A 72,089-nucleotide genomic window follows, 5' to 3' on the forward strand; every position below is an offset into this window, starting at 1 on the left:
TAAAGGATATTACAATAAAATCAATTTACAAATAAAACAATGTCCGATGCAATAACCGATTCAACATGTCGGCTTGATGCATTTACAACAATAATAAAACATCTCCATAGCGTGCCGTGCTGATCTGGAAAAGATAAACCTGCCGGTGTATATCCTAGACCTATTTGTCGGTAACAACAAACATGCAAATACAAATATGCCAATGAACAAATCTCCAAGACAAAGTGTCCAAATGATGTCTTCGACATAACTAGGTGTTTTTCATATCATTCCAAGTGCCGGTGAACATTATATTTTGCCGATGTACCAGATACCGGTGACTATGCATAAGTCACTTGCTTGCCGGTGAACATTGCCAATTCTCCAAAGTGCCAGAGTTGATAAGTGTTAGTGGGTGTTGAAATCAATGACAAAACCATACCAAAATACCAACAACTTCCTTTTATTTAAGAATGTGACAATGATTATGATAGGATTAGGCTAAATTGGAATTGATTAGAAGAATCTAGAAGGGGTTTAGGCATGCAAGTGGATTTTGTAGGAGAATGCAAGTGGGAGGAATTTTGGGATTTTCAATTAAAATAAATTCATTTATTTCAATCAAATGGTGCAATTTGCATTTGGATAGACATTTAAATAAATATTAATTTATTTAAATGTGAATGTGAATTTTGGTTTTAGTTAAATAAATCTTAATCTATTTAAATGAGAAAAAGGGGGATAAATCATTAAATGCTTGAAGACTTTGAGGGAAACCATTAAAGGCTTAAGAATACTCTAGAAGGAAGCCATTAAATGTTTTAAAGACTTTAAGGAAAACCATTAAAGGTTTGAGAAGACTCTAAAAGGAAACTTTTAAAGATTTGAAGACTTTAAGGGAAGCCATTAAAGGCTTGAGAAGACTCTAGCAGGAAACCTTTAAAGGTTTGAAGACTTGAAGGGAAACCATTAAAGATTTCAAGTGGGTGAGGATAAATATAATTTTAAATAAATAATTAACTTATTTAAAATAGTGGTGCAACTTGTATTTGTAGGAAAATGCAAGTGGGTGGAGGATAAAGGTGATTTAAATAAATGTTAATTTATTTAAATTTGAGAGATGAGATTTTGGGGGGATAATAATTTATTTAAATGTGAGAGAAGATTTAATTAAAGAAATATGATTTATTTATTTAAATGGTCTGAATTTGGTTAAGTGAATTAAATCAAATAAATTGAATTATTTATTTAATTAATAGGAGAAGAGGGTTGGGATGAATTAATTAAATATTAATTTAATTAATAGTTGAAAAAGGATGAAAGATTAATTAAATATGAATTTAATTAATAGTTGGATAAATAATAATTAAACAAATAGAGAATTCATTTAATCAAGTGGACAAAATAAGGTGTTTATAGATACATTTACATATATACATATACTAGCGATTGCACCTTTGTGTGCAATGGGAACGCCGAAGAGATGTCAATTAGGAAAGATTTTGATCTATTTTTTACACACATTTGTGTAGCATGTGAGGTCAATTGGTATGTCATTTGACAAACAAATTTGTTTCTACAAGAAATGTCTCAATGACGAAGTGATAGCTTCAAATCAACCATACATCCACTTAGAAGGGTACTAACATGATTGAAAAAAACCTCTGAATTAGGAGGATAGTTAGGCTCCATTACAAATGCTCATATTATGTTTGCAATAAGGAGAGAGAGAGAGAGAGAGAGAGAGAGAGAGAGAGAGAGAGAGAGAGAGAGAGAGAGAGAGAGAGAGAGAGAGAGAGAGAGAGAGAGAGAGAGAGAGAGAGAGAGAGAGAGGTGTAGAGATAGAGAAATAACAAGGTAGAGATTGTTAGATTATTTGTCATTGATGTCAAAGTTCTTATAGTAATATTTTCATTATGTCAAATAAGACTGGGTTTTTCTATGAAAGAAGAAAGAAACCAGTTTGTCATTGTCAATGAAATCAAAGGAATTAATCACAAGCTAAACATGAATACGTTATAAAGAATTAATGTTGGTTGACTTGAAAATTATGACACTTGACTTTAAAAAATAGACATTACACTTATAGAGGCCGACCATAGAAGAATTATAAAATCATTTACTAAATTCTGATATTCTGATTTGGTATAATACAGGCCCACCTCCTTGGAGAAAGAAAAATAAATAAATGTTTATTTAAAGTGGCTGGCAAAAATAAATTAATTTATCTTAAATATTTCTTACTTCTTTATGAATGATTGCCTCCTTTGGGAGAAAGGGCATTCGAGGAGGTATTTAACAAGAATAAAATGAGAATAAAATAAGGAAGATATAAAATGGAAAATTATTCATAAGTGCAAAAACATATTTGAGAAAATTATATATATTATAAGTTATAAGAAGATATGTTAAGTATTTTTAAGTAGAGAATATGAATATAATAGATTTGCGAAGCATAAGATGTGGTAAATGAGTGAAGTTAAGAGCGTATTTGTGGAAGATTTATAGAAAACTTAGAACATACTATTTTGAGGGAGATTAAACAGTCTTTGTGAAGACCTATAATCATATTGTTGAAGATTTGTGAAGAGTAAACAATTTTTAGGTCCTTCCTTTTGTGCCTTGTAGCCCCTTTGTGGTTCTCTTTCTAGGGATTTGTTCCTCTCTGCTTGTGCCATAACATGAGCTTAGAACTATGTGTGGGTACCAATCAAAGAAAGATACGAGAGCTTCTATCAAATATTCTCAGGGCAACTGCCATGGTTGACATGTTTGTAAAATGTGGAGACACATACCAGTCATGAGAACTATTAACAAAATGCTCAAAAATAAATGTCGTGTCATAGTATGCCATGTCTGCAAATTTTCTTAGATAGATTCGTTTGAAAGAATATAGAATACTTCCATGAAAATGCTGATGGTAGGTGTAAAATACAACTCATTGCAGGTCAGTATCATTTTTAAAGAAAAACCTTTAGAAATCATTTCAGGGCCGCACAATATGTCTACAGAGAAGGCTGGAGAAAACACTTGAACGGTGAAATTGGATGGAAAAAAATCTACCATGATAGTATTATATATGACATGAGACCTTGAAAATTGTGGCAAATGTACTCTCAAACCGAAATAAAGTTGTGAACAATGGATGATAGGAGATAAAAATGAACAAACTAAATGACTTTGATCATCTTGCATGATCAAAGAAGGATTCACAACCGTTGATCGCCCAAATTGAGCACGTCCATTTCAGATAAGGAGTCGCCTTCGGCAAAATTATATGCTTACCTCTCTATATGAGCACTTATATGTATGTATTCAATAATGTCTTAGATACATACATATATGTACTTATATATGAGAGTATACATATATAATATGTATATATTAATATATACATGTATAATTTATATTAATGAACGAGTGATAAAAATGGTTAAATTTAATAATTAAAATAATAATAAATTAATCTGGAATACCAATCCATGAATAGAGTTGTGAAACCCTAAACACTTATTCAAACCAAATTAGGGTTACCTGACACAACAGGTTGATGAAAAACAAGGTCAACATGAGACAAACTGACTTAAATTATGGTTAGGGTTTTTAGAGGACATAAGCTTTCTTTCATTACCTCCCGACCTGATCATACTTCCCCTCCCTTCTCAGAGGACGTCGAACTCTGAAATTAACTTAGAATACAAATCTATGACTAGAGTTGTGAAACCCTTTAAAACCTATTCAAACCAAATTAGGGTTACCTGACACAACAGGTTGATGAAAAACAAGGTCAAAATGAGACAACCTGGACTCAACTTACGGTTAGGGTTTTCGGATGACATGAGCTCTCTTTCATTACCTCCCAACTTGACGATACTTCCCCTCCCTTCTTAGAGGATGACAAACTCCTGCACACACTTGGCCAATTCAAATAGTTAGCTTGAAATCCTGTCATAACTTTGACATCTTAAAATTATCAATAAAAGTAAAACATCTTAAATGAGATCATGTTAAATATCAAAACATCAACGTAAAAGTTGTGTCATCATTCATTGTACTGAACACAAATAACATCACTCAATTATAACATGAAAAATCTAGGGAATGAATAACATTATGTAAATATAACATAAAAATGTCTAGGGCACAAATAACATGGCGTAAATATAGCATTTAAATAACTAGGGCACAAGTGGGATGTAGCACACATATAACTTGCTGATACCCATGTTAACAACATTACCATCCAGGGAGCTAACCTCACATCCGCTCCTTGCAGACCAAGGGTAACCATTCAAGGTGGCCCTCCTCTGCAATCATCCAACAACTCCCTCAAGCTAAGATAGTCATTTGGGGTGCTTCACCCTCCACTTCATACTCCCAAAATGACTGCAATGTCACCACCCATAGAGGAAGAGTAACTATCCAAGGAGATACTCCTCCTCCTCCACAAGCTTCCACATCCTCCACTGATCACTACAATATCCTTGACCATCTCAACAAGATGCCTGCACAGATCTCCATTCTTGAACTCCTCAAGACTATGTACCTATACCCAAAGAGATCCTTGAGCAATCCCTCCTTGAATTTCACATTCCTGACTACATCAATGTTGCTTAATTCTAGGCTTTCATAGGGAACCTTGTTTTGCAACATCATCTAGTCTTTACCTTCAAAGATGCTCTGTCCTCTGATCCATCTCACAATAAACCCCTCCATATTGAAGCCATTGTACATAAGCATAAAATAAAGAGAGTTCCCATAGACAGTGGATTTGGCTTGAATATTTATATATGTAAATTGATCAAACAATTTGGTATCTCTGAAGACTTGCTTGACACATCTCAATAAAGGCATATGATGATGCAGAAAGGGTGTCCAAAGGCACTATCACATTACCTCTTCATGTAGGCCCTACAACGGTGGAAACTAATTTTCAAGTCTTAGACCTTGATCTCCCCTACAACATCCTCCTTGGTTGTCCATGGATCCATTCCATCCAAGCCGTTCCCTCTACTCACCATCAATGCCTCAAATTCCCTTACAATGGTAGAGAGCTCACCATCTAGGTTGACCCACAATCCTTCCAATACTGCAAACTTCTTGAAGGAATATAACCCTACCATTGTCCTCTCAATACACTAGTTCCACTACCACCATCTAATGCTTCCAAAGTTTCATCCACCTCCACCCAACTTGAGATCAAGTTCAAGATAGTCGATAATGTTGGAGAGTATACACTTCAAAACACCTTCTATATGGGACAACTCCCTTCCTCTCAAAATTACTATTGTAAGCCTAAGGAAATTGAGATTCAAAAGAAACCTACTATGAAGTGTAAGAAGACCACCTTTCAACAGTGGGGCCCACTCAATGAAGAAAGCCTTGAGACTGATGTCACTTCCTGGATCCATAGAGAAGAAAATGAAGCACAACAAACATCCCTAAGGAGATGTACCCTAAGGCCTTGACTATCATAGAAAAGATGGGATATAAAGGACATGGTCTTGGACCTGAAGAACAAGGCAGAAAAGCGCCCATCTCACCATCCTCATACAAATACAATAGGAGCTTGGGTTACACACCAGTGCCTAAGGTTACCATCATTGGCACTCTAATAGACCCTCCCTCTGACATCAAACAATCTGATGAAGAGGAATTCCATGAAGTTCCCTTTGAATATCTTGATGATGTTTTCGATGATGCCTACATAAACACCATTAACCTTGTCACTCCTTCCACCCCATCAAACCTACAACTTGTATACCCAAAGCTCATTAACTAGGCCCAACAAGGGGCGCTTGCCCTCAAATTCTGTGATGATGATATTGCCCTCTTGGCATTACTAAACATGTGAGACCTTGAAGATCACACAACCACCACCAAGATTCAACTCAATGGGGAGGCATACTTTTGTAGTTAGGTGAACTCCCTCAGTTGCAAAAGTGAAAATAAAAATAAAAATCAAAAGTCCCCTAGTGAAAACCTCTTTAAGATACCTTTGGACATAGAAAAGTAAAACAAAGGACATATCTTCTAATGAAAACCTAGATTGACCAGGTGCTCAAAGATGAGGGACTTGACCTGCCTACCATGGTTCTCCCATTTCAGGAAAAATCATTGCCGTTGATTGAAGAAACTGGTGCCATCGACATGGGTATAGAGGACAACCCAAAGAATGTTCTTGTTACAAAATCCCTCATAGATTAGAAAAAATAGAACATCATATGTTTCCTCAAAGAGACACAAATCAACTTTTCTTGGGCCTATGCTGATATGCCAAACCTAGATCCATAAATAGTACTACATAATCTTGCCATCAAACTAGATGCAAAACCAGTAAAATAGAAACCCCACAAGATGCACCCACAGATTGCTCTACGTGTTAAGGTAGAGTTACAAAAGATGTTAACTATTATACAATAAGAAGAAAGGAGGGAAGAAATATCTAAAGTCAGAACAACAAGAGATGAAGGTAAAAGAGCATGGTTGCACAATGGCAAAGCGGTCATTGCCTCATTTGGGCCCTAATCTAAAATGGCACAACAGGTTGGTACCAAAGAAATGATAATAGAAGCTTCAACAGAAAACATAGTAGCAGGGTCATTATGGGCTAACAGGGGTGTAGACTCAAATTTGAGTCTCACATGCCCAAAAAAATAGCAATCAAGGACTGCTCGAGATTCTTTAAGTTTAGTTTGTTGGAATTGTAGAGGTTATCCTTGGAGGCGTGGACCTGGGTTAGGGCCTATTGCAGGGAACATAGACATTATTTGTCTCATTTAAACTCACGAGCATGAAGGGTGCAAGACACCTTAGTTTGAAGGGTACTCGAAGATGGCAATGTGGAACAAGGCAACAGGGAATGGTAAAGGGCATGGTGGTATCATGGTCTTGGTAAGGGAAAAGGAAGGTCTTTTGGTTCAAATAGAAAGAGAAGACGTAAATAAACAATTTCTTTGGTTTAAAATCTCCGAAAATGGGAATCTCATCAGAATTGCAGCATGTTACTTCGCCCCTCAAGTGTCAAAAATTTACAAGGGTAGGGGGCTTGACCACAAAGACCCTTTTGCAGCCTTGCAAAAGGATATCCCAATCTATTCTCAACTAGGAGTTCTTTTGGTAGGTGATTTTAATGCTAGAACTACAAATGAACAAGCTAGCATTCTCTATTATAAGGAAAATTGCAACCCTATTTGGCTTACAAAAGATAGTGACCGTCAGTGGGATAGAGTCTCAGAAGACAACAAAGGTTGGATTCTTTTTGGGGAGCAACTACTTGCTTTATGTGGGACATTTAATTTAGTCATTTGTAATGGGTTGGCTAGATGGATGAAGTCTGGTAATTTCACTTGCAACACTTATAATGGGGCAAGTGTTGTGGATTATATTATGTGTTCACATGACCTCTTTGAGAGAATGAAGTCAGTCCTTGTTGGGGAACAACACTAGAATTTGAAATCTGATCATAAACCAATTTATTTAAGTTTTTCTTGGACTGGGAAACAACAACTTGGGAAGAAAACTACTCATATTAAGCAACCTCTATCAAAAGGCATAATTTTATTAACTCTAAAAAATTGTGATACTTTCCAAATGGCTCTAGAGAGGTCTCTCAAGAACAAGAAAATGCCTTTCCATGGTCTTCATAGCTCTGAACTAACAAATATTATTCAAGGAGCACTTAATGGATGCAAGAGAGCTAAGAATAAGAGGTCCGATACAAATTGCTTTCCGGTTAATGCTTGGTTTGATGAAGAATGCAAAAAATCTAGAAGGGTCATGAAAGAAACCAACAATAATAAAACAAATCACAAAGCCTACAAGCAAATTTTAAGAAAGAAAAAGTTGATTTTATGGTCACAAGAAGAGAAGAGTTAATCTCCCTTGGGAAAAAAAAACCCAAGCTATTTTAGCAGGAGCTCCAGTCGAGAAATAAACATACTGAAAATACTATTACTGCATCTTAGTGGTTTGATTATGCTAGACAACTCTATGAGCAAGATTCTCAGGTTGATCCACCACCCTTGGTCAACACCAACACTAATCTTTTCACTATTCAAGAGATTGAAATGGGTATTAAAAAGATGGGTATTGGCAAAGAAAAGGACTTAGTTGAGCTTCAAGCGGAATATCTAAAGTGGGGTATGAAGATCCTTGCTCCACATATTATAAATATTTTCAATAGTATCATTCAACAGGGGTTACCCACAAATTGGAATACTAGCTTAGCAATACCTCTTTTCAAGTGTGGTGATATCAACAATCCCTCCAATTATAGAACCATCATGATCAATACTTTATTTGCAAAATTGTTTGGGAGTATGCTAGAAAGTAGGATCAACAATTGGGCGGAACAAGGCAATAAACGTGATAAAGGTCAAGTTGGTTTTAGAGCTAAACATTCCACAATTGATCATGGTGTCACTCTAGGGCACATCATTGAAAAAGTTTGGGATCATAAGGATGAAGTCTTTTTTTTGCTTTGTAGATTTCAAAAAATCATTTGACACGATCCCTAAGAACAAACTTTGGCATAAAATTGAGGAACTTGGAGTTCCTAGTCATCTTAGGGTAGCTGTTCATAGGTAGTATGGAGAGGTCAAAGTTAAAATCAAAACTTTGGTTGGTATCTCAGGAAGTTTTAGGAGTGACATTGGGGTCAAGCAGGGCTGCCCTCTATCCCCTACACTTTTTGGTTTATACATCGACAAACTCAAAGATTGGTTAAACTTGCAAAATGGGGATGGTCTTCACTTGGGCAAGTTTGTCACAAGACTCCTTTTATATGCAGATGACCTTATCATTATTGCTAAGTATGCTATTGGTTTACATGAACACCTACTCTCCCTTGAGAAATTTTGTAGAACTGTGGGGATGCAAGTTAACATTAGCAAAACAAAAGTGATGATTTTCTCTACCAAAAGAAAACATGACCGACATGTGTTCCATTTTGAAGGTAATACTCTTGATGAAGTAACGAATTACAAGTACCTTGGTATTAACTTCAACAAAAACTTAAGTTGGGAAGGGTGTAGAAACAAGAGAGTCTTGAGAGGGTGGAAAGCAATTTATGCCTTTCAGAATAGGTGTAGAGAGGCTGAGTTATGGGACTGGAAGACCTTTCAAACTCTTTTTGGTCTTTTAGTGCTTCCAGTTGTCCTTTATGGCTGTGAAGTGTGGGGCAGTAGTCCTTCTATCTTGCAATGGAAACAAATTGAGAAAATTCAAAAACGTTTGATTATAAACAAGTTCAAGCTTAAAAATTCAGTATCTTATGACATTATGTTGAGTGAAGTGGGGGCAGCACCCATTGAGGCTATTGCTATGACGAGACTCAAAAGTTATTTAAAAAGAATTGAGAGAATGGATGAAGACCAATGGCCTAGGATTGTCTTTAATGATACGCTATGTAAAAGAAAGAAGACTTGGGTGCAACAAAATAATAAATGGTTAAGTAAATGGAATATCTACTTGAAGGCGTGCCCCACCAATAGTAAGGAGATAAAAGAATTTTTTATAGACAAGTTTCACAAGTGCACTTGGGATAAAAACCTTGGGAGAAAGAAAAAATACTATATTGAAGAGTTTAACCCCGCTTGTAATTATCAACAAAAGATGTACATAGGGGCCAATATTCCTTGGAGAGCCAAAATCCTTATTTCTTAATTAAGAACTAATTCTGACCAGCTTCGTAGTGAAACTGGTCATTGGAAAAGACCTAAAGAAGATTGGGAGGAGAGAGTGTGCATTCTCTTCTCAATGGGTAAAGTGGAAATGAAAAAACACATCATTATAGAATGTGAAGCTTTCAAGGACAACAGGGACAACTATATTAACATCTTGACAACTAACTCTTGGGACAATCTTTTCAGTGAAGGAATTGTTGAGAAGCTAGGGGCACTTATCATCACGTTGCATAAGAAGAGAGTTGAAATGTAGAAGGCAATCAGTGTTTAATCCAGTGCGGTTGGCAGTTTTGTCCCATAGGCTATATTTAGTCTCGTGGACGTTAAAATAACTTCTTCTTCTTCTTCTTCTTCTTCTTCTTCTTCTTCTACTGCAGTGTAATATTACAATTATAATTTTTTATAACTTAGCTCTTCACATTGAATGTTCTTTGGCTTTATTGCAGATTTATTCCATCCTTTTGCTTTGTTTGCTGACGACAACTTTCGAGTCTATAGCAGGAAATGTACTAAATAAGAGGAAAAGCAAGGTTTCGCATATAATTTTTCATATATAATCCTCTTTTGAAATAGCCTTTCATTTATCACACTTTGGGAAGCCATAGCATATAATGTTTGTCATATTCAAGGCAAACCTCTGTAGAAAATTACATCATTGTTTCTTAAATTGTAGAATTGATTTTAGTATCTATGAGTTGTTTGCATCAAGGAAGCATTAATCGTTCGGGGAATTAATCGACAAATCAAAAGTATAAGATTTTTTCAAAAAATCAGCAAAAAGGGGATAAAATCAGATTACAAAAAAACCTAAAAAATAGATGAAAAACAATCAATTTCTTTTTTTTTCTTAATATTTAAGGACATATATATACTATTAATCATTGTTATTATTAACTATTAATCATGATTAATATATTAAAATAATTAAAAAATATAATAACAATGATTAATAATTAAGAGTTATAATTTATATATATTTATAAAATATAATTCTTAACTATTTATCATTGTGAATATATGTTTTAACTATATTTAATATATATTCTTAATTGTTGTTAATATATTAGATATAATTCAAAAATATATTAACAATGATTAATAATTAAGACTTACATTTTACATATATGTATATTTTTTAATTATATTTAATATAATTTATTCTAATTTTAAGTTGAGATTTAAATATTAAGATATTTAATTATTATTTATTGTTAATAGTTAATTATATCATATTCTATTTATTTTAATTTTTAATTTAAATGTAAGAGTGATTTTATTAACTATTTTTAAAATATTGAAACTTATATTAATCTTAATATTAAATCATACGAAGTATAATGTGAATAAAATTATAAATATATAATTCTCATTTGAAATCGATTGAACTTTGTATTTTTGCGATCTGACTTCACTGGTACACATTTCCGGCTTTCGTTTCAATGGTATGCATTCTCGGCTTCCCTGGATTGTGCATTTTTGAGATGACAAAACACACCCTCCCCCGTCATTGACACGTACGATCAATTGCTCATCATTTGGCCTAGTTGAAGATAATTTTATTCCATCTAATGGGCGGCCAATAGGTTATCGATCTTGAAAGGTGCCATCCCTCGATGAGGGAGTGATGCCGTTAACCTGCAACACCATGCCGACAAACATGTTTAACTCGTTCTCGTGTCTTTTCATCGCGTTTTACGGTTTTGCGGCGGGTTTCTTATTTGCGATTTTTTACTGGATTAATCCTGCGATTTTTTCATGACCTATCAGGAAATGAACATTGAAAAATGTGAAAAAACCGTTGACTGATTTTATATGATTTTTTATGGGAAAAAACCGTGAACCTTCTGTTGTTCTCAAAATCTGATTCCCTTCAATGCCCTTAAAATAATAGGATCTAAAATGGGTGTTGAGAAGACATCAAGAATAAGGAGATTCCAGAGACAACATATGACAAGGCTTGGTTAGACCTTCTACACTTCGGGCTTTTCTTAGAGCCCAGGTGGGTATACCTTTTGTGAATTAACTTCACACTTTTAAACAACAAATCCACAGCAAACCAGTCCGGAAAACCAGTGGATTTATTCACCTTGAAAGCAACTGAAAACAAAGGATGAAACAATACTTAACTTCGGCATATTTGATCAACAAAGCATGCAATAAACAACCTCGATTAACACCAGTGCCTTATCCAAGGTTACAGAGTCATTTAAATTCAAATAACACTTCTGAAACAATATATCCTTATGTCTCCCGTCGGCTTGGTTTCCACTAATCCTAATATATGCCTGGCACATAAAAGAATTCAATCATTCTAGACTAAGCTATGGTCCTCTAAATTCACAGTTCCCTCCAAAGAATTTACTGGTATGAGTGATCCAGCGTATTTAATTTCCCTTCTAAAGAGAAAAGCAAACAAACACTTATACTGAGATTGCTTTGCAATTCCTTTCAAACTAAACAACCCTGGATTATTTAGAATAAAGACAGTAAATAAATTTGTGAACAAATGTGAAGACAACACATGAGTTTTACTCAAAACGATGGCCTGTATATTGATATTCATTTCAAAGAGTATTACAATGAATTCTGATTCTCCATTAGACTTAGAAAAGCTCAGATAAATTTCTGCAGCGTTTTCTTACAAAATTTTGTGATCTCTTTCCCTCTAGTCCTGGTATCCATTTATAACAACATGGATGCCCAAAGCTTCAGACTTCTCGAGGAGAGTTTGTTACAGTTATTTCCAAAATTGATGAGGTTACAATTTTTACGTGAAACAGTTATGCGCTCTTTTCAACCTCTGCAGTCTGTTCAACAGGTTGTTCAGTTGCAACCTCTTCTGGCTTTTCAGGGGCGCTCTCCAACTGCTCCAGATCATGAGTGGAATATTTAACTTCCCACTCATTATATGTCTCTTCTGTCGGCCATGAAAAATTAATCACATCATCTTTACTTTTAGTCAACCTTTTCCAAGAATTTCTTAGTTTGTTGACTTCTGAATTAAGAAAGCTATAGTGTGACTTAATTTTTTCTATTTCCTGTATTGTTATAACAAAGAAAGAGGTATCATCAAGATCAATGATTCCCTTTACCCTTGCTGACAATTTGACTTCGATCTCTTTAAGCCATATTTGTTTATCTTTCAACTGATCCGGATTGGCAAAAATCCCTGGGAGCAACTCACAAACTTGATCAGTGTATTCCTTCTTAAGCAATTTAACCCTTCTTTCCACATTATCCACTTCTGTTGCCAATTGCAATAAAATCTTAGTGATATCAGAAGTGGATTTGATACTGGGGTTAGCTCTTGCTTCATCACAGGAAACACACATGAACTCTAAGTCTTGCTCCCTAGGCCTCCATCTGTAAAAAATGGGTGTCAAAATGGCCTTATCTCTCCTTGATTCATTCCATATCTCCATGATCTTTCCCACACTATTGTGAAGCAGTGAGGCATTTATAGTGTCTGCAAAACTAGAGATTGTGGCTTTTATTTTCTCCTCATACTTCCCCGCATAAAAGGCCTGAATTTGCTTTAGGTTCTCCAATTCTTGGGGAGTTATCTCAATCATTTGAGAGCTGGAAGGCGCAGGAGATGGTGGGAGCTCAATGATGGGGCTAGTAGGTGGGGGTCTTGCAGGAGAAGAGGCGATCATCAATGTTGAAGACTCACCTTGTTGGCGTTGTCCCATCAGCTGGCTCTGCAATTTGGCAATGATGCTCTCTTTTCCTCTCACCTCCTCCTTGACCCTATCATAGGCCCTCAAAACTGTTTCCAATTTAATCTGGAGGGCCTCCTTTTCTTTGGCTTCCTTTTCAGCCACTGCAACAATGAATTTGGCAGTCTCTAACACAGTGCTAGCAGCCTCTACTACCCCTGTACTCTCTACTCTTTTAATCATCAATCCACCAAGGTGACTTGTCCTTGAGGTGTCTTTACCTTTCTTATCCTCATTTCTTTTGAGGGACCACATGACTAGTGCAGCATTGTCCTTACTGAATGTAACCCCTTCCATGGGTTTAGTCTCTTTTCTTACTGCATCTAGTACCAGAGCATCAGCAATATTCCATTCTGGTAAAATGAGCACTCCAGCTTGTGCTACTAGATCTCTTTCCTGTTCAGGAGTGATGGTTTTGAATTCTTCCATCATCTTCTATTTTGTTTCTTCCTCCACTGAGGCTGGATCTTTATTAGGCTGCTCTGCCTTTTTTGCTTCACATCTAGCATTATATTTATCTAAATGCTGCTTCCAGATAAATTGGATGAATGCTTCAGATGCAACAAAGCTATCATCAGCTAAAAAGGCACTACTGGCCTTCTTTATCTCAGGATCCCACTCCTGGCCTTAAAGTTCAGTTGAGGTGATATCCATTTGTGCTTCAGTGGGCTCTTCTGGCATTCCTTCTTCCACCCCATCATAAGTGTATGCAATCTCTCCCAAGCTGCCCAACTAAGAGAGGTATTCAGTTGCTGCTTGTTCATCTCCTATATGGATAGGGGATTGGGATGGGGAATACAAGGGTGTATCTGATTGCACTTCCTTCCCCACCCTTTGCTTCTTTGGGCTATCCTGGATGTCAATGACATCTTGTACCTTCCTCTTTCCTTTGCTTGAAGAGGGCTCCCCTGTTGTAGACACCAGCACATTGTAACCTGATTTCTTATGCAGGGTGTAGTCACCAGGAGGGATTGCTTTAGTGGAAGCTGACTTACCTAAAATCATTCTTGCCTTTTCAGGGTTATTCTTAATTACAGCTTCCCTCTTCTCCTTTAATGTTTGCATCACATCTTCAAAGCACACTATCAAAAATTTTATTTTCTCTTCCAATGGGAAGAAGCTAGACAATGGGTCATAGCTTGCATCGAATTGATGCACAAAATCCAGGGCTTTCTTGTAAGCCACCCATTTTTCTTTCCTCAATTCCTGTTCATCTAAGTCAAATTTATTCCTGATGAGGTCTTCAGGAAAGTGGAATTGATGAGGCCTACCTCTGCATGCTACCTTCTTCCGGAACACACCATTGTAGAAGCCCTCTGGATCAGCACACCTGGACACTGCAGTGGATAAATGGTAGGGCTTGAGGAAATCCTCAAAACAATTCCAGCCTCCCTTTGTGATTACAAATTGGTGGGCTACTGTAGCTGCAAGGAAAATTGTCCCTTTACCTCTACCTGTTAGCTCTACCTCTTGTAGGCCACCAATTTGTCTAAGGATCTCAGCTGTTCCTACTTTGAGGGGGACCTGGTAGGGTAACAGAAATGGGGTACCTCTGAAACCAAAAACTTTGAAAACTGTGGAGACTGGATATAAGTACATATTACCCCAGTTATGAACTATCTTGATATTCTCTGCGAATTCTTTTGGCCTTAAGAATTCCAGAAGAACCTTGGGGACTCTCGGGTTATCAGAGCAAAGGAGAGTCCTTATTTTGGATGCAAAATATTTATCGAATTTTAGAAAACTAGCATCCTCTCTGTCCCATGACAGCACAGTACTCCATAGTTGTACTGGCATCTTCTCTCCTTCCTTCTTTTTTACCAGGTCCATTCCACTGGCGAAATAATCACCACCTTTGAAGAGAAAAAGGTGCATCAAGAGTGAGTACCATCCGAATGGCCTATCCACCTTCCCATTTTTTATTCCTATCAACCCACCATGGATAGCATTGACAACATAAGAAGCATAATCAAATGTAATAGCAAGAGAAGGATTCAAAATTTGAACAATCATTAACAAGTAATGGTTTGGCATATTTGATTCAGCATCCTCTCCTAGAACTTGGCAAAGTGCCCAATACATCCCTTTCGCCCTCAAGGTAAACATACTCAATGAAAAAGGCTCTTGCGTGTTGGGCCCTACAACTGCTAACCCTCCAATTTTCAGAAAAAGTTCTTTAAGAGGCCCATTCCTAAGATGACTCCTCTGTGCACTGTACACCTGGGCTAATTGTGTGAAGTTTATGGGTTCCAAGAAGTTTGTAAACTCACTGAGCCGAAACGCTGTTCTCAGTTCTTTTGCACTGATTTCCACGAGGGTTTTCCCATTTACATCCCGGATGCATCTTGTGATTGAATCATAATTTAATGCCATTTGGGTTAGCAAGTCTGTATCCATAAATACTCCTGGGACTACTAATTTCCCAACATCTAGTTCCCAAACACTGTTTTGAGGAGCAGGAGAATTTTTCATTCCAAATCCAATTCTAAACAGCCCCAACCCGGACATTCCAACCTGTGGGTCTCTCAACCAATTACCTTTGTCATATAATCCTTCTCCAATTTTTAGACGGGGAGCCCTGGGTACTAATTCCTTGGCCTTAGATGCCTGGTTAGTTGACAGCGTCAACTGCTCTAAAAAGTCATCACATACACTTCTTTCTAAATAATCAACCTTGCCAGAAAATTCCCTTTTAGGAGCCATTTGAAAATACAACAAGATGAATATCACTTTTTAAACACTCTTGTAACACGAGAATAATTTCACTTATTACACCACAAGAACAGCTACAAAATAAGAAAGAACCTGATGCTTGCTTGAAAGAATTCGCTCTGCAACTGATTCACCTTCTCTGTATTTGAAAAAGATAACTCTGCGTTATTCTTCTGCAAAATCTTTTAAAAGATATCTACACTTGGTTGTTAAGAAATCAAATGCTTGTACTCTAGGCCTTAACTATGACATTGATTCCGCATGCTTCGGCCGTCCTTTTAAAATCGAATTCATGCGAGAATTCATATTCTAGCTCCAACGGGTCGCAGCCTTCCTGCAAGTGTCTCACTGTTAATTTCATTTTGACGGCTTTGTCTTTAATCTGGGTCCTGTCTTTCTATTGGCTACATAATACCACGCGGCATCCGACCATTGGCTTAGAAAATCCCTTCGCATTCTGTTTTGATACTGGCCAAATGTCTCCCTTTATACTGTGGCGAGCCCATATTTTCCCTTTTTGGCCATGTCATCATCAAGACACGTGGACGGCCGATATTCATTCTCGCTATTTTGCGGCTTTAAAAAGTGAGCACCTCACCCTTGCGAAATAGCACCAACCGTCGGATCATCCTTCAAGTTGATCACCTTTTAATCTTTCGAAAAGGTCCTCAGAAATGGTGGGCCCGCTGAGTCGTCACCAACACCTGGCACCTAGTCACCTGCTATGCTAATTTGTCGCTCTGTCACTGGCCAGAAGAAGAACCATGGGGGTTCCCACTTTCATCTCAACAGGTCTGTCTCTTATGTCATCATCAAGACACGTGGACGACCAATATTCATTCTCGCTATTTCGCGGCTTTAAAAAGTGAGCACCTCACCCTTGAAAAATAGCGCCAACCGTCGGATCATCCTTCGAGTTGATCGATATTTAACCCCTTAAGAAGGCTCTCAGAGATGGTGGGCCCACGGACACGTCATGGACACCTGGCGCCTTGTCACTTTCGGAGCTGACTTGTCAATTTTTCATTTGCTGGAAGGAGCCACGGGGTCTCAATAAATTGTAAGAGCTGCCCCTGCCAAGTCATCTCCACCTGTAAGCTGACTCATCTTTGGGGCCCACTTTTGAACCCTTGGTCCTGACCCGCTGACTGTGGTGACTTGTTCCATGTGCTACCTTTTAATACGCCAGAAGAAAGCCACGGGGCTCCGACTATCTCTGACAGCTATACCTTTCACTTCCTCTGTCATGACACATGGACGACTGATATTCATTCTCGCTATTTCGCGGCTTTAAAGGGTGAGCACCTAACCCTTGCGAAATAGCGCCGACCGTCGGATCCTTTCTCAAGTTGATCAGCGTTTACTGGGCCCGACACTTTAGAATGAAATAATACAAGGCAATTTTTTTTCAAATAATCAACATAACCGCCTAGGTAAATAACAAGGGGGGACACTTCCTACGACCCCACGACCCATGACTTAAGTGAAATAAAGTAACGAGAAAATAGAAATCAGAGGGCTTAACAAGGAAAGAGTCTAAAAAATTAAAACCCTTAAACCCCTAAGGTTTAGAACAAAGCTGAAGCACTTAGGATTACACCTCATTCGGAAAATTTTCAAGGTACCATAGCCAATTATGGGGAAAGAAGAACCCAATTTTAAAAATAGTGATAACAGCGGCTCTGACTGGGGATGGTTGATTGCGAGATCAACACAAGAAAACTCAGAAACTCTGGAGAAACAGACCAAAACACAGACCAAAACCAGAAAACAGGAAAGAAAACAAAATATATACAAACAAAGGACCTACCGTGCATGGACATTAAGAGAAATAATGCTTCAGGAATTGTCCATGCACTGGAAATTCCTGCATCTCATCATTCATATTCTTCAAAAAATATGAATCCTTACCATTCAGGTCACAAACTATAAAAGGGCCAATCCATAATGATTCAAATTTTTTATGTTTTCCTTTATCCTGCCCTTTTGCATTCCATTGAAGAACCATGTCATCAATTTGAAACTTCCTTAATGATGTCCTTTTATCAAAAAGATATTTTGACTGTAACTGGAGCTTCCGATTTTTCTTATGGGCAGAAGTTCTAAGCTCCTCCACTTCCACAATTTGGATCATTCTGTTCTCCATTGGTTCAGATATTTCCATGTTCTCTTCCTGCAAAAACTTATACACTGGAAGAAGGTTATTTACCGGTAATCTGGCTTGGGTACCATAAACCAACTCAAAAGGTGACATTCCAATGGATTTTTTAATTGTTATTCTATCTGCCCACAGAGCTAACTTCAACTTTTGATCCCAAGACCTCTTGTTTTCTTCTAAGATCTTCTTGATGATATTTAACAAGCTTTTGTTGCTAGATTCTGCTTGTCCATTCCCCTGAGGGTGATAAGGCGATGAGTATGACATGAGTATACCATGACTATTGCAAAAACCTACAAATTCTTCTGATCTAAAACACATAGCATTATCCATTACCAACTTTGCAGGTGTTCCAAATCTAGTCACAATATTATCCATCAGGAAATCAATGACAATTTTACTAATAGCTCTTCTTGTGGGAATAGCTTCTATCCATTTGGTAAAATAATCTGTGGCCACTATAATCCATCCATGACTCCTTCCTGACTTCTCAGCAATTTCTCCAATAAAGTCAATGCCCCATTGGACAAAAGGAGCTTCTACAGAGACTGGGTTCAGGGGTAAGGCTCCTTCATACTTGAGCTTAGAAGAAAATCTCTGACATGAATCACATCTTCGAACATATGCATGGGTATCTTTAAATAAGGTAGGCCAATAATACCCAGCCCGTATTATCTTACCAGCAGTAGTCTTAGCAGAATAGTGGCCTCCACATACTCCATCATGCATTTCAACTAACACTTGTTTAGCTTGAAATTCATCCAAACACATTAGTAACTCCCCATCTCTTTTTCTCCAGAAAAGATCACCCTGAATGAGCACATACTTTTGAGACTTGAGCTTTAAAGTTCTCTTCTGATTTCGTGTCATTTCCTCTGACAACATATTACCTTTCAATACTTGGATTATCTTTGTGTACCATGGTTGTCTCTCAATACTAGTAACCAAAGTATCTTTAACCTCAACATTGTACACTTCTACATTCATGAGATTTGACTCAGTCATGAGCTTAGCCAAACCTAACCCTCTAACCAATTTAGTGATCTTTATTTCCAAATTGAACTCTTGAATTCTACTGATCCACCTACATCTCTTCCCAGTAACCTCAGACTGAGACAAAATATCTTTAACTGCAGCATGTGGAACATATGCAATAATGTTTGCATTCACCAGATATGGCCTAAAGGCTTTAACAGCTTTAACCAAGGCATAAGCTTGTTTCTCCATGGTTTCGTATTTCAATTCTGCCGCTTGCAAAGATTTACTATAGAAAGCTATGGGATGTTCATATCCTTCATTGTCCTTTTGTAGTAATACTGCAACCACCGTGTGATATGAAGCAAAAGAAAACAGAGAAAAAGGCTTACCATAATCTGGGGATTTCAACACTGGTGCTTCCTGGATTGCCTTCTTAATCTCATTAAAAGCTTTTGAGGCTTCTTGATCCCAATGAAACTTTGCATCCTTCTTGAGCAACTTGACAATAGGCTTCACTATCTCAGCAAAATTTGCAATGAATCTCTTGACAAAATTCACTTTGCCTAAAAAGGATTGAATACCTTTCACATTTTTAGGTTCAGAGGCTCTGTTAATTGCTTCAATTCTTTTAGGGTCTATTCTTACCCCTTCCTTGGAAACTATGTGTCCCAATAACTTTCCTTCAATGACCCCAAAATGACATTTCTTGGGATTCAGTGATACACCAAATTCCAAGGCTTTATCGAACACCTTCTCTAGATGTCCACAATGATCATCAGCTCTCTTTGAGAAACAAGTTAAATCATCTTGGTAAACCACCATAATGATATTTATGAATTCCTTAAAAGCCACATCCATAGCTCTCTGAAATGTAGCCCCTGCATTTTTTAATCCAAATGACATTCTCACATATACATAGGTTCCCCATGGAGTAGTGAAAGCTGTTTTAAACTGTTCAGACTCCTTTACCAGCACTTGATTATATCCCGAGAAACCATCCATCATGGACAAAAGATCACAACCTGTCACTCTTTGTAGCATTGCTTCCATGTTTGGAGATGAATAATTATCTTTTAGGGAAGCAACATTCAGATTGCTAAAATCCACACACAACCTGATGTCTCCATTCTTCTTCCTTACTGGGACCAAATTAGAGACCCATGAAGAATGCCTTATTGGTTTAATAATTCCCCCTTCTCTCAATTTTGTCAACTCTTGTTGCATTTTTGTTTCTAATAAGGGGTTAATAGGTCTCTGTTTCTGTCTGAATGGCTTAGCATCTGGAAGTAAAGGAACTTCATGCTGAAAAAGATCTTGTCTATATGCCTTTAGGTCTTCATAAGACCAAGCAAAGACATGCTTATACCTTTTCAATAAATTGATAAGATTAGTCCTAACATGAGGGGGTAATTTCTTTCCAATATATACCAACTTGGGGGATGTTTCTGTCCCCAGGTTGACCTCCTCCAACTCTTCTAACTTGGTGGTAGATTGCTGGTGTAAATGACTGTCATTATAACTAAACATACTTTCTAACTCCACCAACCCTTTAGGTATCTCGTTAGTTTCCAACTGGACAATATCATTTCCAAACACTGTCTCTCTGTCATCCACCACTTCCACCAATGCATTGCAATCAATTTTTTGTCCATCATAATCATCAACACATTGGATAAACCTAAGAATATCTTCATCATCAGCAAAAACTTGCCAATTATATACATTATCAGGGATAGCGGGCCTAGCTTTTATTTCCACAGTGGAAATACCAGTTAGTGTTGCATCATCATTTTTTAAAGCAACATAGCTAGGAAATCTGCCATAATATTTTTTGCTCGCTCTATCCAATTGATAGAAAAGGCATCAAAATATTCAATAATATCCCAAACAACATGCTTATATTGCTTCAATTTATCATTCTTGGATGCATATTTAGATCTTACCTGAGAAACAACCAGCTCTGAATCGCCCATCACTTTCAACAATCAGATTCCATGCCTTTTTGCAACCTCAAGTCCTAATAACAGGGCTTCATACTCTGCAGTATTATTTGTGCACTGGAATGCCAATAAGAATGAATATTTAAAAGTTATACCTGATGGGGATACAAAAAGAACCCCTGCTCCAGATCCTTCTTTGGAGCAAGCTCCATCAAAATACATCTGCCACAACCCATACTGCTGTGCTTGTAACTCGACTACAATTGGGTCAGTGTTCTTCAACTGAGGTGATACTGGCTGAAGTCTGAAGTTATCTAAATCCACATCAATCATACAAGCATACTAGGGTCCACCTTTTCAATTACCTTAGGAGCTCGTGGCTCCCTGTATAGTTTGACCTGATTGCCACCAATAGGAATAGTAGCATAAGACAAGTCCAGTTGAACATTTCCCCCTACTGCTGCTGCCCACTGCCTAGAAAGCAACATGCCATAATGGGGTTTAGTATCAGTGACAATAACATCCATTTTATAAGTAGCTTCAGGAAATGCAGCTATTTTTACTTCTACATCTTTCATTGTACCTATCATAGGCACTTCTCTGTTATCCATGGCATAACATTTCCCATACACAGTAGTTACTGACAATCCTAATTCTTTCATAACACCATAGGGCATTACATTAGCAGCTGCTCCTGAATCTATCATGCAGTTTTTAATTAACCGGTTATTGACTAGCAAAGTAACATAGAAGGGGTCCACCTAAGAAGGCTCCTGAGTTATAGTGGTTCCAACATATACCTTTGGGGTTTGAAACTCTTGATCCTTTCCAACTTTATCCGAACCGGTGGGTAATACTAAGTCATTATCAGATATACTAGAGAATAAAGACAAAGCTGCATCCTTATGTTCTTTAATCTTTAGCAATTCTATTAATGGAACGGTGACTTTCATTTGAGTTAAAGCTTGGGCCATATCAAATGCAAAATTATTACATTTTCTAGTATTGACCTTAACCTTTTCTGTTTTGAATTGACTGGCCTTCTTCTCCATTCTTGCTTTTTGCACATCACCAGCACTTTGGTCATCTATGCTTTTAGGTAAGTCCTTAACTTGTTCCTCTTTTTCTTGACTGGCTTTAAGAATAGCAGTAACACTGCTTGATGCCCCTTTCTTTGTGACTTATTTTACAAACATAGAACCAGGCTCACCTTGATCAGTGTCTCTCTTAGTGCTTCTCAGATTGTAGTTATGTTTTGCTTTAGCGATTGCAGCCTTAGTGAGATTTTTAACTTCTTCCTCACTAGGCCTCCTAAGATGAACTTCTTCATCTTCAATTGTTACCACATTCAAGGTAGGATGCCAACTTAAGGCTAACTATCCTTGCACTAACCTCTCATTATCCAGCACATCACTGTATTCACTTGGCATAGATTCCTCATCACTTTCTATGATGGTTTCAAACATATTAATGTCAGGCTCTGCTTCTGGCCTCATAGATTCTTCCAGAGCTTGAGCCACTGCACACTGATGGGGAGAATGTGGTCCATCACAAGCAATACACCAAGGAGTATTTTCTATATTATTAACAGTTTTCCCTTTCAAAGGATCTGGTGTGTCTTGGCTTTGGGCAATTTTAGGCTTCTCAACTTGCGGCTTACCATCCTTCCAACTTGTATTGTATGACATATCATGTAACCTAGGAGGTCTATCCTGCCAGTTATAGTGAGGCTTATCATTTTTGTTGACCTTAGCAGTCAAATCTTTCATAGCAGTAATTAGTTTTTCTATTTTATCCTCCTCTTTAGCAACTTTGTTAGGTTGCTGTTTGGTTTCATGCCATAATCTTCCATCTGTCCTTCTTCCTAATTTTCCAGATGCCTTTCTATTACTTTCTACATTTATGGCAATTCTAAAGGCATCCCTCAGGTTATGAGGATTTTTATCTCTCAAGATATAAGCCATCTTGGAATCAAACGCATTGTAATATGTATTAAGGCACATATTGTCATCTAGCCTCATCACCTGATACAATCTATGCATAGATTTTTGGAACCTAGCATTGAAATCAGTGACTATTTCATTTTCAGATTTTCTAATGTTATTGAACTCATTCAGCATGAAACTCACATTAGTCTTATCACCGTATTGTTCTTGAAAGCAATTTTTGAACTCTTCCCATGAACCTATGCTAGTTACTGGAAGACCTCTGTACCAATCTCTTGCATCATCAACCAGGGATTGAACAAACAGTTTCATAATGACATCTTCATCTGCTATCTCATAATCATTTATCAGATCCCCAAAAGATTTCAAATGTTCTTCAGCACTGACTGCATTGTTCCCAGCAAACTTATGGAGCTTATCTCTTAGCTCAGTGGGAACATGATTTGGATACCTTGGGATCCCATCAAAAAACAATTGCCTATATTGTTCTAGATTAATTGGCCTTCTTTGGAAAGGGGAAACAGTACTATTATTCCCCATGATCATTTTAGCTTTCGGGATTGGGGATTGAGATGTTTGGGTGTACTGTTTATTTGAAGGTATCTGGCTTGCTGAGGCAATGTTAGTATGTACTGCAGGTTGAGTATTGACCTGAGGAAAAGAGATGTGTTGGGGATTAGGCTTGCTAAGATCTTCCGATGGGAATGTAATAGGGGGAGCTTTTAAGTAGTTTATCTTTCTTTTAACTTCCTGATTTGCTGCTTCTAACTCAGCCTTTTCCAATTCCATTTGGAGATCTTCCTTTTCCTTTCTCATCCTTTCCATCTCTCTCTCATGTGCTAGGATCCTGTGAGAAATCCCTTCTGCAGTTTTAGACTCTACTTCATCATCTACCCATATCTGTTTCCCTTTGTCTAAATTGACTTTAGGAAGCTGGGAGTCATTAGATACTTCCTTACTTGGCTGGGCTACTGACTTAGAAACTGGTCTAATCTTAGGGATTAAGATCTCCTAATCACTGGGCCCTCTTCATCACCTTTTTCTTTTTCCCTAGCAAGCACTTCAAGATCAGCTATCTGCCTAAGAAGCCTATCTCTCTCCATTATTTTGGCTTTAACTTCCTTTTCCTTATTTGCCTCCTTTTGGGCTCTCAGGGATATTAAATGATGAACTCTTTTGTTTAACTCTTCAATCTCTTGAGACATTTTATCCTCATCAGGATAATTTTCTTCAGAGTTTGATGCATTAATTTGATCTATGTCAATCAGACTAATGTTCCCATCCACTGTCCTAGGAACAGAGTGCCTAATTGCAATTGAACTGGTTCTATCTTTTACAGAAACACTAACATGAGATAAGTCTCGACTTAAAATAGGTGCATCATCAATATTTCCAAACAATCCTGAATGGAAACCTAAAATATCATGCTCTGAATCTCTAGAAGATGAATTTGACTTGGCATAGACAGGTCGATCAGGCATCTTACCAGTATTGTTGCCTTTTTGCACCCACGCGGCATTTGATGGCTCATGCATCACAGATCTCTTCTGGCCTCTTCGTGACTGCTCTGGCAGACCTTCTTGCAAGGTTTCACGAGGATGTTTCTTCATGAATGATCTTGTGTTCTTATTTCCTTGCATCTTGCTTGTCTTTCTTTTTTAAAAAAAAAATTCGTATTCTCACAAGGACTGGTTCAATGGTAACAGAGTCGCCACCCACAAAACTATGGGAAAAACAAAAACAAGCAGTTTTACACACAACACAACAATACTCTCCACAAGTCTCTGCGTTGATCTATATCTTTATCTTGTTATAACTGCTCCTCAGCAGAGTCGCCACTTTTGTTGTTCTCAAAATCTGATTCCCTTCAATGCCCTTAAAATAATAGGATCTAAAATGGGTGCTGAGAAGACATCAAGAATAAGGAGATTCCAGAGACAACATATGACAAGGCTTGGTTAGACCTTCTACACTTCGGGCTTTTCTTAGAGCCCAGGTGGGTATACCTTTTGTGAATTAACTTCACACTTTTAAACAACAAATCCACAGCAAACCGGTCTGGAAAACCAGTGGATTTATTCACCTTGAAAGCAACTGAAAACAAAGGATGAAACAATACTTAACTTCAGCATATTTGATCAACAAAGCATGCAATAAACAACCTCGATTAACACCAGTGCCTTATCCAAGGTTACAGAGTCATTTAAATTCAAATAACACTTCTGAAACAATATATCCTTATGTCTCCCGTCGGCTTGGTTTCCACTAATCCTAATATATGCCTGGCACATACAAGAATTCAATCATTCTAGACTAAGCTATGGTCCTCTAAATTCACAGTTCCCTCCAAAGAATTTACTGGTATGAGTGATCCAGCGTATTTAATTTCCCTTCTAAAGAGAAAAGCAAACAAACACTTATACTGAGATTGCTTTGCAATTCCTTTCAAACTAAACAACCTTGGATTATTTAGAATAAAGACAGTAAATAAATTTGTGAACAAATGTGAAGACAACACATGACTTTTACTCAAAACCGATGGCCTGTATATTGATATTCATTTCAAAGAGTATTACAATGAATTCTGATTCTCCATTAGACTTAGAAAAGCTCAGATAAATTTCTGCAGCGTTTTCTTACAAAATTTTGTGATCTCTTTCCCTCTAGTCCTGGTATCCATTTATAACAACATGGATGCACAAAGCTTCGGACTTCTCGAGGAGAGTTTGTTATAGTTATTTCCAAAATTGATGAGGTTACAATTTTTACGTGAAACAGTTATGCGCTCTTTTCAACCTCTGCAGTCTGTTCAACAGGTTGTTCAATTGCAACCTCTTCTGGCTTTTCAGGGGCGCTCTCCAACTGCTCCGGATCATGAGTGGAATATTTAACTTCCCACTCATTATATGTCTCTTCTGTCGGCCATGAAAAATTAATCACATCATCTTTACTTTTAGTCAACCTTTTCCAAGAATTTCTTAGTTTGTTGACTTCTGAATTAAGAAAGCTATATTGTGACTTAATTTTTTCTATTTCCTGTATTGTTATAACAAAGAAAGAGGTATCATCAAGATCAATGATTCCCTTTACCCTTGCTGACAATTTGACTTCGATCTCTTTAAGCCATATTTGTTTATCTTTCAACTGATCCGGATTGGCAAAAATCCCTGGGAGCAACTCACAAACTTGATCAGTGTATTCCTTCTTAAGCAATTTAACCCTTCTTTCCATAGTATCCACTTCTGTTGCCAATTGCAATAAAATCTTAGTGATATCAGAAGTGGATTTGATATTGGGGTTAGCTCTTGCTTCATCACAGGAAACACACATGAACTCTAAGTCTTGCTCCCTAGGCCTCCATCTGTAAAAAATGGGTGTCAAAATGGCCTTATCTCTCCTTGATTCATTCCATATCTCCATGATCTTTCCCACACTATTGTGAAGCAGTGAGGCATTTATAGTGTCTGCAAAACTGGAGATTGTGGCTTTTATTTTCTCCTCATACTTCCCCGCATAAAAGGCCTGAATTTGCTTTAGGTTCTCCAATTCTTGGGGAGTTATCTCAATCATTTGAGAGCTGGAAGGCGCAAGAGATGGTGGGAGCTCAATGATGGGGCTAGTAGGTGGGGGTCTTGCAGGAGAAGAGGCGATCATCAATGTTGAAGACTCACCTTGTTGGCGTTGTCCCATCAGCTGGCTCTGCAATTTGGCAATGATGCTATCTTTGCCTCTCACCTCCTCCTTGACCCTGTCATAGGCCCTCAAAACTGTTTCCAATTTAATCTGGAGAGCCTCCTTTTCTTTGGCTTCCTTTAAAGCCACTGCAACACTGAATTTGCCAGTCTCTAACATAGTGCTAGCAGCCTCTACTACCCCTGTACTCTCTACTCTTTTAATCATCAATCCACCAAGGTGACTTGTCCCTGAGGTGTCTTTACCTTTCTTATCCTCATTTCTTTTGAGGGACCACATGACTAGTGCAGCATTGTCCTTACTGAATGTAACCCCTTCCATGGGTTTAGTCTCTTTTCTTACTGCATCTAGTACTAGAGCATCAACAATATTCCATTCTGGTAAAATGAGCACTCCAGCTTGTGCTACTAGATCTCTTCCCTATTCAGGAGTGATGGTTTTGAATTCTTCCATCATCTCTTGTTTTATTTCTTCCTCCACTGAGGCTGGATCTTTATTAGGCTGCTCTGCCTTCTTTGCTTCACATCTAGCATTATATTTATCTATATGCTGCTTCCAGATAAATTGGATGAATGCTTCAGATGCGACAAAGCTATCATCAGCTAAAAAGGCACTACTGGCCTTCTTTATCTCAGGATCCCACTCCTAGCCTTTAAGTTTAGTTGAGGTGATATCCATTTGTGCTTCAATGGGCTCTTCTGGCATTCCTTCTTCCACCTCATCATAAGTGTATGCAATCTCTCCCAAGCTGCCCAACTGAGAGAGGTATTCAGTTGCTGCTTGTTCATCTCCTATATGGATAGGGGATTGGGATGGGGAATACAAGGGTGTATCTGATTGCACTTCCTTCCCCACCCTTTGCTTCTTTGGGCTGTCTTGGATATCAATGACATCTTGTACCTTCCTCTTTCCTTTGCTTGAAGAGGGCTCCCCTGTTGTAGACACCAGCACACTGTAACCTGATTTCTTATGCAGGGTGTAGTCACCAGGAGGGATTGCTTTAGTGGAAGCTGACTTACCTAAAATCATTCTTGCCTTTTCAGGGTTATTCTTAATTACAGCTTCCCTCTTCTCCTTTAATGTTTGCATCACATCTTCAAAGCACACTATCAAAAATTTTATTTTCTCTTCCAATGGGAAGAAGCTAGACAATGGGTCATAGCTTGCATCGAATTGATGCACAAAATCCAGGGCTTTCTTGTAAGCCACCCATTTTTCTTTCCTCAATTCCTGTTCATCTAAGTCAAATTTATTCCTGATGAGGTCTTCAGGAAAGTGGAATTGATGAGGCCTACCTCTGCATGCTACCTTCTTCCGGAACACACCATTGTAGAAGCCCTCTGGATCAGCACACCTGGACACTGCAGTGGATACATGGTAGGGCTTGAGGAAATCCTCAAAACAATTCCAGCCTCCCTTTGTGATTACAAATTGGTGGGCTACTGTAGCTGTAGGGAAAATTGTCCCTTTACCTCTACCTGTTAGCTCTGCCTCTTGTAGGCCACCAATTTGTCTAAGGATCTCAGCTGTTCCTACTTTGAGGGGGACCTGGTAGGGTAACAGAAATGGGGTACCTCTGAAACCAAAAACTTTGAAAACTGTGGAGACTGGATATAAGTACATATTACCCCAGTTATGAACTATCTTGATATTCTCTGCGAATTCTTTTGGCCTTAAGAATTCCAGAAGAACCTTGGGGACTCTCGGGTTATCAGAGCAAAGGAGAGTCCTTATTTTGGATGCAAAATATTTATCGAATTTTAGAAAACTAGCATCCTCTCTGTCCCATGACAGCACAGTACTCCATAGTTGTACTGGCATCTTCTCTCCTTCCTTCTCTTTTACCAGGTCCATTCCACTGGCGAAATAATCACCACCTTTGAAGAGAAAAAGGTGCATCAAGAGTGAGTACCATCCGAATGGCCTATCCACCTTCCCATTTTTTATTCCTATCAACCCACCATGGATAGCATTGACAACATAAGAAGCATAATCAAATGTAATAGCAAGAGAAGGATTCAAAATTTGAACAATCATTAACAAGTAATGGTTTGGCATATTTGATTCAGCATCCTCTCCTAGAACTTGGCAAAGTGCCCAATACATCCCTTTCGCCCTCAAGGTAAACATACTCAATGAAAAAGGCTCTTGCGTGTTGGGCCCTACAACTGCTAACCCTCCTATTTTCAGAAAAAGTTCTTTAAGAGGCCCATTCCTAAGATGACTCCTCTGTGCACTGTACACCTGGGCTAATTGTGTGAAGTTTATGGGTTCCAAGAAGTTTGTAAACTCACTGAGCCCAAACGCTATTCTCAGTTCTTTTGCACTGATTTCCACGAGGGTTTTCCCATTTACATCCCGGATGCATCTTGTGATTGAATCATAATTTAATGCCATTTGGGTTAGCAAGTCTGTATCCATAAATACTCCTGGGACTACTAATTTCCCAACATCTAGTTCCCAAACACTGTTTTGAGGAGCAGGAGAATTTTTCATTCCAAATCCGATTCTAAACAGCCCCAACCCGGACATTCCAACTTGTGGGTCTCTCAACCAATTACCTTTGTCATATAATCCTTCTCCAATTTTTAGACGGGGAGCCCTGGGTACTAATTCCTTGGCCTTAGATGCCTGGTTAGTTGACAGCGTCAACTGCTCTAAAAAGTCATCACATACACTTCTTTCTAAATAATCAACCTTGCCAGAAAATTCCCTTTTAGGAGCCATTTGAAAATACAACAAGATGAATATCACTTCTTAAACACTCCTGTAACACGAGAATAATTTCACTTATTACACCACACAAGAATAGCTGCAAAATAAGAAAGAACCTGATGCTTGCTTGAAAGAATTCGCTCTGCAACTGATTCACCTTCTCTGTATTTGAAAAAGATAACTCTGCGTTATTCTTCTGCAAAATCTTTTGAAAGATATCTACACTTGGTTGTTAAGAAATCAAATGCTTGTACTCTGGGCCTTAACTATGACATTGATTCCGCATGCTTCGGCCGTCCTTTTAAAATCAAATTCATGCGAGAATTCATATTCTAGCTCCAACGGGTCACAGCCTTCCTGCAAGTGTCTCACTGTTAATTTCATTTTGACGGCTTTGTCTTTAATCTGGGTCCTGTCTTTCTATTGGCTACATAATACCACATGGCATCCGACCATTGGCTTAGAAAATCCCTTCGCATTCTGTTTTGATACTGGCCAAATGTCTCCCTTTATACTGTGGCGAGCCCATATTTTCCCTTTTTGGCCATGTCATCATCAAGAGACGTGGACGACCGATATTCATTCTCGCTATTTCACGGCTTTAAAAAGTGAGCACCTCACCCTTGCGAAATAGCGCCAACCGTCGGATCATCCTTCAAGTTGATCACCTTTTAATCCTTCGAAAAGGTCCTCAGAAATGGTGGGCCCGCTGAGTCGTCACCAACACCTGGCACCTAGTCACCTGCTGTGCTGATTTGTCGCTCTGTCACTGGCCAGAAGAAGAACCATGGGGGGTCCCACTTTCATCTCAACAGGTCTGTCTCTTATGTCATCATCAAGACACGTGGACGGCCGATATTCATTCTCGCTATTTCGCAGCTTTAAAAAGTGAGCACCTCACCCTTGTGAAATAGCGCCAACCATCGGATCATCCTTCAAGTTGATCAGTATTTAACCCCTTAAGAAGGCTCTCAGAGACGTTGGGCCCACGGACACGTCATGGACACCTGGCGCCTTGTCACTTTCGGAGCTGACTTGTCAATTTTTCATTTGCTGGAAGGAGCCACGGGGTCTCAATAAATTGTAAGAGCTGTCCCTGCCAAGTCATCTCCACCTGTAAGCCGACTCATCTTTGGGGCCCACTTTTGAACCCTTGGTCCTAACCCGCTGACTGTGGTGACTTGTGCCATGTGCTACCTTTTAATACGCCAGAAGAAAGCCATGGGGCTCCGACTATCTCTGACAGCTATACCTTTCACTTCCTCCGTCATGACACATGGACGGCTGATATTCATTCTCGCTATTTCGCGGCTTTAAAGGGTGAGCACTTAACCCTTGTGAAATAGCGCCGACCGTCGGATCCTTTCTCAAGTTGATCAGCGTTTACTGGGCCCGACACTTTAGAATGAAATAATACAAGGTGAAATTTTTTCAAATAATCAACATAACCGCCTAGGTAAATAACAAGGGGGGACACTTCCTACGACCCCACGACCCATGACTTAAGTGAAATAAAGTAATGGCAAAATAGAAATCAGAGGGCTTAACAAGGAAAGAGTCTAAAAAATTAAAACCCTTAAACCCCTAAGGTTTAGAACAAAGCTGAAGCACTTAGGATTACACCTCATTCGGAAAATTTTCAAGGTACCATAGCCAATTATGGGGAAAGAAGAACCCAATTTTAAAAACAGTGATAACACCTTCTCGATCCTTGATTAATCGCGACTGATCGTGATTTTTTCCTAGTGGTTGCAGGTTCTTTGGTTTTGGTTGCTATTGTATTCTTGAATAAAAGTGTGTTTCTTATATTTCATCATTAACTTTTATATAATAGAAAACTTGCACGCTTTAAAAAACACCTGGGAATTTAACGTAAATTTAAGGCTTCCCATTTTTTCTTGCTATGAAAATGCTGTGAATGACATGAGCTGCTTGTAGGAGATATTGAAAATGTTAAATGGTATTATAAAAATTAATTTTGGAAACATTGTCAATGATAAAAGATAATTACTAGGTACTTAGTTGATTGTAGTAAAGTGTATGGAAAGGTAAAAGTTGTATCTCTTACCCTGGCACTATCCTTGATAGCCACAACATTGATGTGAGAAAGGCTTGGTTGCAGAGATTAGGATGCTTGGATTATGGAAACTTCAATATATCATCACTAGCTGGCTTGAAAAGGAGTATAACTAATCTTTGCTTGCAATACAAATCACTCTTTTTACAACGTGGTTGTTTCAGTTTTATCACCTAGGTCATTTGAACACATACAATAAGCTTATTCTAGTGTTATTTGATACTAAATCAGTTATTTTATACAATCTGATTGTATTTGGCCTATAAAAATTAGAACCTTGGTAGGAAAGAGATCTTAAATTGTGCTAACCATGATATTCTTCATTATGCCTATAGGCATAACTGCAATTACAGAAAGGGGGTTATAATGAAGTGGATTGGTAAGAAATCCTCTCTAACATAAATTTAATGGACATTTATGTGTCAGACCTTCATTAAGCTCAGTTGTCCTTCAAAATGATTCTCGTTCTCTCTCTCTACACACACACATAGGAATAAATCCAATGCAGCAAGGGGGTTGTTTGAAGTTAACAGAGAAGAAAAACTCCTAACATAAATTTAAAGGCCATTATGCATCAAGTCTTCATTAAGCTCAGTTGTCCTTTAAAATGGTCTCTCTTTTTCTCCCTCTCTCTATCTAGACACACCTACACACAAAATTTAGTAGTGGAGTTTTGTTTTATATTTACCATGGTGCTTTATTTATAGAGTTTCATCATTTATTAGTGGAGTTTCATTTTATATTATTATTTAGCATCTATACCATTCTTCGCAGAGTTTTATTTTTGTTATATATATATATATATATATATATATATATATATATATATATATATATATATATATATATATATATATATATATATATATATATATATATATATAGAGGAAGGTATTTTTTTGTCATAAGTTCATAAAATAATGAGTTTCAACATCGATAACTTATCATTTTTACTATGGCATTTTGTGTGGTTCTCCATTGAATAATATATCTTATTTTGATCTTTGTATTGGGGTTTGGAAGGCTTAACCATCAAAATTGATCATCCATCTAAATAGATAAATTGTAATTGGAAAATCATATAAATACTCCAAGATCCCTCTATGGTAACAAGTTATCTACATCTTCAATAAATCATGAAGATAAGTATCTTTAGTCAATAAAAGTAAAGATGTCAGTAAATTCTTATCGCTCACATAAGGTAGCATCATGAACTCCTCATGACACCAACAACCACTATAGTATATCATCTACCACAAAGTGATAGATCCACATCACAAAGCTCCTACTAAAGTTGCTCCCATTATACACATGGCACTATGATATACATCTCCTAACTAATGATCACTCATGGACCTCATAGAAAAGATCATGGTTGCAACACTAGCATATCTTAGATTAGAAACATGCTCTCTAACCAAGAACATAGAACCATATGATTACAAAAGATCCCATTGAACCATGATCTAGAGCCTTTTCATGCCACCATAGTTGGCAATAGCAATAGGTTCCAAAGTACAATTATCTCAAATACTCCAAACACTAGCTATATGCCTCACTGCAATGAATATACCAATGCACCAAGGTCACTGAGAAGCTAATCTAATAAAATCCATACTGAAAACCCATACATTGTACTCATGCAATATAGAATGGCTAATGCTTTGACTAGAAATGAAAGAAATAACAAAAACATAGATCTTGGATAATGTAGTAGGTAGTTTAACACTACATTAGTAACATGCAAAATTTAGACAATTGTAGATACATTGTAGGTTCTCCATGACTCAAACACTAGGTGATGTAGTCAAGATCGGGGTTCTTATCAAGCTACCCAATTTTGTATCTTTAACATGTTCAATCCACATATTTCAATCTTCATATATACATTCATACAATAAAATTCCTCAACAACAATAACATATATGAAAGATTTCAACAACAAACATAATTAAAATTTTAACAAACTTTCTAGGCACTTCATGCTTTCAAATCTTCATGCCTTCACTCACCTTTTGAAATTTGAGAAATTTCAAATATAAACACATCCCACACAAAGTTAGTTCAAACACACAAAGTAAATACTAAAGTTAAAATAATCTTCAAACAATGTTAGTTCAACCACACATGACAAAAACACACACAATGTGAATGTGAGAAGTTTAGCACATTTCACACAAAGTTTATTCATTTCACATATAGTTTGTTCAAACATAGAGAAAAAGTGAATGCCAAAGCAAGTGCACTCTTATAGAAATTAAAAGTGAAGTTCAAACACACACACACATGTGCCAAAATACAAATATAATAAAGTGGTTGTCAAAGCTAAAACACATTTCACACAAATTTTGTTAACTTCACATATTGTTTGTTTAAACACAAACTTTAAACATATACGAAGTAAATGCAAAAGTTTAAACATTGATAAGTGAATGTGAAATTTTACTATACTCTTTACACAAAGTGAATGTGAAAGTTCAAATACAATGCACGCAACATTAGTTTATTTCATACATATATTATTCAAACACACTTCACATGAGTGAATGCTGACTCGTAAATATTGTACACAAGGTGAATGTGAACTTTCAAATATAAATACACCCCACACAAAGTTAGTTTAAACACACAAAGTAAATGCTAAAGTTAAAACAAGCTTCACACAAAATTAGCTCAACCACAGATGATGTAAATACAACAAAAACTAGTCATGCAGTTGTGCATTGTAGTTTTGAGAAAAAGGCTATGACAACCACTTGGTGGAAAGGCACTTCTAATCAACATTATACGATTGAGAAGAAATCTGAACAACCTAGGAGTTTTTTTGAGGTGGGTTCTTTGGAATCTCAAGATCTTGGGGCATTCTCTCTGGATGTCACAAATGGTGGGGTCATTGCTGGTGCAACCCCTAATGTGAGAGTGAGTGGGCCTCAAGATGCTAATTTTGGTGATATCGCTTTGGCAATTAATTCTGGAGGACTTTTTGATAAGGCCATGCCTTCAGGGAGGAATACATATGATATTTTTGTGACTGTAGCTGCCAGCTTTCATCCACAGGAAAATGAGGTGCTGGTTTGGCATGACATGGCAATGCGGGTGGAAGAGGGCTGGATATCTGTTAAGGGCAAGACAACAAAGTTATCTAAGCCTTGTTTGGACATGACTCTCCGCTCCCACAAGAATAGATCTAAATGTAAATCTTGATGGTTTTTTTTAGGGGGCTGGTCTTAGGCTGGCCACAAGCTGTTCTTTTTGCAACCTTGTTTTAGGGTGGCTGGCTGCAAGTTATTCTTTTTGCAGTCTTTTTTCCTTGGTTGTTTGTGCTTTCATGTTCCTTATGTTTGGACAACTTTCTGGTTGTGGGTTCTAGATCCTTTCAAAATCTAATTGTATAGGGTTTTGGGTCCCCTCAAAACCTATTTTTGCTTTAATAAAAAACAATGAACAAAACCAAAGTGAATGCCAATGTGTCAAAAGCATTCAAAACAAATTTACAAATGAATCAAATATAAATCTACCAAAATTGAAACCACTCCAATAAACAATAAATGAATCATCGCACATAGCTCACATGAACATTAAATTGATTCCCATAATAATGTTGGCATTCTACACTCTTATGAGAATAGTTGATGTTGTCATTGATGGCAACCAACTAACAACTCACCGGCAATTGGTTTCTACATGCCTGACATCACAAACTTCATACATCGACAGACACCGACACTGACAGACACTGACACTGACAGACACTTACACTGACATTTAAATTACATCAGCAACAAAGCATACTGACATTCCAGCCGACATGGGATGCACTTTTGTTTATTGTAATATAATTATCTTTTGTAAGACGACATGGTATATTGTAAAAGACTCATATATGTATGAGATCTTATAGGTCATCTTTAAAGTAGAGTAGTAGAGAGGAGATGGCATGATATGTATGGTAGATAATAATTGTTTAGTGGCAGCAAAAGTTTTTGGATAAGGTATCTATCTGAGCTTAAACCGGTACTGAACCTGGCATTAGAGATGTTGTTTTGAGCAGTACATTGTATTGGATTTATTAATCCATTTTGTAGTCAGTGTGACTTTTCATTGAGCAGTGAGCTCTAGGATGTTGGCCTCCCTGCATGTGCATGCCCCTTATTGTAAGTAATATTTATTCATTGGCCAGTGAGTAAATATTGTGGGTCACAAATCCCATCGAGGTTTTTCCCACATCGGGTTTCCTCGTTAAATATCTTGTGTTATGGTGTGTTTCTATGCTGTCTCTATTATTTCTGTTTACTGCAATAATTCTTATTTACCGGTACACTGTTTTGGGTTGCAAAGTTATCAATAAGTTTTAATATTCTGCTAACTGGTTAGACACTGATTCACCCCCCCTTTTTAGTGTCCTCGGGACTGTCATTGAATCTAACAATTGGTATCAGAGCCTGGTCCTCTATTTGCAAATGCCTAACAACTTGAGGGAGATTCTGACACCGCTACAAATGGAGAACTTAAGAAAATAGTTGGAAGGAGCTCTTAAATATTTTGATGCAAAAAAAATGAAGAATATCAAACTTGAAGATGATCTGAGGACTACTAAGGAATTCATTAAAGGACTTCAAGAAAATCTGGTTATAGCACAAAATAAGAGAAATGAACTCTATAAGAAGATGCAGAATGATGATGATGAAAAGGAAACTCTTAGAGATATTGCAAATAAGTTGAGACAAGAAAACAGTAATATGAAGAATGAAATGAAGATATGACTATGAGGTTATGTAAGGATATTGAAGACAGGAAGAAGAATGAAGAAGACTTGACTAGGAGACTTAATGATGCTGGAAATGAAAATCTTAGGCTTGATCATGAAAATGATATGTTAAAGACAGTTTTGATTCACATGCAACATGATAAAGATGACCTTGTGAGACAAGTTGGAATTCTGGAAAATAAGTTGGTTACTGCAAATAAATACAAAGATAAAGTCAAGAAAAGTTCAAAAGAACTTGATGACATGCTTAAAAGACAAAAACCTGATGGAGTTACAAATGGAATTGGATTTGAACATGGAGAAAGTACCGGTACTGCAAATAATCAAGATCAGAACAAACCGGTAAGACAACCTAATGCTTATAAATTTAATGGGAAATGTTTTAATTGCAACAAATATGGTCACAGAGCAAATCAGTGTAGATTTAGAAATAATCAGAATATAAACTCACCCATCGGTCAATGTTCCAAATACAAAAAAGTTGGTCATAATTCAGAAAATTGCAGAATGAATGTGAAATGCTATGTTTGTAAAAGATTTGGGCATTTATCTAATCAATGCAGATCACAAACCAGTCAAGGATATGGAAAGGCTATTCAAAGGAATAATGTAACTTGTTATGCATGCAACAAGATTGGACATATTGCAAAATTTTGTAGAAGAAAGACTATATCGGCAAAAAAGAAAGGATCTAGTTTGAAGGGCAAAGAAAAGGTAGATGAAGTAAAGCAAGAATTTTAAAAACAATGGATTAAGAAGAGTGATCGGAAAATTGATGAAACTATCTCTACACCGGTAGAACATAGTAATCCTCCATCGGTAGGAGATTCTTCATCCAACTGAGAAATAATCCTTAGGCGGTATTGCAGCAAGTTGAAAATCATGCATTCTACCCTCGGTTGATGGTGAGAAGATACATTTCTTCTTTACCGATAGATGTGTTAATTTTTCACTTAACCAACGAGCATTTAATGCAGTTTTAAAGAACCTTTTTGGCTATAAAGCACCAAAAAACCCTCATTTTGAACTCACCAAGCATTCAAGGAATCAGAGAGCGCAAAGCTGAGCAAGGGCATTCTAAGGCGAAGTTGTGAAGTAATTTTCAGCCATTCAGAAATTCGAATAAGAGGTATTTATCTTTGAGATGGTTTCCTCATCTTCTCTTCCTGAGTTTATTGCAAAACCTGTTATTGTGGAAAATGTCAAACGCCCTAGACCCATGTTTAAGATTATCCCCGAGATTGCAAAACAAGATGATTCTGTTAGAGTTTTTTCAAAAATTCCGAAGGGTGTAGCATTTGCAGAAGACCCTAGTATCTACATACATTGCAACATAGAAAACGTATGGACTAAGGATATAAACAAAATATTTAATGAGGTTATTACCGATGGAAATGGTGTGATCAAACTTGAACATAAAATTGTGGAAGACAGGTTTTGTAGAGATTCTGAACATTCTTGAATTTCCAAAGGAAGTTGTCAAACTTGTATTGAGTAGAGTCCATGGAGAGTTCATGTGGTTAGAGTCAGTTTGCAAGATAACTAGGGAAGCAATTAAGGTGGTTACTGGTTTACCTTCAACCGGTAGTAGACCTGATAAAACCAAGAAAATACCTAACAAGGGAGTTATGGATTTAACCGGAGCCACATCTGATAGCAGGTCACTTAGAGTGAATGATGTTAAGGATTTAAATGTGAGATATGTGAGTATGGTACTAGGATACAAAGCAACTCATGCAAATAGACTGAATTCTGTTTCTAGCCTTTGTATTCATAGTGCATATGAGATGGTGAACAACAATGCTAAGATTGATGTGTGTGAATGGATTAAAGATGAATTAATTGAAAATTTGAAGAAGATTAAGGGAGACAAGAAAGGTACTTTCCGTTTTGGAAACCTACTGGTATGCCTGATGCTATACTTTACCAAAGAAATATCTGGCATAGGTCACAAAGATTTTGGTTTTGACATCCCGATAGGAAGATGGATACTGGAAGCTTTCACTGGTATGGGCACTGACAGTGTTAAGAACATCACAGACTACTTCAAAACATTTCAAACTAAGATGAGAGCAAGAGAGAGAATACCACAAAGCATAATTGATAAGTATGACAAAGAAATATGTTTTGTCATTAAGAGAGTTGAAACTTGGATGGAAGCAGTAAGCCCTAGAACTATTCGAGTTATTGAGATGGGATATGAGGTAGACCTATTTGTTCTGGAAACATATGCTAGAGCTCTACTTGATGCACCAAGGGAGCCATTTGAGAAATTCTTTGGAAATATAGAAACTATTGAGAGTAATATAGCTATGCAGAAGAGGACAAAAAGAAGAGAAAAGATTATCAGAGATGCCTCCAAGAAGGTCAAAGAAATTAAAGAAAATGTCATGAATATCAGTGGTATATCATCAAGTGAGCTTGAAGGACTGCAACCTGAAGCACATGTTTCACCGGTTGTAACATCCTCTGATACTGAGAATGGTAAGGTTGTTGAGTTTAAAAGAGTGGAAAGGAAGAGAAAACCCTCACCGACACCCTCTCCTTCACCTAAGAAAACCAGAACACTAAGGAAGAAGCAACAAGAAGTTAAGGAACCGAAGAAGAAGCTTACATCTAAGAAGAAATAGACACCGATTACCCCCACATTGGATGATCTATTGAACGAGATTACAGACAAAGGTAATCTGTCTAATGTAAATAAATGGTATAATTCTTCCAATGATTCTGACAAAAACACAATTGAAGAAAGCATTATTTTGCATTTAGAGATTTACAAGAAAGTCTTGGTAGAAGTGATTGATGAGATACCCAATGATTTATACATGAGATTGGAAGCTAAAAGGCTATCTGTAATGGAACTGGACAAGAAGTTGAAAGTTGAAGCACTCTTGGCTGTACATCCGGTAAATTTTAAGGAAGAAATAGATGAGCTTATTTGTGAAGCTAACTGGTCAGTATTTGTTAGTGGACATTGGCAAGTGAGCCTGATGGCTAGAAGGGTTAAAGAAATTGTAGATGAGACTGTAGACAAATGGGACATATTCTTTGTAGAGAAAGAAAAGCAAGAGGAAAGAAGCAGACCAAAAATGGAAAAGACATTCAAAGTATATCAAAAGGATAAGGGAAAAGGTAAAGTAGGTGGTGTACCTTCTATAAAGATAACATATAACATCCCTCCACCAACTCAGGACACTCCTCCATTAGCACCTTCATCACCGGTTCATACAGCCAATCCACCGGATATAGCTACTGAAGGTATAACACTTGATAACACTAATCCGGAGTCGGAGATACTTTTTACAATGAATGTAGATACTCAGGATATAAACATTGTTGTGGACAAAGAAACTTCAGAGGTTAAGGTAGATAGTGTTAAGGACAACAAGATTTTAGAAAATTGACACAAACTGTTGACTCTCAGAAAACTAAGATACTAGCTCAAACAGAGGAACCAGAGACTAAGAAACAATTTGAGGCAGAGGTTCATATTGAGTTTGTGACACCGGCAGTTGCAGAGAAGCCTAATCAAATTAAGAAATCATTAAAGGTCGTGGTACAGACACAGACAGATCCACTGGAAGAAAAGATAAGTAAAGTGGATGCATCTGATGGAAGCAAAGAGGATATAGTGAAAGTGATTGGTCAGACATATGTTGAAAAGAAACCTACAACAAAACCAAGCACATCTATAGGTGAATTTAGACCCACTAATATTACAGAGGTACTTTTGGATTCTATTAAGAGGATTACTAATTGCAATGCCTTAGCATTTAAGGCAATTGATAACGCATTACCCATTCTAAAGATGATTGCACCTAATTGTAAGATAGATCACATTAATGATTCTTTAAGGAAATTGGACACATTGTCCAAATTCATTGTTGATAATGTAATAACTATAGATAATGAATGAGGATACCATAAAGGAGAGAGTTGATAAAGAGAAAAACACATTCTTTGAAAACACCATAAAGAAATGTATTGATCACTTGGATACACTTTTACCGGTACTCAACTCTACAATTTTGGAATATAAGGATTTATATAGGGAAGAATATAAACCTCACTGTTTAATAGAGGACACTGACAAGGAGATAAAAAAGATAAAAAGAAATTGATGACATTGCGGATAATATAATAGGTTCATCTGGACTTATATCAGTTTTTGAGCAAGAAATGGTAGTTTTTGAGGAGAAGTTGGAAAAACTTGAGAAAGAGGAGGCAAGAATAAGGTCTAATGCGTGACAACTAAAGGATAAATTTGGTCCAAGGTTGGATAGTCTTATTACTCAGAGAGGTGAAATATCTAAGGCAACAATTCAAGGAGAACAATCATCGAAGCAACAAATGCACTATCTCACCGGTATGATCCAATAGACTGAGGCAACTTTAACTGACAATAACAAGTTTATGCAGAGTTTGAATATGATTTTGGTAGACATCTTTCAGATTGTAACCAATCAGTTATAGAATTTGAGGTAGCATTTTTTTACTCTTTTGATTATTTATGACATCCTTTGTCATTGATGTCAAAGGGAGAGTAGTGGTGAGAAAAATGCATGTGCAGAGGAGATCACTTGCTCAAGGGGAGTACATCTTTTTGGATTTCAGTTTTGGATAACAATTTTGATTTTTCTCATGAGTGTTGCCATCAATGCCAAAGGGGGAGATTGTTGGAATTCTACACTCTTATGAGAATAGTTGATGTTGTCATTGATGTCAATCAACTGGCAACTCACCGGCAATTGGTTTCTACATGCCCGACATCACAAACTTCCTACACCGGCAGACACTAGCACCGGTAGGCACTTACACCGACATTCAGATTACATCGACAACAAAGCATACTGACACCCCAGTCGACATGGGATGAACTTTTGTTTATTGTAATATAATTATCTTTTGTAAGCCGACATGATATATTGTAAAAGACTCATATATGTATGAGATCTTATAGGTCATCTTTAAAGTAGAGTAGTAGAGAGGAGATGAAATGATATGTATGGTAGATAATAATTGTTTAGTGGCAGCGAAAGTTTTTGGATAAGGTATCTATCTGAGCTTAAACCGGTACTGAACCTGACACTAGAGATGCTGTTTTGAGCAGTACATTGTATTGGATTTATTAATCTATTTTGTAGTCAGTGTGACTCTTCATTGAGTAGTGAGCTCTAGGCTGTTGGCCTCCCTGCATGTGCAGACCCCTTATTGTAAGTAATATTTATTCATTGGCCAGTGAGTAAATATTGTGGGTCACAAATCCCACCGAGGCTTTTCCCACACCGGGTTTCCTCGTTAAATATCTCGTGTTATGGTGTATTTCTATGTTGTCTCTATTATTTATGTTTACTACAATAATTCTTATGTACCGGTACACTGTTTTGGGTTGCAAAGTTATCAATAAGTTTAAATATTTATGTTTACTAAAAATGGGTACTCAAAATGGGTATTGAAAATGGGATCTCAAAATGGGTACATAAAAGTTGATCATAAAAATGAGTACTAAAATGGGTCATAAAAATAAGTATTAAAAAGGTCAATTAATACTAAAAAATGGGTCATAAAAATGGGTACTAAAAACAGGTCATCAAAATGGGTACTAAAAAAAAGTAGTCAAAATGGGTCATCAAAATGGGTCATGAAAATGAGTCATAGGAATGGGTTATAAAAATTGGTAATAAAAATGGGTCAAAATGGGTATTCAAATGGGTCATAAAAATAGGTACTAAAATTGGTCATAAAAATAGATTATCAAAATGAGTCTAAACAATGGGTACTTAAAATGGGTCATAAAAATGGATACTAAAAATGAGTCATTAAAATGTGTGTAAAAAATAGGTACTCAAAATGGATACTTAAAATAGGTCATAAAAATGAGTGGTAGAAAATAGGTCATCAAAATAGATGCTCAATGTGAGTCATCAAAATGAAACTAAAAATAGGTCATCAAAATGAGTTCTAAAAATGGATACTTAAAATAGGTCATAAAAATGAGTGGTAGAAAATGGGTCATCAAAATAGGTGCTCAATGTGGGTCATCAAAATGAAACTAAAAAATGGGTCATCAAAATGAAACTAAAAATAGGGTTTTCAAAATGGGTCATTAAAATAGGTATTAGAAATGGATGTTCAAAATGGGTACTCAAAATACCTCATAAAAATGACTTATAAAAATGGATTATAGAAATGGGTAGTAAAATAGGTCCAAAAATGGTTACTAAAATAGGTCATCAAAATGGTTCATAAAATTGGGTCATACAAATGAGTACTAAAAATGGGTACTAAAATAGGTTATCAAAATAGGTAGTCAATATGGGTCATCAAAATGAGTCGTAAAAATAGGTACAAAAAAAAAGAGAATCTAAAATGGGTCATCAATGTTGATAATAAAAACGAGTCATCAAAATGGGTACAAAAAATGATTAAAATGAGTAATAAAAATGTCATAAAAATAAGTACTCAAAATGGATATTCAAAATGAGTCATAAAAATGGGTATTAAATATTAGTCATCAACATGAGTATTGAAAATGGGTCATCAAAATAGGAACTTAAAATGAGTCATAAAAATGGGTTATATAAATTGGTACTAAAATGAATCATCAAAATGGGTAATAAAAATGAGTACTAAAAATGGGTTATAAAAATTGGTACTAAAATTGGTCATCAAAATAGGTATTCAATATGAGTACTAAAATGGGTCATCAAAATGGGTGTTCAATATGGGTCATCAAAATGGGTATTAAAAATAGGTCATTTAAATGGGTATTAAAATAGGCTATCAAAATGGGTATAAAAACGAGTCATTAAAATGGGTATTAAAAATGAGTCATAAAAATTGACACTCAAAGTGGGTAATCAAAATGGGCACTGAAAATAGGTCATTCAAATGAGAATTCAAAATGGGTCATAAAAATGAGTATTAAAAAATGGTACCTAAAAGTAGGTCATCAAAATGAGTTCTTTAAAATGAGTCATCAAAATGGGTATTAAAAAATGAGTACTAAAAAATGTTATTCAAAATATGTCATCAAAACCAGCCGTAAAAAAGGGCCACCAAAATGGGTACTAAAAATGAATCAATAAACTTGGGTACCAAAAATAGGCCATAAAAATATTTACTAAAAATGGGTATTAAAATGAATCCAAAAAATGAGTCATAAAAATCAGTACTCAAAATGGGCTATAAAAATGGATACTAAAAATGAGTTATAAAAATCGAGTCATCAAAAAGGGTACTAAAAATGGAAAATTAAAATGGATCATAAAAATGGGTATTAAAAATATGTCGAAATGAATACTTAAAATGGGTCGTTAAAATGGGTATTAAAAAAGAGTCATAAAAATGAGTACTAAAAACGAGTCATAAAAATGGGTACTAATAATGAATCATAAAAATAACAACTAGAAAATGGGTCATAAAAATAGGTATAAAAATGGATCAACAAAATGGGTGCTCAATATGGATCATGGATCATTAAAATGGGTACTAAAAATAGGTCATCAAAATAGATTTTCAAAATGGGTATTAAAATGGGTGTTCGATATGGGTAACTACAATGGGTTGTAAAAATAGGTATTGTCAATAGGTCACCAAAAAAGGTTTTTAAAATGGGTTATAAAAATGGGTCATCAAAATGGTTTCTAAAAATGTGTTATAAAAATGAGTACAAAAAATGGGTCACAAAAATGGATCATCAAAATGAGTTATAAAAATGGACCATTAAAATGGGTACTAAAAAAAAGTTATTAAAATGAACCATCAAAATAGGTACTAAAAATGGATGTCAAAATGGATGCTCAAAATAGGTACTCAAAATGAGACATAAAAATAGATATTGAAATAGGTTATATATATGGATGCTCAAAATGAGTGTTCAAAATGGGTCGTCAAAATAAGTACTAAAAATGAGTGCAAAAAATAGGTACTAAAAATGTCATCAAAACAAGACATAAAAATGGATCATCAAAATATGTACTCAAAATGGGTATTAAAAATGGCCATGTTCAAACAAACAACAAAAGTGAAATAAAAGTTAGTACACTCTTTGTGCAAAGTGAAAGTGAAGTTCACACATACATATAATATAATAAAGTGGTTGTCAAATTTAAAACACATTTCACACAAATTTTGATCTTTTCACATATAGCTTGTTCAAACATACATTTCAAACATATACCAAGTAAAAGAAAAAAAATTGAAATTGATAAATAAATGTTAAGTTTACTATACTCTTTACAAAAAGTGAATGTGAAAGTTTAAATACATTTCATGCAATATTAGTTCACTTCACACATAGTTTAGTCAAACAAACAATTCACACATAAATGAATGTCAACTAGCACACATTTTGCACAAAGTGAATGTGAAATTTAGTCGAAAAACACACAAAGTAAATGCTAAAGTTGAAACAATTTTGACATAAAATTAGTTCAATCACACATGATGTAAACACGCACGATGTGAATGTGAAAAGTTAAAAGCACAAATGACACAAAGTTTGTCCATTTGAGATATGGTTTGTCCAAAGTTGGTTCATTATTCATAAAAAGTGAAAGTGTAATTTAAACATACACACACCAAAATACAAATTTAATAAAGTGGTTGTTAAAGTTAAAACAAATTTCAAATGTAATTTGTTGAAAAACATTTCAAATATATACAAAGTAAATGCAAAGTTTTAAAAACATTGATAAGTGAATGTTAAAGTTTACATTTAATGCAACCTTAGTTCACTTCACACATGTAAATGCCAACTAGTACATATTTTAAACAAAGTGAATATAAAATTTCAAATATAAACACATCCCACACAAAACTAGTTCAAACACACTTAAAGCAAATGCTAAAATTAAAATAAATTTCAGACAAAATTAGTTCAACCACACATAATATACACACACACAATGTGAATATATTATGTGTGGTTGAACTAATTTCACATATAGTTTGTTCAAACATACAACAAAAGTGAATGCCAAAGCTAGTGCATTCTTCATACAAATTATAAGTGAAGTTCAAACATACACACATGCCAAAATACAAATATAATAAAGTGGTTGTCAAAGCTAAAACACATTTCACACAAATTTTGTTAACTTCACATATAGTTTGTTCAAACACAAACTTTAAACATATACAAATTAAATGCAAAAGTTTAATTATTGATAAATGAATGTTAAAGTTTACTATACTCTTAACACAAAGTGAATGTGAAAGTTCAAAACATTTCATACAACATAAGTTCACTTCATACACATTTTCAAACACACACTTCACACATAAGTGAATGTCAACTAGTAAATATCTTACACAAAGTGAATGTGGAATTTCAAATATAAATACATCTCACACAAAATTTTCAAACACAAACAAATTAAATGCTAAAGTTGAATATTACAGTCCATTACAAGATTCCTAACATTTTTAAAAAACTTTGAATATTACAATTATTATTTGACTTCAGCAGATACTCCTTGAGTTTCCAAACATTTCTGAACTACATTGTCAAATATCAATTATTCTATCAATAAAAATATACAACAATTAAATATACTATTATTAAAATAAAACTAACATAAAAATTCAATGCAATAACCTTTGCAATGCAAAGGTCTTACAATTTCATTTTTTTGAACCTGAAAGAAAATTTACATTAGTATCCTTGAATAACTAGGGAAAACATTACTGCACTACAAAAGAGAGTAAAATTATAGCAATCTACATAACTAAAATATAAGTTTATGTAGCATTCTCTAGAAGAACGCTTATAACTGAAACACAAAAAGTTTAGGTGCATTTCTAATTTATACCTCCAAAGATAGTAATGACAATGAAGTATTTGCAAACATAATTAAGGAAGCATCCAAAATGTTTGACAAAATTATAGAGTAGTGTAAAAAGTTTAGGTGCATTTCTAATTTATACCTCCAAAGATAGTAATGACAATGAAGTATTTCCAAACATAATTAAGGAAGCATCCAAAATGTTTGACAAAATTATAGAGTAGTGTAAAATTTGGCCTTAAACTCGCGAGAATATTACACTTGGAGACAGTGGTTGTTGCAACTTATTGATTAAAAAAAGGAACAACACAATCTAAACAATTAACAACTAGCAGTTGCACACTTTTTTTCGTGCAACAAAAAGCCGATAGGCTGTGTTTTTTTTGTTTTTGAGGGACATTCAACAAATGATCAAACATGAGAGGCAAAAAGATGAAAGACAATATCCCACAATCATAATACCAACAATTGTGATAAAGAAAATAATAAACACCAAAATGAATGGTGGGGATGAATCCTTGCTTGAAAGAGTAACCTATAGTTGATAGCTCCTATAACACACATTTCCAAGGACAATGCACTTAATGTAGACACTACATATAAGATAAGAGCTTACGATTGAAAAAAAATTCACTTAATGGTTGCACTTATAGTTATAGACACCAGGAGGATCGGCAAAGTGTAAACAATAAGATAGAGGATGTATAGAACAAACTATATTAATCCATAAGCAGATGGAAGCCAAATCTCCTTCAGCTGAGCTTGGGAGCAGTATTTGCATTGCATTTGCAGCTGCTTCATTTAGAAGTGGCTAAATTTTTTTATGGTGACAACAACAATAGTCATGGGAAATGGTAATACACAAACATCTTGAAATATATTTAATATTTACGTATTCACTATTCATGTAAATATAGTGATTGAGTGGTACCTGAGCTATTTTGGAATTTGGAGGTTATATAGCATCTTGCACTCCACGTGATTGTGTTGCAGGTGCCTTCACAAGAAATATAAGCAATTTCCATTTGCACAAATTACAAAGAGAGCTTCATTGAAACAAAATAGGCTGAATTAACGTTAAGGATTCAAGTAATAGAGAATAAAGATTTATAGAAAGAACACTTGCAGTGAGACTTGTAGAAAATAGCTATAAAATTACATACTGTTATGTCTCTTTGAAGATTTTATATCATAGCTGAACCTCTAAACCATAAAATTGTCAACGATTCATCTATGATTTTCGAATCCCACACCAGTTTGCAAAGTAAAATGAATTAAACAAACAATGCCAATGATTCTCCAACTTGAGAATAGATGAAAAAGAATGAATAAATATGTAGTAGGTATGTGCATATCCTTTATGCAGAGTTGTTTTTCCATTGTACTGGCAGTCTATTTCTTTCAATATCATTAATAAATCCTACGTGTAGAGGCTGGTGAATGTCTCCAATTAAGTGGGAAAGGATAAGCCAAAGATAAAATTTTGACCCAAACATATTGTTATTCTATTCTAAAGATATGGGTCAAATATATTTACCAACAATCTGAAAGTGCATTTCATATGGATCAAATATGAGAAGAGGCCATTTCCTCTGAAATAGCACCTGATATTGTTTATATGTTGTTCGATGCAATTCTTATTGGTATTACGTAAGCTCTGTGGGACAATAAGAAGGAGGGTTACTTTTTCTTCGGAGAAATTTACAATAAGTGCATTCTGCATAAAAATACAAATATGCTTATCATGAGAAAGTAAATATTATTGATCCTAGCGATGGATAAAAAACGGCTCTCTTTGTTTTGATTCAGATTTGACAAAACTTCGGTACATGCAATCCAAAACAAAATACTGGAGCATATATGTTGTACTAATATTGTGTTATTTAGCAATCGCAAATCTAAATATTAATTTAAAATTATTATTACTGTATTGGATATTCCAATCTACAAAACTACTGTACATGGAGATGGTGAAATGAAATTTGCCTCAATAATTGACTCGTGATATGGTAAGGCAACAATATTTCAATCCAGTCCAGACCTATGCCTCATATTTATCTTAACAACAATTGACAGAGTAGCCCATATATTATTGTTCCATGGTAAATCTACTTAATACCTGGATAAACAGTTATAGATAAACCTACTTAATACTTGGATAAGCAATTATAATACTTAATTAAGTTTTGGTAAAAAACACTGAGCATCTCATACAAAGAAGGTATAATATTTGATTTAGTTTGGTCCACCCATTTTATCATCTATCTCCGAAAGACAAGCAATTGACAGTGTGTATAGCTGTAGCGTGAAAAAACTAATTATGTTAGAATAAGCAGACAGGAATAGGATTGGTATGTTTTCTCAACTGCCCAATTAATTTACATTATATGTGCTCATTTTAACATTTTGGTAATGATATTGGGTTCTGCTAATATACATGAACCATAATAAATTTTCATTATTTTCAGGTCATTTTGAGTTATTTGTATTGAAGCTAGTGTTTGTTTATGTCTAAACTGATAATCAACTAAGTGAGTCATTATTAAGTATATTAGGCTCAATGTCATTATCTTTTGATTTTTATAACAACTTTCTGGAGTTACTTCTGAATGTTTGTCATGCACTTATTGCTTTTATAAGTTGCAATATGTGCAAAATAAATGAATAGATGAATACTAATATAAATGTTGCTATAGGTGCAATAGCAGGTGGCCTCTCATGTTGGACCAAAAAAAGACAATGCATAGAGTGCCATACTTAGTAATATCAGATGCTGGATATACAGGAAACAAGGACAAGTTCCCTTGATGTTAATGAGGGACAACAACAAAATATTTCACTTCCTATGTAGGCTACAGAAGGCAAAAGAGAAGCACAATTCAGGGAAACATATAAAAATGTGTTGTGTCTCATGTCAAAACCAATACCCTGCCCAAGATTAGTATTTTGCTGGTTAGCGCAAGAAGATGGATAAAAATGACTGAATGCAAGAAGATGTATTGCTTTAAAGTATTCATTTAGTATCAAACTGCTCCTATGAATCCCTATATTTTTTTTAGTATGACACTAAAACTTGCATTTGTGTTTTCCTTTTATCTTATAAGTAAAGACTTGCCCACTTGCATCAGGCATAGGATTTGTAAATGAACATTGGAAAACAGGAAACTACGAAACCCTAGGAAAAATAATCCATAGATACATGTATACTTGGATTACTGTGCTGGTTTGGCAAGATTGTGCTGCTCTTAAATTTCAGCTTTGGTGCTGCTATTGATTCCCTTCAATGTTCTCCCCCTTTTTTTTTTCCTTCCCCTGTTAATTGACATGCCTGTGCTTAACTTTCCTTTTCAGGCAGTTAAGGTTTGAAGACTGGAAGCGCGGATGGCCGGTGTGCATAGCACAATTTGCCAAGTGTATATGTAGAGGAGCAGTGTGCACAACATCTTTTACTAGCTGCACGAGGTGAGTAAATGACATTTGGAGGTGTTGTTGTCTCCACACCGTCGGGGAAAAGCACACAAGCATGCAGGAGGCTAATTTTTTCATTTGTATGTGAGGTGATGAAGGTAGTGGTTCAATTACTAAATTGCACTTAACAGGACAACCAACTGTCAATAGAAAGGCCTATGCCTGGTATGAAATCATATGGTTAGAATGCTGGTCAATTGTCCAAACTTCAATATTGTTAAATCCCCTGTAGAGAACTGAAATACCTTTTCTTTTTCTTTTTTTTTTTTCTAATGCAGATGTCTAAGAAGGATGGGAACTCACAAATTTTGTATGGAAATATGAGAAGCATTTGGTAAAAGTTTTGAAGGTTGGTCCTAATCATAATATCTTCATTCTGAAGAGGAGGTTTTATTTAAGGTACTCCACAATTCATAGAACTAGGAGTCAAGACATCTACAAAAGAAGACTCGATCTACAGGATTGGAGAAGAATATTGCGGGAAAACCTCTGGAGGGGGAGGTCATTTATAAATAAAATTTAATAATATGATGAAGATGCGACGTTTGTTGCCAGTTTTTGACTTGAGGATCTTTCATCATTTAATATCAGTTTTTCACTTGAGAAGGAACTTGTGACAACTTAGCTAGAAAGAATTTTATGACCACTTCTAGATATTTAAGTTGAATTTTACTCTTTGAAAACCATCCCAAGCATGTACTCTTGAGGCTTGAACTAGGTGTTTATCTTTTGGTTGAACTCGATGATAACTAAGCCACATTTAAGGACACAAGGCACAAATTTTGAAGGACTTGAGCATTTTCAGATTTGAGTTGGAAGTTTTAGATAGCTGGGTGATGCCAAGTGCCCATTGTTAATGTTTCAGCCAGGTGGAAAGGAGTTGAAGGTGTGCCTTCACAAGCTTAGTTATTTTATTCACTTTCCTTCTTTACTAATGTTGTTTCAAAGATCAAACCCCTGATATTTTCCTGATGTTTTCTCCTGCATTCTGCTGCTTGTTATTGACTTCTGCACTTTCTTAGAGTTGCTCACTTATGTGATGTTTACCCTTGGCACCTATTCAAAATGTTGCTTGCATGTGACATTTTTCCTTCGATTTTTTCCCCTGTTCATGCCGAATCAACTACATTTCAAGGTTGACGCAGTAACCTAAAGTATCTCATTTGAAAGCAGCAAAGAGGGCGTTGAGGTAAGTTCTTGGTATAGTGGAACATGGTATGCAATACAAGAAAATTGATCATTTTATCTTGATTGGATACACATACGTGGACAATGAAGTGTATGTTTTCCAGTAACAACCCAAAACAGAACAAGAAAAAGGAAAGCAAGGCAAAATCTGGTGATGTAAACTAAGTTCAACAGTAAAACTAAAATTTTCTTGATCACAATAACAATTGAGATCTCTTATTATCCATTCTAGTCTTAGTGACATGGCATTTACATGAGCATGAACTCTTTTTTATTATACATGGACTTAAAGTTTAAAATAACTGGACTTCACCCCATCAGCTAAGTGGATTAGATTTCTTAGCCCTGAGGTCATGGCCACATTCCACACTTGCTAAAGGCTTTCTAGGAGTTTGAAATATGGTTAAGATGACTTCTATGGTTTAGGACACCTACAAACTTATACTCAGTCAAACCTTAGTCAAACTCTGGATTTGAGTTACGCAATCAATCAAAAGTAATATTATCAAGTCTTAAAAAACTCGACATGTTATATATTAGATATGGAAAGCTATCAAAAATTTGAAATCCAAACTCCATTTTAAAGTTGTTCAATAGATTTAAAACATTGGGTGAAGCAAGTTTTATATGGACTTTTGGGTTCAAGAATGATACAAACTTTTACACTTCATGAAACTGTAGATGCCATATTGTGATTGAGTTACAATTAAATGTAGTCAAGCAAGTTAAAATGATAAGATTGCATACTTAACTAATCTGTTCTGTTAGATCATATAAAGTGAGATTCAAATCCAAAAATTTAAATGTGACATGGTGAGCAATGTTGACCTAGTTTATAATCATAGAGTAAAACAACTAGGTTAATTTTTAGGTTATAAGCAAGGGTCGCGCTCGTGTTGAAGATTCAGCCTAGGGCTGAGTGAAATTCTTACATAATTGATGATTTTTTCTTTTTAAACTCAAATTCTGTAATTAAAGCTTGTAGATACGTTTGAACTTTACAGTATGTGGTTTTTTGGTTAAAGTTTAAGACTTTAGAGGCTGGAAGGTAGCCTCTTATTCTGCTTTTTTTTTGTTAATCTTCAATGGAAGAATCTGGTTTATGAAGGGTGCATGCCCCAATTTTGAATTAACAAATCTATACTATAGCATGTAACTGTTTTTAATCTTAATATAATCCCCTCTGGCTTAGCTGTTAATCAATAAAAAAAAAAATAGAAATTGAGAAACTATGGAGAATGGCAAGCATAATGTCAATATTAACTATCAAAGTGATTTCTGAATGTTATGGTTAATCAAGATGCAAAGATCAATTGAAATAAAAAATCCCTAAAAATATTGTAAAAAAATGAAGGCAGCAATTGTGAAAGCCCCATTATTTACCCAACCTAGATTGCACTAAGCATTTATTTATTTAATTTCATCAAATTTTATAGTGTCTGTAACAATGGTGGTGCAGAACAGAGATTAGACAACTGAAAATCCAATTGATGAAACTGAATTAGAAGTATTATAAAAAAAATAAGACAACAATTGTAGAAGCCCTATCATTTACCCAACCTAGATTGCACTAAGCATTTATTTATTTATTCTTTTTCATCAAAATTTAAAGTATATGTAAGACTAACGCAGAAGGGTTTTTAGACAATTCAAAACTCAATTGACAATGATAAATTCATAAATTATAATTTATTTTTCAAAAATGTTTTAAGTCAAACTAAATTAAATCAATGAAGAGATAAATATGGTAGATTATTTTCAAAAGTTTGACCTTAAATTAAATAAATCTACACGAATCAAAGCATTTAAAAATAATTGTAAAAAGAAATTTCATTACTCAATTCAAATGGTATTTATAATATACAAATTCAAATATTGGTACCTGGTGGTTTAATTCTTGATAGTTGTGATGTGTAATTCCGCTTCTTTCTCCTCCTCCTCCTTATACTGTACCCTATTGAAAAATCATCATCCATAGAAAAATAAATACCTAATACCAATAAAACTTATAAAAAAATCTACAAGTAGATTGTAAGAATGAAAAAGAAAAAACTTATAAAAAAATCTACAAGTAGATTGTAAGAATGAAAAAGAAAAAGAAATAACAAACATATAAAAATAGAACTCAATACAAAACAGAGGCAACAATATTGAATGAAACGTAAATAGAACATTCCATACATTCATTTAAATCAGCGAAATGAATCTGAAATCGATTACCCAAGAAAGCTTTCACTGCCAGAAAATCAGAATAAAGCATGATATATAGATTATTTATGAAAAAAAAAGTAAAAGACAGTTTAACAATGCTATTGGTAAGAAATTGGCAACTAGATAAAGAAAGAATTAAGAAATCTCATTTTTCCTGGTTAAGAACGGGTGAAAATTAGATTAAGCAGAATCATGGTCCTATCCAATTGTTAAGTTCAGTAAAATACTAGTCGCTACTTTCAACCCCAAACAAAATAAATACAGTGCCATATAAAGGACAAGAAGATGGCAGAATATATGTACAGATACCCAAATATCTATATAGAGAAAAGTAAAAGCTGTGGCAAAGTCTATTATCTATAAATGGACACAAGAATCAGCACAACTGTTCCTAGAGAGGAAAATCAAAATCAAAATAGCTGTGCATAGACAAGGATATGATATTCAAAACAGCTGTCATAAGAAGCAAAACAACAGTGCAAATGTTGATGCCTATATGAAACAGGTGCATACAAAATATGAATTCCAAATTGTGTCAAACTGTGTGTCTCTTGAAACCCATATACAACCCACATACAGAAAAATGTGCATCTCTAAACCCAATTGCAAAAACTGTTCATATATCCAAATTCAAGTCTAGATTAGAATATGATCAAATGGGTGTGAATTAAACCTAGATTGCGAACTGTTCCAATAGCAGCTTCACATGCCTTGAAGCATCAAACCCTCCTGCTCCTGTAACACACACAGTTTGGCTAGCTCGAGTCTTTTTGCCCATGGTCACAAAAATTAAAACATAGGATACAAACAGAAAAAGTAAGGATCAGGAAATTAAAAAACCCATAATGAAAATTTAAAACCAAAACTCAGAATAGAGAAAGACTCAAAACAGAGGCATGGCCATGCCCAAAAATATACAACACATGAAAATTAAACGAACAAACAAAAACAAAGAAAGAACCGTCTGCGCTACTTCTCAGATAATCCGCCCATTTAAAAGAGGCGAATTCTGCTTTTTTCCAACGGTGAAATCTGCTTTTTTTAACGGTACATAAGGAAAAATAAAAGCCACTCTCTGAATGCCTGTAGTTTGAGAGCCGTTGGAAACGCTCCTTTGTGGGATGATAAAATTTGAAACTAACTGTGAACTTGAACGGTTCGTTTCAAAATCTACTTCCAAATTGTTTATTTTAATTCAATTGGAAAATATTTTTTTTTATGATCCTTAATTTAAACAAGTGCCACATAGTGGCGAGTACTTTCTTGAGTGTAATTGAAATCTTAAATAATTTGAGTTGTATATTAGAAGGCTGAAGAGTCGCAAGAAATGAATATTCACATTGTTAGCAATAATCATTTACAATATAAGTGATTTGATCATAAAATATAAATGAAGTTGAATATGAATGTACACAACTTATTTTATAAACTTAATTTATATCAATAAATTATGCAAAATGTTTTTGTTATTTGAAATGTTTTTACAACATATGTTTACAATAAATACAAGAGAGATATTACATTGCATTTGTTTCTATTTGATGTGTTGTTTTGTATACAATTTTCACCATGCATAAGCCTCATTTCATTTGTACTTACTAGTCTAGCCATTCTTTGAGAGCTTCAATACTCCTGAAAAATTATATTGGATGTAAGATACTTAGGAATTTTATCAATGTTACAAATATGCATAAAAGATGTTTTAAAATATCGTTAGCTATTGTTTGTGACTTGTAATGGGGACCAAAGGTACTTAATTTTGTTATCAAGTAAATTTTCAATATGAATTTTTTATTTAATATTATAAATATATGATAAATTATATATATTAAAAAAATAAAATATAATTTCTAATAGATCATAGTTCAAGATTAATTGTCATGACTTTTTAATTTTTTATGTATATTAATTAAATAAAATAAATAAATTTTTAATATGAATTTTTTATTTAATATTATAAATATACGATAAATTATATATATTAAAAAATAAAATATAATTCCTAATAGATCATAGTTCAAGATTAATTGTCATAACTTTTTAGTTTTTAATATATATTAATTAAATAAAATAAATTTTATATGATAATATTTTTATAAAAAACATCAATAAAACTAATTAATCTAAATATTTAACACCAAACTACTGATATGCAATTTTTTGTTTTATGGGGAATCCTTTGCAAGTAGCTTCAATTGATGGACTACTGAAATATCAAAAATTACATTATTAATCGGTACATATATTCCCACCTAAATGGTTGTCACGAACGTTATTTGTTTTAGATTTCCGAAAAATCCGCTTATAACAAAAAAAAAGTTGTATTGGCCAATCAGGATACAATTTTTTTTTTTTAACTTTAGAAACAAAAATATTTTTAAAAACAAAAATAAAACTTGTTTGAAATTGGTTCAAATTAATTTTTTTAATAACTAGTTAACTGTAAAAAAGAAAAACTCATTACAATAGTATTTGCCTAACGACAAGTACTAATAAGAATTGCTCCAGTAAAACTTCATAGTTAATTAAATAAATTGAAAGTTAACATTAAATATAATTTAGGTGAATTAAATAAATTGTATACAATATAAACTAATGCCGATTAAATTAATGATAATTGATGTAAAATAAATTAAATTTAAAATTTAATTTTAAGAAAGAAAGACTCATAATCAAATGAGAAAGTGAGAATAATATATAGTAGAATCAATTTATTACATGGTGTTCATAATTCTTAAATTTGAGAAAACTTAGAAAATGCCTATGGGTCAAAAGAATAATGATGGCATGAAAGAAAATCAAGAATGGGTAGTTTGAGGAGTCTAAACTAATGACTTGGTATTAAATAAAAAAAAGATATAAATTAATAATTAGAGTAAATACATTTGTTGAAATTAGATAGGAAATTATATATATAATCTAGGGATAAAACAAGCTATACTTAAATAAGATTTGAACCCTCAAAAATTCTTCAAAACCTTGTGAATATACTATGTAGAGACATAATCCTAATGACAATGTTTTCCTAAAATTGACCCTAAGTGATAGAGTGGGTGACTATTTTTTTATTAAAATATAAATTTGAAAATAAGTTATGGGCAATTGAGAAAACAAAACTCATTCTTGTTTTTAATCGATTTAGCAAATAAGGACCCAATTATTTATAAAATATTAATTGAGGTGGCAAAATAAAACTAAATTTTATATGATCAAAGACATTAACAATGGGTTGCATGAGTGTCAACTTATCTTTTAATAATGTTAGTTAACAAACACTTATTTTTTGGGACACTGTAGAGAAGCCTCTAGCATGTGCACCTTTTTTCTTTGGTTGAAACATTTTTGCAAGCATATATTCATATTTCTCTTGACATTATCTTTCTTATCTTTTCTTTTGCTAGTATAGGTAACAAATGTATCATGTGTAGTAGCATTTCTAATGTTACCTTTGGCAACCACTTGCCTTTTTAGTAGGTGGTATTTACTTGTTACTTACAAGATAGCTACATTGGTATGATATTTCATATCCTCAGTGGAAGGTAAATATTTTTTATACATAGATACTACATGAGTTATTTAAGTTGCTATTACTTGGAAACTCATACTAAATATGATAGCTATTTTGATCTTAAATAAATAAATCATGTCCTCTTGATAAGCATCAAGATAGTCCACATCATCATATTCCTAATATTTAGCTGCACCATATTCAATTGAGATCTCTTTCTCTTCTAGAGTGTTGTTGCAACAACACACTTCACTATATTACGAGGAAAATAGAATATATTGTGCACTAGAATGAATCCTCTTGGAGATTCATATGATCCTTCCTCAATGGATTATGACTCTGTCTCTCTTGGTGTCATTTATTTTCTTGTCTATAAATATTTTATTTTTGCTTGATTTGGGCTAGCCATGATTATACTTGGCCTATCATGCAATCTTTAACCTTCAATGAAGTGTGTGGTGACAATACATTGAAAGGTAATCCCTTTTCATTTCTTGCAACCTTATATGAGAGATCATTCTTTTCCCCCATTAACTCAAGGCTAAGTTTATCTTTAGTGGTGTGGGGTTTTCTTTCAAAGGGATTGCATCAAACCTTAAGAGCTTCACATTACCTCTCTTAAAAATTTTATCAAAAGCCTCCGTATTACTCTCAATGTTAATTTTCATGGCATAATCTTCCCTTAACATTTGATGGTTCTTATCCCAAACGTTATATCCCAACTTTTCCTCAAATGCCTCACAAGCGAGGACCAAAAATATTGATCAATTTGACCTTAAATAAGGAGACACTTTTTCCATTGTTATCACAAACTTGTTGTTAAAGTGATCAATAATTATTTCATTTGTTATTTTATTTATGGTAGTTAGCTAATGGATCATAAACTTAGGATTGACTACATTAACCAAGAATTAACAAATAATGGCGAGCGAGACAAGGTAGGGCAAGAGCGAAAAGCAGAGGACAAATTATGAAGTACAGAGGGAAGTATTCAGAAGTCATTCGGTGGGGGACAATATCCAGCAATAGGCTTATGACCGCATACAGGGCATGGTCGAGGGAGATAAAAAGAAGCAATCAACGGACAGTCAGACTAAGAGGCGAATTTTGGAGGATGAATGGAATAATCAAGGACCAAAACATACTTGCTGCAATAACGATGATATCTCTATGGAGAAGGATGATGCCCCAAATCAGAATACCATGAAAGGAAGCTACATGTCGAGATGGGTTGAGATTGATTTAACAGAGGAAGCTATTGATGACAAAGGTATTTGGGAGGATCTTGCAGTTATTGCCATAATCATTTGGCCAAAGAAACCTAGGCGAATCATTAACCCATGGATAAAGGACAATTGGGGTAGTCAAGATGTGGTGAAATTTTTGCTGAAAGGCTTTTTTGTGGCAATCTTCATAGAGAAAGGAATAAGGGATCAAATTCTAAGTTCAAAAAATTGTTATTTCGATAATTTACCACTCTACATTCAGCCGTGGACACCCAATTTTAACTTGCTGAAACTCGTAGTCTATGAAACTCTGGTATGGATTAGACTGTATAATCTCCCAATCGAATATTGGGGGGACTCAAGTCTTGAGAAAATTGGGCGAACGCTCGGTACCCTTCTAGAAATTGATGAAGAAATCATTGAAAATGATTCATATATATATGCTAGGATGAAAATTGCAGCAGTCGAACAAATTCCTTTCATTATAAATCTTAGAACGGACAATGGATTATGGAAACAGGGCATTGAAATTGAGAGAGAAGTTTATGCGTGTCAAAGATGTGGAAGTAAAACCCATCAAACCAAAAGTTGCAAAATTTTTGTGCGTAGGGCATATAATACTAAGTAGAGGAAAGAAGATAAGGATAAGGCAATATGGTTAAAGAAAGTAAATGAGCAGAAACAAAAGCCTCCTGAGATAAAATTATTGCCTGATGCTAGGATGCATCCTAAACCTAACCCTCAACCCTATTAGATAGAATAAAAAATCAATAATGTTGAAGAAGCGGTTATACCAAGCCAAATTTTGCCTCCTTTACCAGGCTCTCAGACCATAAACATTAATGAGGAATGCACAAGCGATACTGAAGGGAGTAGTTCAGACTGGGAGGGTGAAGACGATGTCTTGGACAACCTAGACCCTAGATGCATTAGTCAATCAACCAATACCCTATTGGGCAGAGCAAAAGGGGTTAAAGGCAGGAAAAGCCATAAACAAATAAGAAAAGAAAAAGCATCAGAGAAACATATCGTTAGCGTTCTGGAATACATGAAGAACTCCAAGGGAGGCAGCCCCTCCCTTGGACATAAATGAGAATCTCATCTTGGAATGTCAGGGGATTAACAGCCCTTGACAAAAGACGCTTGGTCAAAAGATCTTTGGCCAAGCTAGAGTCTGAAATGATCTTACTTCAAGAAACCAAATTGAATGGTCATAAGGTGGCCGAATTCATAAAATTTTGCAATAAGTGGGAAGGAATATTTTGAGATGCCAAAGGATTTGCTGGAGGACTTGGAATTCTATGGAACTCAAAGGTTTTCAAGGTGATCCCATTAGAGTCCAATGAGTTTTGGATGTCGTGCAACATTATATACAAACCAGGAGGTTTTGGCTTTCCCCTGTTTAATATATATGGGCCGATTAAGACAGATGGAAAGCTAAGAGTATGGATAGAGATATATGAGCAATTGCAACTTTTAGAAATGCATAAGGTAATCTTGGTTGGGGACTTCAATGCAATTTTAGATATTGACAACAAGGAAGGAGGGTTGAGGAAGAGAACTAGAGTAATGGAAGACTTCAAAGAGTTCATTTTGAATTGTCAAGTGGTGGATGTTATTCTGAAGAATGGTAAGTTCACCTGGACCAATAAAAGGCTTAACTCTTTAATTTTTTTTGAAAGATTAGATCATTTTTTTGTGGTGGAATGGTGGATTAATGGTAGCTTCTCCATTGACACTAAAATCATCTTGCAAGCTGGATCAGATCATCTCCCGGTTACTTTGTCAATTAATATGAGATTCATAAGAACAAAAATTACTTCAAATTTTAGAGTATGTGGTGGAGGGACCCTAAATTCATTGATCTACTCGAAACATGGTGGCTGGAAAGCAACTCTTTTTCAGGCTCCCCTAGCTTCTGTTTGGTAAAGAGAATTCAATATATCAAAAACAACATAAAACTCTGGAACAAATCCTCATTCAAGAATATATTCTCTGAAAAAATTAGAATTGAGGAAGAATTGAAAGAAATCAACAATCGAGTCATGCTAGTAGGGATGGTCAGGGAAGACTACTTGAAGGAAAAACTCTTTAAGGAATAGTATGCGGAACTGCTAAGCAGAGAAGAAGTATATTGGAGAGATAAGTCAAGAGCATTATGGGTTGCTGAGGGAGACTGTAACACAAAATTTTTCCATGCAACTTCAAAAGTCAGAAGAAACAAAAATAAAATTACTGCTATCTTGGATGGTGGAGGTATTTTGAGAAGCACTGAGGCTAAGTTAGAGCATGTGGCACTCGACCATTTTGTTAAATTATTGGGCAATTTCTGTTAGGCAGGCGATATGCCAGATAACAGGCTCCTTGAACTTATGCACAAGTTGGTAAGTGTGGAGGAGGCTAAACTACTCTGTGAACCATACTCCCTAGAAGAAGTCAAAAGGGCCACTTTCGAACTCCATCCTCACAAGGCACCAGGCCCAGATGGTATGACAACTGAGTTTTATCAGAAGTTTTGGGACTTTCTAGGATATGATATCTAGTTAGTTGTAGAAGAATTCAGGAAAAAAGGAAAGTTTGTAAGAGAGATGAACAATACAGTCATTGCTTTAATTCCCAAAAAATAGGAATGCACTTCAATGCATGATCTTAGGCCCATATCGTTATGCAATACCATATACAAAATCATCTCAAAAGCAATGGCCAACAAACTGAAGCAGCTCTTACCTCACCTCGTCTTAGAAAATTAGAATGGGTTCACCCCCGGAAGAGAGCTAGCAGACAACATTATTTTAGTGTCTGAAGTCATGCACTCCATCCATAAAGAGAAATCAAAAGGTATGATCATTAAGCTTGATGTTGCAAAAGCTTATGATAAGGTAGTTTGGCAATTCTTGATTAAGGTTCTTAGCTGTTATGGTTTTTCAAAGGAATGGATAGACTGTGTTAGTTTTTGTATCTCCACGGTTAGCTTTTCTGTGCTTGTCAATGGTGCGGTTTGTGGCTTCTTCAAAGCTACCAATGGATTAAGGCAAGGGGACCCTTTATCTCTAACCCTCTTTGTTCTCATGGCATAAGTCCTTAGCAATCTAATCAAAACCAAGCAATCTGTCTGTCATTGGAAAGGTATACAAGTTCATAGATTGATAGAGCCCATTACCCATTCTCAATTTGCGGATGACACTATTTTGTTTGGTGAAGCAACAATGAAAGAAGCCAAAGGAATTAGAGAGGTATTAGATGAATATTCGAAGCTGTCAGGCCAGGTAATGAATATGGATAAGTCACATATTTTCTTTTTTAACACAGAAAGATTGTTACAAAATTGTATTTCACAATTGCTTGGATTAAAAACTGCTGATCTGCCCCTCAAATATCTTGGGATCAGAATTAACATGGGCTATAGGAAATCGCACATTTGGGAGGATGTACTTAATTCTTCTAAGACTAAATCAGAGCAATGGAATAATAGATGGCTTACTCAAGCCAGATGGTTATTAATGATTAAATTCGTGCTATTAGCAGTTCCAATCTATAGTATGCAATGCTTTCAAATTCCCAGTTCAGTTGGAGTGAAATTAGGTGGGTTTCTAAAAAAGTTTGTTTGGGACGGGGCCAAGGATTATAAGAAGATGGCTTTGATTAACTAGGATACAATGTGCATGCGGAAAGAGGATGGAGGTGCAGGGTTGAGAAAATGAGTATGCAGAACTTGGCACTTGGAGCGAAGCTGTCTTGGAAAATGTACAAAAGCCCCAATAAATTATGGTGCAGGATCTTTCAGAAAAAGTATTTGGATTCGGATGACTCAGAACGTATCTTCACAATTGCAGACGCAGCTAGAGGCTCTCACACTTGGAATTTTCTTTGGGACAACAGGGGCATATTAATGAATCACATTTCTTGGAAGATTGGCAACGGTAATAGGGCCAAGTTCTAGCAAGATTCATGGGAGGGGGAGCTGCCACTATCAGAGTGCTTCGAAGATCAGGATTGGGTCAACACCATCGAAGCCACTATTGGCAACTATTTTGAGAGTACTGAGCCTCATGGTATGAGGACTTGGAAAAGGGTAACTATTGGCAGTACACAATTGTGCCAAAAACTCAAAGAATTACTTAACAATAGATCAATATTAGCGTCAGATGAAGAAGACAACTTATTTTGGTGTGCAAAAAAGTCAGGGGAGTACAGTGTTATGCTAGGCTATGAAATCTAAAGGCACAAAATCCTCAATCCGGATTGGCCCAGTAAGTTATGCTGGAACAAATGGGTATTGCCCAAAGCAGGGGCATTCCTATGAGTTGCGCTGAATGGGAGGATACTCACTGGTGATAGGCTAAAAACAATAGGTATACAAGGGCCAAACTAGTGTGTGTTATGCAACAATGGGGAAGAAATAGTGGACCATCTACTCTTTAATTGTAGGTTTTCTTAGAGGTGTTGGGATTGGTTCCTTGGAATGGTTAGCCTAGTTACAACTAGAAGTATGACTCTAAAAGACTTCCTTGTTGCATGGCCTAGATCTAGTCGGTCAAAATGGGGCATCCTATGGTTGATTGGTCCGGCAGTGATTGTTTGGTATATCTGGAAAGAGAGAAATAAATGAATATTCAAAGAATCAGCCAAGCTAGTAGAAATAGTCATGGAAAATCTTAAGACAGACATAGAAGAAGTCATTTGTGGTAAGTCACGAAATGTCAGAAAATTCAAATTCAATGATTGGGACATGGAAATGGAAAGGAATTGGTCTTTCAAAAATGCTTTATTCCACCATCCCAAGAAAAGAATCAATAGGAAAGAGGTCAGATGGGAGAATCCGCATAGAAATTGGGTTAAACTTAACTTTGATGGGGCTTGTAGAGGTAATTTGAGACATGCCAGTTTTGGAGCAGTCATTCGAAATGAGGAAGGGAATATGGTGAGTGGTACGTATGGCCATATTGGCTGCACTACCAACAATGAAGCATAAATAAGAGCCCTTGAGGCTGGGCTTGTTCTCTGCAAAGAGAAAGTTAACTAATGTATAGATTGAAGGAGATTCTCAGATAATTATAAATGGGATGACTACTGGTAGGTTACTTAATTGGAAACTAGCTAAATGGTTTCCTCGCATTCGGTTATTAATCTAAGAAATTGAGCCATATGAAATATCACATATTCATAGGGAGGGAAATTGAGTAACATACTTGTTAGAAAATTTAGGACTCAATTCACAGGCTACAAAAGTGTTAGTTGATCCCAAGACACTAAGTTCAGAGATTACGGACTTGTGCAGAAAAGACCTATCGATAAAGAAATGTGACAGAGTGGGATGATGACCCTTGAACTAGGCCTACGGTTGAAGGACATATGATATAATTATTGCACCGAGAACAAGCCAATCCCTTGAAAGATGTAGCAACAATGGTCTAATTTACAGAGGATAGGTAGATGTTATGGAATGGTAGATTCTTGCAGACTATGGGATCTAGATTAGGTTGGAAGAATATTCTAGAGTTTGTAAGTCTTTTTATTGGCTTTTCAAGAGCTGAATGCATGGTTAAGTAAGGTGCTTTGAAGGAATCCACATCTTGGATAGTGCTCGGGCAGGAATGAGACTTAACCATGGCCTACTTTGGTAACATTGGGTGCATGAACTGTGAAGAAATATTAGATGTGCAGCTTCGCAACTTATTTGTCACCGAGGCCTATGTTTATGATGCAATTAAAGGACTCATGGAAATCACACTTAACTTTGATCATCACTGGTGCGATGCCATGGTTTATGAAGCTATGCTCATGCCATTGGTCAACATCATTCAGTGTAGGGAAAGAGCAATGGAGATCCTGAGTGATTTCGTCAAGCCAGTCAATGGTAACAACATTATAGATTCCATCCTAAGTCTGCCAGAGAATGAATGGATTAGCATTCTCAAGACTTATTTCCAACCGAGTTACTTCTTGCCATCGGACTCTGAAGAAGAAGAAGAAGAGGAGAGTGATAATGAGGAGGGCAATGAATCAGGTGCCAGTGAGATAAGTAGGGCAGAGCACAGACGTGTTGAAAGGGAAGAGTTAAAAGAGCTAATGAGAACATTTGGGGAAAATACGTGGGAGGTGTTTAGGTGCACTGTGCAGAATAGGAACATGGCCCCTTTTCATAGAGTAACTAACTTAGAAACATGGTGGTTCTTGGCTAGAGCCACTACCAGTGTAATCAGCATTGGAGAATATGTTGGGGTGATCATGCAGACCCTTAATGGGGATCAGTAAGAGGCATAATCAAGTATGCCTTGTCTATGTCTGTTGTCCTGTAGATAGTTTTACTCACTGCAGATAGCAGTGTTTGTATGGACCTGCCAGTAGGTAGTGAAATCTCCTGTAATAGTTTCTTTTATGCAATACAAGGCTGCTATCCTCGTACTAAAAGCTCTTACCATTAAAAATAAAAATAAAAAATAAACTTAGGATTGACTGAATTTCTCTAGATTACAATATGAAAGCTCTCATAAACCCATCCAATAAGCCTATGTTGCTATCTAGAAATACCTTGTACCATTCTTAGGTCTATAAACAATCCTACGTGTTCTAACCACATTTTTGATCAATAAGCAACATTGACTAGGGCATCGACCCTTTAACATAGTTGGAGACTATCAACAACACATTAACAACAATACTCGTCAAATAGGCAAACAAAGGAGCTTGCAAGACCAAAAATAAAACAAATCCAAATCAAGGAGGATTAGAAACATCCAAGCCTTGATTGGGGGAGGTTTGGGGAAGGGGGGGGCACCTCCTCTTCCACCTGTGGTGAACCATCGTCTAGGATCATCGAGGGAGAGATCATTCTAACCACATTGTTACTAGCTAAATCAATAGAAATATATTGATGAATTCTTAAGTTGGTGAAATTGCACCTTCACTACTTGATGTACTGACTAATTAGATGTATTACCAAATTTTTTAGCTCTCCATTTGGCTTGTTGGCTTTTGACCTTAAAAATTGAAACATCATCTTTTCGTTGTTGATCTCTATCTTTCCTCCCTCTTTCTATGTTTGATTCTTGAATGTGAAAGCTTGTTTTTGGATTTGATCTTGCATGGAGTTATTGTTCTCCAATTGAGAGATACAAACATTTCTTTTTTAGAAAATTCTTTTATTTGTATCAACAAAGGTCTTCATCTTCCTAATTGTGCCAAAATATCAATTCAACTTAAAATTTGTTAATCATCGAGGTCTTTGAAAAATGTAATAAAGTAACTCTAATCTAGCAATGACACCAAGATATTGGTGCACAGTGTTGTATGTCCCAAATCCTTAAAGCTATATCTTCTCCTAAGAACCAATAGTGTCAAACTCAAGATAGAGATATCAAATTTATGATTAAGTTGGATAATAACGAACCTATTTGCCAAGGTGGGTTTAAGACTTTCTTTAAGTTTAGGATTTGCTAAGCCAAGGTTATTTCCTTAATATGTTGATTTATATATAACCATAGGTAATGAATATATTTCTTGACATAAACTATACCTTATACAAGTTTACTCTTATTCGGTTGTCATTTTGTATATGTATCTTGATTTGACAATACAAGGTTTTGTTAAAAAGTGTCATAACCCTGCAATTAAAAAAAAGTTAATATTTATAGTAATTTATATTTGAGCATAGATGGGTTTAAAATTTTTCTTAGAGAAAGAGAATTTCCTATAAACATGCTAATAAAATTTTGATCCAAAATCATGTTTAGATTTCAAGATATAAAATTTTTCATTTTAAAAAGCTCAAAGAAAATTTTGAGGCTCTTAGAAGCTGATTTTGGTCATAGATAATTAATCAGGTTATAACTTGATTGAGAACTTCATGATTTTTTCAACAATTCAAATTTTTCATCAATCAAAGTCCCAAATCAAAGGTTATGGCCTCTAAAATTTGGGTGTCTCATATTGGAAAATATGAATATTTTTTAGCTAGAGAAAAGAGTTGTGAGGGGGAGCTATATGTGTTGGTGTGTGTTTTGACACATTGTAGGTAATCTTTGATTAGAGATAAGTTAGGTACCACTTTTTGGGTGATTTTAACACATGGTTTTGTAAACATTGTTTGATAGTTTCATGTATCATATCTCCTATATATTAGGTGCTTGAGATGGAGGTTGTGTGGGAGAATATTAAAGTTATCGAGTTGTCTTTGGATCTTTGGTTGGTGACACCCCAATGAAAGTTTAATCTATAAATATATTGTAATCTTTATGGTTTTTGAATAATGAGTTGGGCATGTTTTAAAATGTAGGGTTTTTTCTTTGAAAGGATTTTTCCTACATAAATAATTATGTTGTGGTATGAAGGATATTTATGTTGATTTTTTTTTAGGTTTTGTAAATATTTTAGAATAACCCTTTGAGTCTCAAGATTAATGTAGGAAGTTGTTTTGCTAGTTTAGGTTCCTTATAGGTTTTGCACCTATATAAAGTATATGAACTACCGCATTAAGTTCTTAAGGACACTTTCTTGATTGGCCCTAATGCTATAATGCACATCTAGACATGTTAGTGAGAAATACTAACTAAAACAAAATGTGAAATAAAGTTAAATTTGATTTATTTCTTGTGTTGTCGATGGGAGGTTGAGCATGATGTATATGGGTTCTTATATCTAGCTAGGTTCAACAAAGTATCAAATTTCAAACACAAAAATAATTTAGCAAAATTATAGAATATTAAGATAATATAATTTATTAAATCATACATAACCCATAAATAACTTATATTATATTATAAAACTATATTACACAAAATATTTGCAAGTATTTTATAATCATCTAGTTATCTAGCTAGTCAAGAATAACATCTAGAAATGCAAACAATATGCATGGAGATATTTAGATAATGTTGAACCTACATATTTAATCTAATTGTGAAGAATTATAGTATCTCATTACACATTTGACATGAAACCCATCATTACAATACATAATTTATCTCAATTTTTTGCTAGAAAACAAAATTCTAATAGTCTATAATGGTTTTTTTTTTCTTTTTCTTTCTTTGAAACAAATTTTCAATCATCTTTCCAAATTAAAATATAAAAATCTATATCGACCAACATATTTGTGTAGATCCTTAGGATAGGAAGTGTAGTGGTTTTTTGCTACAAAATTCACCCATGTCTCCATACATTATCATTTCCTATCTTTATACACACCCCAATTTAGAGAAATTTGAAAGTGCCTAAGGCATGTGGTGGGTTTTCCTTTTCTGATTGTAGTCATCTTGCATATTAATGGTGCCACTTAGTTTTTGTGTGTGACCATAAAAGAGCCAAAAAATTGTACTAAAATGATAGATTTGAGATGTCGTGAGAACCATTGCGAAATAAAGTTTTAACCGTCATATTATTGATTAAATGGTCATCAAGTCATTTTTCATTTCTAAAAGTGCTTTGAATTCAACCCTTGGAATAAACAATGGTTTTTGAGTGGAGAAATATGTTTTTCTAGTTGTGTCATCAAATCTAGTCATTAGTGATAGTTCCAACCATACAGGGGGGTGTGTGCACCAAGATGGTGCCAAAAAAGTGGACACACACCAAAAAAAGTTGAAAAAATAGATAGCACATACGTCATTTTTGAATAACCCCGTATGCACTTTGGTTCATTTATGTTGAGCCTAAAGGGAAAAGACCGCATATGCAGTCCTTAAAAATAAGACCGTGTACGTGGTCCCTTAGAAATTAGGACCCCGTACGTGGTCTTAGTGTTTTAAGACCGCATACGCGCTGCTTGTCAATATTTTTTTTTACGCTGACTGGGTCTCATTTTCAACCCACAACCGAAAGCAGTTTGGAGGGGCATTTTCTTACGAAACCATGCACGGGCTCCCGATTTCCACTTCCTAGCACCATGGAAAGAGGTAGGTTGTTAATTTTTTTTTTGTTTATTTTGCATATTTGATAAATTTTATTTACATTTTGATTTTAAAATCATTGATTTTGAATAGTTTTTTTAATTTTAGTTACAAATATATCAGATTCTCAAAATTTAATAACCATAATAAGATGAAAACCCACAACAAAATCTGCAAAATACACCTCCAGCTCCTCCTTTAGACCGTACACCAGCTACACGAGAGAAATTGCTTAATCAGTTAGGGCAAAACACTGCTAAAATAAGTAGACTGATTAATAAATTGAAAACACCTAACCTTGGGCATCATTTATCCCTTGCCACTAGCCTAGAAACATTAGCTAGTGGTGCCACTATAGTTTCCATTCAGATTACAAAATGGGGAAACTATAGGGATAGGTGTCATGTATTTTATGAGAATGGATTATCATATGAGTGAGTGAAAAACAAAAACATAAGTAAAGCACAAATATGTGCTCTTTTTGTTGATCCTAGAACTGGTGAGTCCTTACCTCTTAATGCAAAGAGGTTTCCCATACATTGGTGTACCCATGTGCAGATGAGGAATCTATTTTGGAATAGGTGGTGGATGGTATTTGAAGAACCACCTTGTAATAATCATAAGGTGCCATTGTATTTTTTGAGGAAAGTATATTTTGAGTTTGTCCTTAATGATAAGCCTGATTATTTTGACATGAGAGAGTTCCATGGTAGAGGTGGCGGTTTTGCCCAAGATGGACCTGGAGCTCGTAGGGTAGTAGACCTGTGGAGTCATCGCCCCCTAGCAACCAAACCTAAGGTGCATGTGATTGTCCCAGTAGCCATGAAAGAGTCGATGGAGTTACAGACTCTTCAAGCAGCCACAATATTGACTAATGCGATCATCTAGCATGGGACACAGTTAGCACACCCTCTTGTACTGGACAATGATCTATTAGCTAGGGCAGCTGGTGCTGGTTAGCCCATTCAGCATGTGTGTCCCACTTGCTCAAGCATATGCATAGGGATGGATGACGAGGCCACTGTAGATGGATCCACAACCCATTAATGCATGATTTGTAGGAGTATATGTCAGACCAACATGACTGAGGATGTGGCGGTGATGGATGAATTGATGGATATGTTGTTTTATAGTCAACCACAAACACAGGTGTGTTGATTTGAATTCATAGCATTTTATTTATCGGTCACTTAAAATTTGTAATTGTAAATGAATTTTCATTTATAGATTGATTTAAATTGATACAAACAATATGAGTTTTAGGATGCAGCAACGACATTTGATATTCCTCCCACAATTATTGTAGCTGCAACTTCGACGCCTGAGGTATAAATTTTGTAACATGTTAAAATAGAATAGTACACTTTGAATTAAAAAAAATTAGAAGATATACTAACTCTCTTTAATTTTTGAATTTTTTTTATTTTGTAGGCATTGTCAAGGGACCAAATGTCCCTAATTGACGATGTCACGCTCTCAGCAATTGATTTTGGCCTATAGAGCTATGTGGTATCATATTTTGTACACCTTATTTTATGTATTCTTTTGATGGAATTTATGCAAGTCATTTAATTTTAGATTTGTTAAATTATGTTTAATATTATTTGTACTAATATCTCTTGTGTTAATTTTGTTTTTTTTAGGGTACCCCCTTCGTGTCTAGGCTTGGTCCTCAACAAAAGAAATCCTCGAGGATGCCTAAACGTGGGAAGAAGGTAATTGAACACATTTTTAATTGTACAATTGTTTGAAAAGGTTGAAATTGTCTTAGTTGGAATTTGTAGATTGAAAAGTGTTTTTTGTCTGTTTTATATATAGCGGCCATTGAGCTTTGTAGATATGTTGAATGCACCTGATACGCTCGAGGATCGAGAGAGGACAGAGGTATGTATCTCTACTTTATTTTCTTGATTTGATGATTGTATGCACATGTACATGTGAACTTGTGATGAACTATAATATTATCATTTTTCATACAGGAAATATCCATAGTTGCTTCATCAATGGGGAGCCCCCCTCCATATACTAGAGAAGCATCTCAGGCTCCGGTACACTTTTGTTTTATATATTACATTAATTGTTTTTAACCTACAATACTTATCATTATATTAATTGTATTTAATCTTGATCATTTTTTGTACAGGTAATAGCAATAACTGCTCCATTGATGACAAGACCTCCTTAGTCTATTGGAGAAGCATCTCAGGCTCTGGTACAATTTTGTTCTCTATTGTTAGGCCCAATATGGAAAGCTAATGTACTGAGAGGGGAGGGGTGAATCAGTACTCCAAAACTTTTCTTGAATAATAACTTTACTGTTATGCATAAACAGAATAGTGCAGTAACATAAAATAAAGTTAAAACAAATAGATAACAATCATACATGATTCACTCCATAACACATATATTTTGGTTACGCAGAAACTCTTGGTTAGAGAGAAAAACTGTGGTGGGGATGGTACCCACAACTTCACTATTGCAATAATAAAGAGTGCTCGGTTAGAGCTACATATTAGCTATTTCTGATAGCTTACCCTGTTAGGAGTAACAAGATCTATTAGATCTACCTTGTTAAAGGATTTTACAACATTTAATCTGAATGCTGCACTTGGTTAGAGGCTTTACCATTTATAGACTTGATTAGAGTCTTTTACCCTGTTAAAGGTTTCTCTTTCAACTTCACAATATTATAATAAAATCATTACAAATATCTGCAACTTTACATCTGAAATGTTATAGAAGAGTCTATATGTTCAGAATAGATTACCTTTCTTATAGCATACCTCAGTAACCCATATAGTAACTCGGTAAACCCTTCTGTTTACTCTATTCTTCGACTGTTCTCTGAAAACCTTCTCGGTGACCTCTGTGTCTCTGTAACAGTCTTCTTACACTCATATACACACCCTTAACTCATGCTGTATAAATAGATCTCTTAAGATGGTGATCCAATTCATTGCTTCGATCTTACAAACAAGATTCCTCGAATGAATAATTATACAAAATATTTCATTGGTTAGATTGATCTCAGAATCATACACAATCTTCTAGTGTAATTTCCAATGTAATAACGGTTAGATCTGCCTCGATCTTGTAATGCATTTTCATATGCATGTCTAGGTTCAATGTATCTGGTAACACGTTTCACTCGGTGTATATCAACTTGATGTGTCATCTTTGCTACTCGGTAGACATGAAAAGATACTTAGTAGATAGCTCGGTGTATACTGCGTTCTGTGACTACTTTCCTCTGTAATGAACTAGACTATGCATACCGACTTCTCTGTATATACCAACTGCATGATTCGGAAGTGTTAATTGATTAGAGTATATAGTATGACTTTGAATATAAAACTAATGGCAATTTGATAAGCAGTAACAATCTTCCCTTTTGACATTAGTTGAGATGTTTGACAAAAACTACTTTTAAAGTCATAACTCAAAAATCTATATACTTTGCAAAATGACTATACTTGACAGTATATACAATAGTCAATGAAATAGTATATTCAGATATACTCCCCTTATCATTATACTGTACATAATTTTGATTTTGCATGCTCAGTTCTGTGCTTGTGTGCTCTGCTTACTGTCCTTGGATACTCTGCATACTCTGCTTAGTATACTCCCCCTGTATACAATACTCTGAATACTTATATCAAAATTGTATCACCAAAACTATATCACATTACTCCATAAATATAGTATCACTCCCCCTTTTTTGACAAACATCAAAAACTTAATTTCCATCCAGGGGTGGTAACTGGTCAAAAATAGATTTATACTTTTTTTGGGTGTCGATGAGTGCGATAGAGAGTGCATCCTTTACACTTTCCATTAAAGAATTTTGTGCTTGAATGTCAGTCAATAGTGATATTAAGCCATCAAGAGTGCTTCCCTCTTGTGTAGTAGATAGGCATGTGGCTCCGTTAATCTGTTCTCAAACTGATGAAAGATGAGGAAGAAATAATGTCTAGAGTATCATTATATCCATCCTGATCTTATGTTCTTCATTTCTTAGTTCCAATTGTTGAGCCATGAGCTGTTGAAGCCTAGTATAAAAATTCTAAACAGAATTGGTCTCTGGGGTCAACTTATTTGAGAGATCGGTGATCTCTTTCTCAATTGCATCAGTTTTATTCTTGATATCTTTAGTGAATATAGAAAATGTACAGAGTTTTTGAAATAAATAAAGAATGTGCTTGAGTTGAGGGGACACTTAGCAATGAATTTGACAAGTTTGACTTTGCCAATAGCTAGAGATTTTTGTACCTCTTCTATCATTTTTGTAGTAAGATCCTTGTCTTTTAGCTTGCTCAAGTACTCAAATGCATCTACTCTGGATGTTTCTATTTGATTAAGGAGTTCATCTAGTTGAATGTGGATGGCTGCATCAGTTGACACTGTAGTTGTAGGTAGCATATCTCATAGCAGTGTCTTCA

General features: G+C 35.4%; 1 protein-coding gene and 1 long non-coding RNA gene across 10 annotated transcripts; one reads left to right on the forward strand and one right to left on the reverse strand.

Moving 5' to 3' along the window:
- Window positions 1-45,783: 45,783 nt before the first annotated feature.
- LOC131077693 (uncharacterized) lies at window positions 45,784-53,989 on the reverse strand. Of its 9 annotated transcripts, none has more exons than XR_009113635.1 (5): window positions 53,700-53,989; window positions 52,698-52,769; window positions 47,697-47,816; window positions 47,091-47,156; window positions 45,784-45,873 (listed from the first exon to the last, which is right to left on the reverse strand). It is a non-coding gene; the product is annotated as an uncharacterized LOC131077693 (long non-coding RNA). The 9 variants fall into 9 exon arrangements; XR_009113636.1 differs by lacking the exon at window positions 45,784-45,873 and adding an exon at window positions 45,889-46,012; XR_009358631.1 differs by lacking the exon at window positions 45,784-45,873 and adding an exon at window positions 45,889-46,012 and having other exon boundaries at window positions 47,091-47,205.
- Window positions 53,990-57,584: 3,595 nt separating this feature from the next.
- Window positions 57,585-58,388, forward strand: LOC131077701 (uncharacterized). Its single transcript, XM_058015243.2, has one exon. The coding sequence runs from the start codon at window positions 57,585-57,587 to the stop codon at window positions 58,386-58,388; it is 804 nt and encodes a 267-aa protein (XP_057871226.2).
- The last annotated feature ends 13,701 nt before the right edge of the window (window positions 58,389-72,089 follow it).

The sequence above is a fragment of the Cryptomeria japonica genome, chromosome 8 (genome assembly GCF_030272615.1).
Source record: "Cryptomeria japonica chromosome 8, Sugi_1.0, whole genome shotgun sequence".
NCBI classification, from domain to species: Eukaryota; Viridiplantae; Streptophyta; class Pinopsida; order Cupressales; family Cupressaceae; genus Cryptomeria; species Cryptomeria japonica.

Bases quoted from the DNA above. Each gene is read 5' to 3' on its own strand.
- LOC131077701 (XM_058015243.2), top strand. From the start codon at position 57,585: ATGGTCGAGGGAGATAAAAAGAAGCAATCAACGGACAGTCAGACTAAG.